Source organism: Hydra vulgaris, chromosome 15 (genome assembly GCF_038396675.1).
Source record: "Hydra vulgaris chromosome 15, alternate assembly HydraT2T_AEP".
NCBI lineage: Eukaryota > Metazoa > Cnidaria > Hydrozoa > Anthoathecata > Hydridae > Hydra > Hydra vulgaris.
Genome location: NC_088934.1, coordinates 51,475,135 through 51,547,223, shown reverse-complemented (window position 1 = coordinate 51,547,223; position 72,089 = coordinate 51,475,135). Strand labels below are relative to the sequence as shown.

General features: G+C 28.6%; 4 protein-coding genes and 1 pseudogene across 4 annotated transcripts; 3 read left to right on the top strand and 2 right to left on the bottom strand.

The window, feature by feature from the left end:
- Window positions 1–12,874: 12,874 nt before the first annotated feature.
- On the bottom strand, window positions 12,875–13,715 carry LOC136092047 (uncharacterized). The gene is made up of 3 exons (XM_065819765.1): window positions 13,402–13,715; window positions 13,127–13,256; window positions 12,875–13,079 (listed from the first exon to the last, which is right to left on the bottom strand). The coding sequence occupies exons 1-3, from the start codon at window positions 13,670–13,672 to the stop codon at window positions 12,875–12,877; spliced, it is 606 nt and encodes a 201-aa protein (XP_065675837.1). The 5' UTR covers window positions 13,673–13,715.
- Window positions 13,716–26,104: 12,389 nt separating this feature from the next.
- Window positions 26,105–27,753, top strand: LOC136092046 (caspase-7-like; annotated as a pseudogene).
- Window positions 27,754–45,051: 17,298 nt separating this feature from the next.
- Window positions 45,052–46,614, top strand: LOC136092044 (uncharacterized). The gene has a single exon (XM_065819764.1). It carries the CDS (start codon window positions 45,052–45,054, stop codon window positions 46,612–46,614), a length of 1,563 nt encoding a protein of 520 aa, XP_065675836.1.
- A 1,130-nt stretch (window positions 46,615–47,744) lies between these two features.
- Window positions 47,745–49,180, bottom strand: LOC136092043 (uncharacterized). Its single transcript, XM_065819763.1, has 2 exons — window positions 48,407–49,180; window positions 47,745–48,347 (listed from the first exon to the last, which is right to left on the bottom strand). The coding sequence occupies exons 1-2, from the start codon at window positions 49,178–49,180 to the stop codon at window positions 47,745–47,747; spliced, it is 1,377 nt and encodes a 458-aa protein (XP_065675835.1).
- Window positions 49,181–64,275: 15,095 nt separating this feature from the next.
- LOC136092042 (zinc finger and BTB domain-containing protein 11-like) lies at window positions 64,276–64,773 on the top strand. The gene has a single exon (XM_065819762.1). The coding sequence runs from the start codon at window positions 64,276–64,278 to the stop codon at window positions 64,771–64,773; it is 498 nt and encodes a 165-aa protein (XP_065675834.1).
- The last annotated feature ends 7,316 nt before the right edge of the window (window positions 64,774–72,089 follow it).

The window sequence follows — 72,089 nt, the reverse complement described above, 5'->3', positions numbered from 1 at the left end:
AACGCATTAAAATATACAACAATACAAGCTATTCACTACAATGCCCAATAAACAATACCGTTAACCGGGGGTAACTTTGGCCAGCGGGGTAACTGTAGCCATTTTTAAAAATTTTAATTAAACATCTGTAACTTTTAAAAAATTATGTAACGTTTAACTATTTTTGTTTTATTTGTAAATGAAATCTTTTTTGCTTAAATTTTGGTCAGAATTTTGTTGCAAATGCTCTTTACTATAAGTGAAAAAGAATCAAAACTATATCTTGGTAAAACACAATCAAAAACTGTAAAACAGAATGTTGTCTGGGCGAAGATGAAAATGATAGCAAACAACTCAGTTTTTTTTTCTGTTTTCATTTTTAAGTAGTCTGATCGTTATTTATTAAAACAAAAAAATTTTTTGAAGCATGTTATCCAAATAATTTATTTTGAAAAACATTTTTTAGCATGAATGTATTTTAGGATTTAAAAAAAAGTGTATTTTCTTGTTAAACTATTTGTTGTTGTTGTTAAATCATAATTTTATTAACTTTATAACAAAATTAAAATTTATAGACTTTTAGTTTTAAATTTAATTGCAATTTAATAAAATTATATAATAGTTTAATAAATTACTACATTGCAGTTTGCTTGCGTTGTTAATATTTACTTTTGTTTAAAGCGTAATGCCTCATAAATATAACAAGCATAGTGTTGGAAAACGTGCATACAACACTTCTTCTAATACCATTCTTTTGAAAGAGTGTATGGGTGCAATTAATGAAGGTATGTCTATTCGTCAAACCTCAAAAAGGTTTAGTATACCAAGAAACACTATACATAATAAAATAAAGTCAAAGCATAAAAAATGCATTGGTGCACAACCACGTTTACTTATGATGAGGAGTAGTTATTTACTTATGATGAGGAGCAGTTATTTTTATCTAGAATCAAGGATTCTAGATGAAAATAACTGCTCCTCATCATAAGTAAACGTGGTTGTGCACCAATGCATTTTTTATGCTTTGACTTTATTTTATTATGTATAGTGTTGTTTATGCGTGATTAGGGATTTCCATTAAATAAAATTGATGTTAACATGTTGTTAGCTGATGATTTAAAATCGCAAAATCATATTGTAAAAATATTTAAAAACATTGTTCCAGGTGATAATTGGGCCTCAAGTTTTATGAAACGTTCACAGTTAACCGATAGAATTGCATCAAATATTAAAAGAAAACGTGCAGCTATAAACAAAGAACAATTAATAGTTTATTTTGACAATATGAGACTTGAGCTTGAAGGAATTCCACCTTGTAACATTTTGAATTATGATGAAATAAATTTGCGTGATGACCCTGGAAATAAAAAAGTTGTTATGAAACGTGGAACTAAGTATCCTGGGAGAATAATGAATAGCAGTAAGGCTTGTTTCTCTCTAATGTTTTGTGGAAATGGTGTTGGAGAAATTCTTCCACCATACATAGTTTTTAAAAGCACAGACTTATACAATTCATGGATAAAGCATGGTCCAAAAAATTCTCGCTTTAATAGAACCCAATCTAGCTGGTTTGATGAAGAACATTTTTGCCATGCGTTAAGAAACGATTTGGAAAAAAAGTATTAATAAGTAAAAATCTCTCTTCCCATTTAAGTCATAAAGTTATTCATTCTTGTAAAAAGTATAACATTAGATCCATATGGCTTCTGCCCAATTTGACCCGTTTGCTTCAACCTCTTGATGTTGCATTCTTTGCACCATTAAAAAAAACCACGAAGAAGTATACTTCTGGATCTGGAAACTTACTTCTCGTGGTAAAAAATTTACAACGTTACCAAAAGAAATTTTACTAAGTTGCTGAATGATTTAATGACATCCTTTAATGAATTTTTGAGAAAAAATTTTATAAGTGGTTTTTGATCTTGTGGTTTGGTGCCATTTATTCCTAATACTGCGAATATAATTACCAAGTGAAAACCTCTTGAATCCTCGTAAAGCTTTAGACCAGAGCCTTTTAGACATATTGAATGAGAAAAAAAATAAAGGTGGTGATAAGAAAGATTTTACACAAAGTAAAAATAAGAATAAAAAAAATATATCCAAAAAAAAAATTAAAATTGAACCAGGAAAATCTATTTCTGTAGAATACGATAGTGAAACAAAAACAGCATCTGAAGGTGAATCAGTCTCTATTGAATTTATGATAGTTTACTGGAGAGATGCCTAAATTTTTTTTAAAAACAGAGTTTATGTTACACCTTGTTTGTTTATTCTTTAGTACTCTCTTATTTTTTGCTTACTCTGACATTTAATAAAAAAATTAGTAAGTTTTTTTAATCATTGGGTTAAAAAATAATAAAAAAAAAATCAAATTATTTGTTTATAATTATATAATTATTTGTTTATAATTATAATAAATTGCTGTTTCTTTAATAATGTTTATATTTATTTTTATTGTCCCTTTTTTAGTACAATTTAAACTTACAGTTAGCATTTATTTCAAAAAGACGTAATTTATTTCCAGAAATTAAATGTGGTTAATAACACTTAATTTACATCCGGTGCTAAAAAAACAATTTACTATGACAAAGTTACCCCATTCCCTGATAACATTGACCACCTTATTATTTCCATAAATTTTTGGATTTGGTGAATACAAATGAATACACCATTTTACTAATTAAATGACATTAGTGATGCACAGCTTTGAGCATCAAAATAGTTTTGGGAACAAGTTCCTTTTTTTAAAAAAAGTTATCTTCTTTACCAAAATTGGTACAAAGTTACCCTGGTTTACGGTACACAAGAATGCAAAAACGAAAAACAACAACAACAACAAAAATTAAAATCAAACAAACAAACAATGCAAACAGCGCACAAATTAACAGTTTAAAATAAACAACGTACAAAAATACGGGACAATTTAAACTAAGCACAAAAATGCATTACAGTATGAACAGTGTACAAAAATAATTTAAAAAATTAAAGTTCAAAAAAATTGTTCTCTTCGTCTTTTTTTTTAAATAATAATTTTTGATTTTCCTTATCTTCATTTTTTTATTTTAATCCTTTTAACCGTTAAAAACCACATCCGCCATTTGCGATGTCATTGCAAAAACGTACATACGAGCGTGTAAAACATTTACCACTCTTGTATAGCAGTTTGAACAACGGCGGAAAATTTTGTTTATATAAATTTTTATAACTTGAGTCTTTGCGTGGAAAGAATTTCTTTCCACGCTTGTTTGACATGACAATATACACCTCTATCCAACGGTTGTAGAATATGTGAAGAATGCTCTGGTAGACAAATCAAGATTATATTGTATTTTTTGCACATCAATATAAATACATCAGTATAAATACTTCTTTCAACCATTCATTAAACATATCGTGCTCCATTCAACCTGTTTTTGAAATCTGAAATTGAATATTTGGTGCCAATTGAAACACCTCTTGCCCAGTCAAGACGAAAGTTTCTTTTGGCTTTGTATATCACAAATGGTGGTGCGTAATGCCCCTCAGCGTTGCAGCAATTCTTCACAGTATAATGAATTTTTTCATAGTTGCCAATAAGTTTAAATACACGTTTTTTCCCTTTTCGACACACTACGGTTGCTTTGACTTGATCACCTAAAAAACCTGTTTCATCACAATTCCAAATATGCAACCCAATCTGTTGATATTGCTTGACAACGCATTCAAAATAACGATCAATTATTTCTGGCGTACAAGAAGCGGCTCTTTTAAAACCTAAGTCGTCCGTTTTTCTTGTTGAAAGTTCTTTTGACCATAACGACATAAAACCAGTCTCTTTCAGACTTGCCATTATTGAGTAAGTGCAATTGATATTTGCGTTTAAGGTAGCCACATACAAATTTAAGGATTTCATTTTGGGTTAAACCATAACCCCATAACCTGTGCCATGGAAGCCTTTTTTGTTATTGCTTTTGCGATCTTTGAGTTTTGAGACTGGAACGCCATGTTTAAATGCAGCTTTTCTCAGTGATGTTTCATTTTCTTTCATGTCAGTTAATGCGACTAGTATATCATCTTGCTTGTATGCTTTTTTTTTTTTTTTTTTAGTTGACATTTTAAAGTGAGTGAGTGAAGTTGAATTGAATGAGTGATGGTTATATTGAGAAATAACATAATAGTTGATTTTTAATGAGTAATGATTGTGTTGACAAACAAAATTATAGTTTATTATTAATTAAACCAGAATTAACAAAAAGTTAATTAGGTAAAGATAGGCGCTTAGCCACTTGCGAAAAACTTAACTAATTAATCGAGTGTGCGGTTTTATCAAAAAAAGACTTTTTTTTTTACTTTTTTTTAGTTTTTATTTAACTTTTTGTTCAAGCTGCATAAAAATTATACTATCAGAATGGAGATTAAATTTCCAAGATGATAGTGCTGAAATTATTTTTTTATCGGTTCAAGCGCTATTTTGTTTGCAACGATAAAAGTTATATTAAAGTTTTTGACTCCCCTTTAAAGTTGTAGAAAAAAATGGAGTTGAATCGGCACATAGTTTTATCAATTAGAATATAGGAGGTAATTCTGTATTTGTATTCTGTATTCTAATTTTATTTTTTTCATAGCTATATCCGTTCAGTTTTTATTTGACAATTTTGATCAGTTTGCGGAATAATATAGTGTGCTGTTTGACACGGTTTTACTCTAATACATACAAGTTATAATTTTTTAGATAGAAGATTTTGCTGTGTAAATGTTTTTATAAAATTCTAAAAACAACTTTTAATTATAAATAAACTTTATAAACACTTACCAATAATCAAAAACTTATTGTAATAACTGTACTATGTTAAATAATGTTTTACAAAGATGTCTCGCTATGAAAATAGCTGTTTAACAGACATCTTTGGAAGGTAGCAAATACATTTTCTGAAATTATACTTTTATTGTATTTGAATTTTACTTTTCAAACACAATTCATAAGTATTTATAACAAACTTGTTAAAAATATGATTACTATCTATAGACAACTCTGTGTGAAAATCTAAACTAAACCATTTAGACTTTATCGACCCCATTTTGTTTTGCAACTTCTTCTTACCATTCTCTTATAACCTTTTAGGCGCCTTATTAAAAAAAAGTTTGTTGCTTTTAATGTTTCAGAATTATCAGATTGGAGTTCATTTCTGAAATTCAGCCAGTTATGCGAAATTCAACTAAATTTCCCACAGGTCTAACTCACGTAATGCGTGTACACGAAATAAATGTGAAAGTAGAAAAACAACTAAAAAAAACTACTCCTCAATTTTTATTTCGAACCAAGTAATAATTTTAATACAATAATATGAGAAGATCAAACATTAAAAAAAAAAATTAATTATTCCTGTGGGAAACTAATAAAATTTCGAGCTTTTGCTTTAGTGGTACCCATAAGCTTGCGCACAGAATGAGAATCAAAACTATTTAATGCTTTTTTAATTAATATTTTAACATCTTTAATGTTTCTGCAAAGCTTTTTTGTTTTTTTTATTTTTCTTTTAATAAAACCCCGGTACTTTTAAATAACTCTCAATTCTGGGCAGTTCGGAGGATTTTCTGTTTTAGGCACAAATTTCACATTGTTCTTTTTATACCACCATTCCATAGCTAGTTTACAATAATGAATTGAAGCTAAATAAGGCCAGAACACAGGTCTGTTATTGTGTGATTTAATGAGAGGTAAAAGGCGGTTTTGTAAACATTCTTTAACATATATTTGACCAGAAAGTGTGGAGTGAGAAATATAAGGTGCTGATTTTTTGCCACAATTGCAAATAGCTTGCCAAATCAAAGCTTTTTTAGCGAACTTGTCTTGTTTTGTGTATTTAAATTACTTATCTGCTTTTCCTCTATATTTGGCAATATAATAAACAGCACCAGGAATTTGTTGATGATTGCACTTGATAAAAGTTTCATTGTCTTCAATAATACAGAAATTTTTAGAAATAAAACTGACATACAAATTTCTACCGCGGGTTCCTGCACTTTTTTTGTTGAGTTTTAGAACGATTGGGCACTTTTTGTGCTTTGAAAGAATAAAAACCATGTTTGTTTTTAACTTTTGCAACACAACTATGAGAAAATTCATATATTTTTGCGCGTTCCCTTGGTGAAAGGCTTGGGTTATTCTTAAAACTGTTAACTAGTTTTCTAACTAGATTTTTATCTTTAAAACCTTCCTTTCTTCCACCACCAGATTTGCGTTTGATCGATTTTTTTTGAGAAAAACGTTGATGTGCTTATTCTTTCACATTTTTTTCGTGTACACGCTTTAACTTGCAAATTTAGCGACATTTTGATCTAATCAACGGCCATATTTTATGTTTAATAAAATTTAATAAATTTAATCAAACACAAATTAAGCAGGGTGTATGTTGAAAGGGGTGTATGTTGAAAGTAGAGTGCAAATTTTATATTCCATATTTGAAACTTTTTCTCTCCTTATTTATCATTAAAATGCAAGTGATTAACATGATACGCAGTCTAGTGTTTTAAAACTGGGGATGCGCATTGTTATATTTTGATGTATACATGTTGTTACTAACTGAAGTTATTGATTTTTTTTTAACTAATAAAATAACATATTTTACAAATAAAGTTTTATACAAAGAAATAAAATGTGAATTCAAGTTTTTAATTAAGTTATACAACTCAAAAGTTAGTTTAACCTCCATCAAAATATTATAACTTTATTTTAAATAATCGCAAAATTATAAAACAAAAATACCATTACGTTTTCTGATTTATATTTTTTTTCCGACTGTTTCAGATAATTAACCGTGCATAATTTGTTTAGTTATTGCTGTAGTTTGGTTTTAATAGTTATATACAGTTAATAAAAAAACTTTCTAACAATTTAACCAAGTTGAAAAACTTTAAACAATAAAAAAAACGAATATGGATATTAGTACAGCAAACTCGTTCCAAAATTATATAAATTGCAAACAATTATATCAATTGCAAACAATTATATCAATTGCAAACGATTATATCCATTGGAAACAATTATATCAATTGCAAACAATTATATCAATTGCAAACAATTATATCAATTGCAAACAATTATATCAATTGCAAACAATTATATCAATTGCAAACAATTATAAAACAGTGCAAAAAAAAGTAAAAAGAGTAATATAAAAATCTGTATTTGAATATATAGCACATGAAAAATCAAAAAAAAAAATTATTATGTGGTTATGTGAAACTGAAGCAAAGAGCATCAAAGTTAATAAGCAATGTGACTAATGTCGATGGCTCAGTATCAAACTCTGGAACAAACATTAGCAAAATTTTTAATGATTATTTTAAATCTGTATTTGTAGAGGAATCAAATGAAGTACTGGCGCCAGATTTTGAGCATCGTATTGCAACATATATAAGGATTCCGTCGCTGTCCATTAAAGATATTTGTAAACGTCTATTCAGCTTGAACATTTACAAAGCTCCTAGGGTCAATGGAGTTCACCCTTAGGCACTAAAAGAATGGCACTTAGAATTTTTCAAGACACGTTTTATGATATTCTCAAGCTCTTTACATGCAGGAGTTTTTACTGACAAGTGAAGATTAGCCAATGTGACACTTTTACATAAAAGTGGTTCTCGTAGTAACCCAGCAAACTATCGCCCAGCTTCCTCGACTTCAATTCCATGTAAGGTTTAGGAGCAAGTTATAAAAGACACAGTTATGAATCATTTCTTCTTAAACGAACTCATAGCTAAACAACAACACGGATTTGTTCGCAATAAAGGTTGTGCAGCGGCGTACAACAAGGAAGTGTTCTTAGACCACTGTTGTTTATAATCTACATAAACAATCATCTTAATGTCTTAAACTATTATTCCTGTAAGCTTTATGCTGATAATAGTAAACTAATAGCTAGGATAACAAATAAAGAAGATTCCCCAAAATTACAAAAAAGAAAAAAAATGCAATTGTAATTTGGACAGAAATTTGGCTCATGAAACTGAATGTTGATAAATGTAAAGTTATGCATTCTGGCCACGGTAACCCTAAATTTAGTAGCAATATATCTTTTGAAGCAACTAGTCATGCCTTAGTAATAACTCTGAATTTGACCTTGGTGTAATAACTACGTCTAAACTCAATCGGAAAACGCATGCAACAAAATGTGCTTCCAAAGCCAACAGTATCTTGGGAGGGATGAGAAGCTTTCCTGAGAAGGGATATAAACTTCTGGAAAAATGTATACATAGTCTACGTTGAATTCATCTAGAATTTGCTGTGCCTGCATGTAATGCTTACTCAAAAAAAGATATTAAACACATTGAGCTTGTTTAACATAGAGCTACAAAAGTCACTTGCTTTAAACGTTTGATTATGAAAATATAATAAAATATCTTAATCTAACTTCTTTTGTAGATTTGACAGAAGAGCGCGTGCAGATTGCATTCAGCAGTACAAACTTGAGAATATATTAGACTATGTTAACCGGTATACCGAGCCAGAAGCTATTGCTCCACAACGAGGACATCGTAAACGCCTACATCCCGAAGTTGTAAAAAACTGTTCAACTCTTTCACTAAGAAAGTTGTCAATCACTGGAATAATTTGGACATATCGGTGGTGTTTAAGAAAAGTGTTGGAAGTTTTAAGAACAGTTTTGACCGAAAGAACAATCAATCTATGATATAATAATTCACAATGACCGAATCTAAGCCCCTTATCTGCTTATAGAAGAACATGTACTGATGTTCTGTTCCAGGAGGTTCACTCCTTCCAGTGTAATAATAATAATAATAATAATAATAATAATAATAATAATAATAATAATAATAATAATAATAATAATAATAATAATAATAATAATAATAAAACTGATTAATAATATTAGTCAATCTTATATTACTACTTTATTATAAAGTTACTGCACCATAAAAATATTATATATACATTACAGGTTTATGGGAAATATAATTATTTTTGAAGAAAATGTAAAACATTTTTTAAGAAAACATGAAACATCTTTTAAGAAAATATAAAACATTTTAGTTTTATATTTTCTTAAAAGTTGATTTAAGAGTGCATTTATGTTTTATAAGTTATTCATAAATTTCTAAAGAATAAAGTGTATTTTTTTATATAGCTATAACTCATTATATTTTAAGATATAATGTAACAAACAAAGCCTACACTTTAATAAGATTCTTGCTTTCAACGCCAATTGTTTGTATAAGCAAATTTAAGGTAGCCTTAACTTCATTGGTAGTTTTGGAAACGGCCTTATAGAAGTATAATTAGCTGAAAGGCAACTAAAGTATTCCTCAATTTGATTCAATTGCGGTAAATATGGTGACAAAAAGTAAACTGAAACATTAGATTGGCCGAGCAAATCAAATATATCTCGTCGACAATGAAATGCACTATTATTCAATACAAATACAGAATGGGGATTCGTTTGGAAATACGGTCTTGAATTGTTTGTTATAAAATTACAAAGAAGATCACCATTAAAGGCACCATCCACTATTTTAAAGCTTAGATTACAATTAACTGTTATAGCGGAGATTCTTTCCACGATTTGCTGGCTCTGTAACAAAACATTTTGTATTCTTTATAGAATAGCCATATTGCTTAGAAGGATGTAAGTTAAAGCCTGTTTCATCTAGAAACACTAAGTTATTGTCAGGAATGAATTTAATAGTCCTGCAAAAACATTGTCTTAAATGAACATTTTGCGGCGAGTTCCTTTCTTTTGGTACTAATGTAAGTCGTTTTCTAGTGAACTCCATCGACTTCGAATACTTAGATATCGTTGATATAGATTAGGGTACTTGCTTTTGAGGAAATTTTTGAATTTCAATAAACTACCCCTAAAATATGGGACTTTGGTGTTAAAACTAACTTTGGAAAAAAATTAGCCTGATAAGACCACTCTTGTGTCTCCCCCAGAGCCCATTTAATTAAAAAAAAATGGTCAAAAAAACGCCAAAAACAACTATGTTCGATAGGCCAGAGGGAGGTGATAATATCAGTTTTTTTAACTGATTTTTTTTATAATACAGGTATTGATTTATATTTTCAAATAAAAAACGTAATTAAGGCAGAATATGAATACTTTTGCAGTTTGTACTAATACTATTGTGTTAAATAGTGTTAAAAATCGGGAAAAAATGAATTATTTTGCCGCGAATTATAAGTATAATTAAATAATACAATTAAAAGAATTTTATGAATGATGATTCATCTTTAATTAAATAATTATTTAAAATAATGATAAAGTTTGTTGTATAAATTATTACCATTTTTCAATCATTTTTGAGATTGTAGAAAGTGAGTCAAGCAATCTCTTTTTAGACTTTTTTTAAACTTGAAGACTTTTTTCCAAGCCTTTTTGTAGCAAATCTAGCTTTGTCAATAGTTAGCAGTCTGTTCTGAATTTCCTCTTCTTTATTGTATCTGTACACAAACTGTTGCATTATTCCTACTGCTCTTTCAGCAGGATCATTTACGACAACTAGAGATTTAGAAAAATCTTTGAAGATTCTAAAACTAGATTGTGTGCACCAATATTGAGGTGGGAGGGTAGGCCAGTCTCTAATCCTTTGTTTATCCAACCCAATTCTATCAAAAATCAAGTAGGAGAATTGATCAACTAGTAATGATAAACTTGGGGGATCATTATAAACTCTCTTTTCAATCTTAATCTTGTTTTCCACTTCAATGAGCAATTTGTTGTTCATTTTAAAATAATCAGAGTTTGGCATGTCATATTGAAGCATAGCAGAAGCAATCTTACTTTTTTCTTTATTAGAAATATCTTTATTCAACAAAGGAAGAGGTGCAATTGTAGAATGAAGATACCAGGAGTGTTTGTAAAATGATTTCAATACTGCTTCAATCGCCTCTGGTTTGGCATAAACATCTTTGTATAGATGCATTTTATGTATTGATAAAATATCAAGATATGGTGCTTTGATAGCTTTGTCAGATTGCAAATACCATTTTGCATAAAAACATACTATGAATTCCGCCATGATATTTATTTTTTCTAAAAGTAGTTTATCTTCTTGAACAAATTTAATCTGATTAAAAAGCAAATGCAACTTTAGATAATATATGTCTTTTTCAAGGAACATTGCATGGTGGACAGCTCCTGGTTCCCTAATTTTTACACCTTCAAAAGACAAATAAGCAGCAACCAGTTCAGCAAGTTCTTTTCTATCGCCTCTAAATATATTTTTACTTTTATATACTTTTTGCAAACATTAAATGACTCGACTGCAGCACATTCGATAACAGTTCCTTTTGTACTATCACAATGAAATCGTGTAACATCATTCTTATCATAATGAAAATCAGGACTTTCAAATATGTCTTTCAGTTTTTTAAGTAAAACATTCTCTGGTTCAGATGTCTATCTTTGTGTCACAACATTACAAAAGTGAACAATCTTTAGCTCTGATATGTGGTTTCTACAAGCAAGAAATAATGGATAGATATCTAGATTGTTTGCTATTCTAAACAGGGAACCTATTTTAGTTCCAGTATTACTGGAAGTTGTATCAAAGCATAACCCTCCAATGTTTCTTTCGGTTTCGTATTCTTTAAGGAGATTCATTACGCCTTTATACTGATCTTCCCCTGAGGATGATCATAGGAAAGGTACTCCGAGAAGATAAACCTCTCTATTAATATTTAAAAGAACTGCTTATCTGTCATTTTTGAATCGCTTGCCTTTTTTTAATTCAAATAAGATTTTACAATCGAAATGAATAATAGGTGGTTATTTGGAGGCTTTTAAAGCAGCTTTAATGTCATTTCTGGCTAGTTTACTTATTATTAAGTTTACCTTTTTCATATGTGATGAGGCTGCTGAAATGATGCAATGAAGTTTACTTCCACACAAGATTTAAGAACAACAGAAGTGACAACTTTCTAGAGAACTGCAGGAGATATATCATTAATTGATGCTGTAAGAGCAACACTACTACTGTAAATATCTTTAGAAATTGTGCACGTAATTGGTTTTACTTTTTCTTTTCTCCTTGTCCAATCTCCAGGTTCAAAGTCTATATCATTCAAAATTTCTGTATCGCTTTCATCTAAAATTGGTTTCTGATCTAAGTTTTCGGTAACTCCTAGAGTGTTGTGCTTTCTTTTGCATTTTTTTTTTCTAATACTCTCTCTAGACATTTGACTATATTTCTTATCCTCGGCTCCGAGAATAAACTTTCTATCGCTTTCTTGATCATCTAAAAACTTCCAATTTTCGGCATTGTCTTTACCTAATCTTATCTTGTCGTTCATTATGGTACGTCTAAGATTTGGTGTACTAATCGAGAACACTTTCTTTGTCTTCTGTATAAAGTAATTTTGTTTTTTTAAATCTGAAGTTGATCCTCTCTTTTCATGCTTTTTAAAACTGTAGTATTCTTTTCCTAAGCTACTTCTAAGGGTTTTGTCAGATGCCTTCTAAGGGTTTTGTCAGAAACTATTGGAAATCCAGCTTTATTCCAAGGAGCTTTAACTAATGATAATATGCACTTGCATTTTTACATTGATTCTTTTTCATCGTATTAGGCATGCAATATAGTATTGATGACTTTTTCACATTTTTTTCCAGTGTAGATTTGATGTAGTCAGTGGCAGATTAAGACTTTTCGGGGCCCGGGGCTATTTAAAAGTAGAAGGCCCGTTCCATTAACAACGACAAAAATGAGTAAAACAAAGATTTTCTTGAAAACGCTATCACTGATATTTATTTATATACAAATTTTATATTTATTTTATTGAATTAAGTTTGATTTAAAATTGATTTTTTTCTGCTTTTCTTCCCCGCAAACTCTGCAATCACATCGCTGAAATCCAAAGTTTCTAATAATTTTGACTCAATAGTTAATCTTGCTATATTAATTAAACGACTATGGACCATTGTTGATCGGTGCATGTTCTTAACTCTTTTAAGAATGATTTCTCAGCCTCGCAATTTGTAATGGGAATAGTTAGAAACAAGCGATATGCTATATAAACATTTGGAAATACATCAATAATATCGGTTTCAACAATCCATTTTAAAACATGCAGAAGAATCAATGTGTTTTCAGTCTCAGATTCATCACTTTTTGAAAACATTTAACCGAATAATATCTGTACTGGTTTTTGAACATCCGCTTCGAAGATTCAAAATTAGAGTCTTTATTTTGAAAAAAAGCATACCCCTTGTTTAAATACTTCATTCGTTCATTTTCCTTTAATTGTAATGGCCATAAAGCAGGGTCTTCGCGTAGAATGGTATCTAGGAAAAAAAATCATGATAAATAAGCCTAATAAAAAAATAATAAGTGACAATTTATAGAATAAAAATATTAACTGCCTAAAAAGTAAATTGTTTGTTTAGCAGATGTTAGAGGTGTCATTAAAGATAGTAAAAATTGGAGTACCTGAGTCAAGCTCATTGTTATGCATTGTAGATTCAACACTTTCAACTTCTTGAATTTCATTTGAAGGACCTTGGCAGGCTACCTCATTTTCCGTGTTATTGTTTTCATCTTTTCTTTCATTGTTTATATTATTATTTACAGTTTGTGGAAATTGCATATTAGTTTGGTTTGATGAAAAAAAATTTGTCATTTTCGGAAGTTTAGCTACCATTTCCTCCCTCTCTTTCTTCAATTTTCTTTTACAAGCTCCACTTTCATGTTTTCTTAGCATTTTAATTATAACTGTATAACCTGAGAAGTGTTAAACTGTTCTTTTTTTCTCTTTCACGAATTTAGCGCTTCAGCTCTTAAATGCATTCACACAAGAACTCTTTTGTGCGGAAGTACAAAAGAATTGTAGAATTGCAATCGTTAATGCATTTTCAATAACAATATAATTATTCAAGTCATTAATAATTTTCTAAAGGGAATTGTTTTTGTAGCAATTTGTACAAATGTTACATTCAATTATTGCTATAAGGCGCTGCTACCAATCTAGTAATTTTTTTTTTCTAGAAGTAGTTGCGCTCCATCGTTGTCAAAGACCGGAAAAATAATATAATGCAACGTTTTTGTTGACAGTTATTTTATTTTTGTGCTTTTGTTTTCAGACAATTTGTAAATTTAACTTTGGCTCTTTTAAGTTAATAAAAGATTTAATTTTCAGAGTTAATAAAAAATTATTTACTTTGAATCGGGGCCCCTAAGATTGTGGGGCCCGGGGCTATAGCCCCCCTAGCCCCCCTTGATCCGCCACTGGATGTAGTAAAAGTTTTTCAATATTTCCATTCCTGTTGGAAGTTGCATACCTTAACAATATAAAAAATGTATTTATTGATGTTAATAATATACATACTTCAATATTTTATTACTTATACTAAAAGCTTCTTTTTTTTTGGAAAATATATTAATTATAAACAATAGCCTTATCATTTTTTATATAAAGTACTCGTGTATGCATTAAATTACGCATACAATGCATCATTTTAATGCAAAATAAAAAGTATATAATTACCAATCAAAATAATTACAATATAGCACCTGATATAGCTGGATTAGCTTCTCCAATAAGGAAAAAAACTTTTTTTCTTGACCTTAGCTCTCTTTCTTCATCTCTGTTTTCAGTTTCTTTAATGTTCATCATAAAACCTAAAATACCATAAGTCGTAAAACATGGATAAATGTATAAATAAATAGTTCTTCCAAAAATAAATTTTACTGTATGTTCAGAAAAAGAAAAAGAAAGAAAGACAATCAGTTAACGTACCTGTAAAATCAAGAATACTGCAAGTTTATAAATTTCAGCAACAATAATACGAATAAAATTCGATAGGGTAATAAGTATTTTTTTTAATTATTATAATCTAAACGAATAAAATTGTTATTGTCTCACAAATTTAATAGAGAAAAGAAAATAATTGATCAAACACAAAATTAAAGTGTAAAACAAAGTATTTCATCATTCTTAAAACTCGCGGCAAAATAATTCATTTTTTTCCGATTTTTAACACTATTTAACACAATAAAACAGCAAAAGTATTTATATTCTGCCTTAATTACACTTTTTATTTAAAAATATAAATCAATACCTGTATTTTAAAAAAAAATCAGATAAAAATTTTTATATTATCACCTCCCCTTAGCCTATCAAACATAGTTGTTTTGGCGTTATTTTGACCATTTTTTTAATTAAATGGGCTCTGGGGGAGGCACAAGAGTGGTCCGATCAGGCTAATTTTTTTCCGAAGTTAGTTTTAACACCAATGTCAATTTCAACGGGTAGTTTATTGAAATTCAAAAATTTCCTCAAAAGTAAGTACCCTAATATAGATGCATTAATATTCCTTTCAACGAGAATGTTTTTTCAATGATGCTAAAGTATGAGATGAATCATGCTCAATTAACAATTGATTTTTAAATTTAAGTGTCTCGTCATAAGAGCTGCGTCTTTCTTTTTTTACTGATGTGATTTTGTCATTGCTAAGTCCTTTACTGATTTTATCAGAAATAGAACGTGTTGCAGTAGCTGATATATCAACTTCTTTCTTTTAACTTCATTTCTTTAAGAATTGACTTTCTTATGGTTATAACAAAATCTTTTGTAATAATTGTTCCTTTTTTTTCTTTCGATTAAAACAATTTCGATTTATCGATTAAAACAACAAAATAAAAGCTTAAATAATATATTTTAATCACAGGCATAGTAAGACATGATTGCATGTGTATCGCATTTAAAAAACTTTCTCTGGATAAAAAAAGCATTTATTTAACATGGATATAGTAACTTTTCTATTTTTCATTGTACTTAAAATAAACTTAAAGTTAAACCAACGTTATTCACCATAATAAAATCTAAATATTATATATATATATATAAATATAAATCTTTTATTCCAAACTTTAAAGTATGATAAAAAGTTTGATAATAGAATTAAAAAAATTATTCTTTTAACGTACTTACAAATACCAACTAACAAACTGCCGCCATTTTTTTTTATTTTTATAGTTCTTTCTTATGAATAAACCTCATAAAATCCAAAGTTTTATGGAGTAATTACGTAATTCAATGTTTTATATTTACATAGAAAACATATATTTACATATGAAACATTTAATTAGCTAATTAATTGTTTTATATTTTCTTAAAAAATGTTTTATATTTTCGTAAAATTTGATTTATATTTTCTTAAAAAATGTTTTATATTTTCTGAAAAAAGTTTTATACTTTCTTTAAAATGTTTCATGTTTCGCATAAACCGTATGTATTTATTTTACTACATCAGGAGAAGTTAATAATGTACAAATAATACTTTTTTTAAATATGTGGCTATGAAAATTGCCATTTTAGTAAGTTCAATTCATTTCACTTCCTCTATAAAGTACGTGTTTCAAAATTGAGGGTGTTTTTAATTGATTTCTTAGTGTATCAATTCTTTTTTACTTTTTTAAATTTTGAAAGCCAATTTTTTGCAAAATAAAAAACTTGTATATAAAGTGTTAGATGATCATGCAAATTTAGCAGCTAGAAAATATGATAAACTTTGATAATTTGAATGAATTCGATGTTTTAGCTGCTATTGAGTTACTATCTGTTGGACCTCAATTTTAGTTGAATTATTAGGTCACCAATTTGTTTTGTCCTAACCAAAGTGAAGGAATTATATTTATATGTTTGTTTTGCAGGAAACGATGTACAAATACGTTGTTTCTTGCAAAATGTATTTCAACATGGGTTAATGAAATAACTTTTGCCTTGTACTTGCTCCGGTCTCATCATAATTAAAAAATAATGTTGTAAATGATTATCATGAAGGCAACAAAATTAATATAAATTAAAAAAAATTTTTGGTAACATTTAAGAGTCTAAATATTTAGTACTTAAATTATAAGGTTTTGATATGTTTACGGAGATATTGCATATTTACTGAGATATTGTAGGGGAAAGGGGGGTAATTAGTACCGCTGTGCAATTCGTACCAGCGTCATTGTTCTTTTTCTAATTCGTTGAAATTGGCGGAAACACGATAAAATCAGACCAGCAGATGAAATATGTATACTGACCAAAAAATGGCATAATCGAACGTTAAAGAAAGGAGGTAAGTCTGTTTCCCTTTTTTTACACTATTTGATGTAATAATTACACTGTCCTACTAGTCGTACGTTGCAGGCGTGGATATACGTAACTTATTTATATTTTTTTATGGTGTTAGCCCATCCATTCTTCTTCATTAATAAATACGTTTTTTCCGATTCACTTTGCCCATTAAAACACTGAAGTAGAAAACTATGTTTAGTCATAGTCGGGTAAATCGTACCTGTGATGGTGGGGTAAATTGTACCTGTGGTACTAATTACCTCAACCTCTAAAGTTAACAAAGGGCAGCGTTGGTACTGCTTCATGTGTGATGAGGACATTAAGGAGGATATGATCCAGTGTTTAATTTGTGGAGCATGGGTACATGTTGCATGCTCATCATCTGAGTCTCAAAATGGGTTACATGATAGTTATATATATGAATTATGTCAATAAATATATTTTACAAGTGTAGAATGAACCAGTTATTGTTTTATTTATAACTTATTATTAGTGCTGAGCTTTTTTTTTCTTCATACCCTTCAGTACTTATTAGCCTCACTATTGGCACTATTTGAACCTTCTTGTGGGTAATTAGTACCACCTTGTTTATTTTTAGTTTTTATTAGTGTGCACTTTATTTTAATATTTACATCTTGAAATCATGATTGTTTGTTTTAGTTTCATCAATGCTTGTTTCTATCTAAAAATAAACTTTTTCCTACATTTATTTTTATTTTTATTAATTTTTTTCCTTAGGGGGTACTATTTAGCCCCCTTTCCCCTATATTATATATGGCGATTTGAACCGTTCAAACAATTGTGCTTTTGACATAAGATATACTTTGTAAAAAGATTAATAAAAGAGCTTCAAACAGTGTTTTTCTATCAAACATTTCTCTCTCACAAAAAAAATAAATAATAAAGGACATTTTCTAGTTCAAAAATGCTCTAAATTTAAAACTAAAGGTTGAAGACAAAAGTGTGTTTCTTTTAATAAAAGAAAAAAATGAAGGTCGAACATCTATTTCAAGCATCGCCAAGTTTTCAGTAATATTTGCTTGCGCTAGACTTGTTGTTTACCGTTAAGGAAGGTGCATGGAGTAAACGTTAGCCAAAAAATCAATGGATGTCAAAACTCAGATGCTTAAGACATTAAGACAAGTTTTAACAATTATTTCACATTTTTAAAAGCTTTTTTTTATTAAATGATAAGATTGACTTTTTTATCATATTTTTGTTTTTTTAATAAATCTATTAATTGAACAAAAAGCTGGGTTATAATATCTCTGATTTATAAAAAATTCATTCTGCCTAATTAACATTTAATAAGTTTAAATATAGATAAATGTTTTGACATGCACATGTAACATTGAGAGTTTTAACAAAAAAAGTATTAGGCATTGTATTAAAACAAATTACCTTATTGTATTAAATAAAAATGATAAAGTAAAAGAGTCACTTCAGAGCAATCCAAGATTTGTATTGTCTTTTAAGTAAGACAGAATTAACAAAAAAGTATTTTTATTTATATTTAAGCTATGTATCTATAACAATGCCCACTATGTAACCCAATGGAAATATATAAAAAAAAAAAAAAAAAAAAAAATTAGAATGTAATTAACTTTATATTTGACAAAAACATATATGCGACAAACACTAAAAAAAATAAAATTTCAAAAAAAAGCATAATAAATCAATTACTGCTAAAAAAATACATAGTTTCTTTATTAATGCTGAATATCAAATACTCTTTATGAACTCAAATTAATTTAAGTTTTATTTAAAAAAAGTATGAGAAAGTTATGGAGGAATCTAAATCTAGTTAAAATGCGTGTCACTTTTTATAGTCAAAAAACTAACAAAGACACTAGATTTGATAAAAGTAACGTAATGTTATAAAATCAGTTTATGATAAAATTAAAGCGTCTCTTTTCACATCTTTAATTTTTCCTTTAAAACAGGTATTATCGAAGAAAAACTAAAAATTGCGCAAATTACCCTGGTTTGTAAGACCAAATATGACTCATTTATTAACAACAATAGACCTAAGTCTTTTTTACCCTATTTTTCAAAGTTGCTTGAAAAAATAATGTGTAACAGGTTATTTAATCAATTATTAGAAAACTATATATTGTATTTATAACAGTTTGGTTTCAAAAAAAGATTCAATTGAGCATGCAGTAGTTAAAGTAGTCCTTCAAACAACAAACACATTAAGTACTATTTACCCTACATTCGGAGTTTTTTTGATCTGTCAAAAGCTTTGAAATTTGATCTTTGATCTTTAACTACAAGAGACTAATAAAAAGTACTTCAGTACTATAGAGTAGAAATTAATATCTTACTTTTAGTCAAAAGTTATTTGACCAATAGAAAGTAGTTAATAAAATATAAGAAAAAAGAAACATATCCATATGCCGTAACTTGTAGGGTTCCCCAGGGCTCTATTTTAGTACCGTTGTCTATATATGCAAATTAAATATAGTTACATATTCAATACAATATCATGGATCTTTCTTGTCGAAAAAGGTTCCCTAAGATTGTAAGTACAAACAAAAACCTAGTACAGAACAGGTTAATAATGAATCAAAGCTTCTGGATTTTTAATTTATCTGATTTTAAATGCCTCTTTTAAACTAAAACTTAATTCTATAAAACTTTATATAATCTTTTATATATATATATATATATATATATATATATATATATATATATATATATATATATATATATATATATATATATATATATATATATATATATATATATATATATATATATATATATATATATATATATATATATATATTTATGAATATAAATGTATATTATGTATAATATTATAGTTTCTATATTGATTAATTTACGATGCATTGTGTAAGAGAGCCTGCTCATTTGCTTCCAGAGAGTTGTTCTTGTTGTGTTTTATTATGAATATTATTTCTCCATAGCATAGTTAATAAAAATCTTCACAGAGATTTTTGCAATCATACTATATTAGTTAATTATTTGATTGACGCTATTAGTTAACATATTTATCATATGAAGCTAAGTTATCATATTTATTTTTAATTTCATAAACTGTTTTTGAAACCACTAAACCATAAGGTAGCTTGTTCCATTGTAACAATTCTCTTTTGCTAAAGAAATTTTCGAAGGAAATTATTTTTCTCTAGTACTTAATGATGGACCATTTAAATTTGATGATAAAACTTGTTAATGGACGCTACATAATTTTGTTTATGTTAAATTTTTTTTTTAAATATTGTATGTTTGGCACTAATTCTTCTGGCTTCTAGACTTTCTATTCTTAGGGTTAAAAAAAATTCTTCATGTGATTTGTGCTTGAGATCTGGTACAGGTTTTGCCGCTCCTCGTTGAACATTTTCAGATTTTTTTATTTCGCTTTTTGTGAGTGAATTTTCAGACTTCTGCATAAAGTTCTATTTGACGCATCAATTTGACATATCTTGCCTACTTAAAGCTATTCGGATACGTCGTAATTACAAAAGATTTGTTGCATGTTTGAGAGGAAGCTGAGTTGCATGCATGCATGGATGCTTGTTGCGTGTTTTAGACGAATCTGAGTAGCCATTTAGATTTTTTGTCAAAAAAGCATATTTTTTATTTTATCAATTAGTAGTTTAAGCTCTATTGAATTCTTTAGCAAAGTCAAGGAAAACAAATGAAGCATAAAATCCAGTTAGCCATGGTTAAGTCTCTTGTTAGATTTATGTTTCGATTAATGATGAAGTTTTACTTCTGTAAAATTTTTATTTGTTTATCTAATTGTGTGGTAGTTTAAAGTTTATTTTTTTGGTAATAGATTTTTCATTCGAGAATTTTTTACTAACTTCTTTAATTCTCTTGCTTTTTGATTGTATTCAGTAAAAAAAATAAAAAAAATTTAATGATGACTTTGAAGCTAATTTTTGACGAGTTATTTTTATTTTTTTATTTTGATAATTTGTTGCGTAGTGATTGTTGTGGAATTCCAGTCTTTGCTTGGTGATTTAAATTCGGTGATCTTTAGTTTCAACTGATGGGGATATTTTCTGCTTCTGGTTTAATTTCACACCACACGGGTTCGAGTTTCTCAATTGTCCAAAATGTTTTCTAGTAATAGAATATCTTTCTTTATGTAAAAAAAACTTCACCTTCACTCTTTTTATTGATTCTGTTATTACTGTAATGAGTCATCATTACAATAATAACCGAATCAGGATTCAGTTATACATATGGTATGGTCTTGTTGAGCCAACATTACTCGAAGTTCTTTCCTTTCGCTTTTTATTGAGGTTGCTGAGGAGTAAAAACATTTTAAGTTTTTTTACATTTTTACTTCTAAGTTTGGTAAGCAATATTTAAAACAGTTTTAATTTTAATTTGTTTAATTTCACCTGAGCGGATTTAGCAGTAATATCTCTTGCGGTTGTGTTTATTTGCAATGTTACGTCCCGTTATTTTTAGCAATTCTAAAAAAAGTGCAACATATCTGGTGTTTCTGATTTTCATTTGGTTCATTTATGAATAGCTGGTCATTTTCAGTTTAATTAATATTAAATTTTGTTTCAAAATATTTTGGTGTGTAATTTTTAATAGTATTATAGATTAAGATAAAATTAAGCAGCCGTAGTGGTTAAAGTTTTGCCTTCAGAATGGGGATCAGTGGTTCGAAGCCGGCTCTAGCCATGTATCATTAGTAAGAAAAGAGGTGCGAATTTTCTGGTTAAATACTATTTTGCGGTGCTTTCAAAACATGTTGAATTTTTATTATACTCAACTTAACTGTCTTCAACATTTAAAAAATTATTCGTATTAATTATTAGTTGCTATGCTTATTAATGTAATTTTTTTAACGATTAGTTTGAATGATTTTATTTGTAAAGTACTAAGTGTACTATACATACTAGGTGACGCTAATCGCAATAGATTTGTGAAATAATAATAATAATAGCAATAATAACAAAAATAATAACAACAATAATAATAACAATAATAACAATAATAGTAATAACAATAATAATAATATCAATAATAAAGCTATTTATACATAATGATAATGATTTATTAATATAAAATATCATAAAGGTAATTATACATAATGATAGTGATTTCACTTTTCCACACTTGTTTGGAAGACCCTATTTTATAAAAAGTCGGAGATACAGTAATACAGCACTTAATGATCAATATCTCTGTGTTAGTGAGATAATGATCTTCTATTTTTGATCTCTATACTTCAATTTTAAAGTTAAATTTAGCGTGTCATACTTTATAGATGACCCTGAGGTTATTCGATCAGACATTTATTAATACATATAATAATAATTTAATTTTATTTCTTTTGCCCATTTAAACAAATGATTTTGAATATTGTCATCAAAGTTGATAGTTTTCAAACAAGGATTTTTAACATTAATTGAATATCGTACTTTTGAATCTGAAGTCTGTGGTGTTTCTAACCATTTGTGTTTTTTTTTTTGTTTTTTTTTGTTTTTGTTTTTTTTGTTTTTGTTTTTTTGTTTTTTAATATATTTCGTTGTTCATATTAAAAATAAAAATTACAGTAAAACTTTTAAGTTACACAAAGAATATATATATAAAGCAAACAGGGGCTCAAAGAAGATATGGATGACTGTTGTCACCACAATCTTTTCATTGAGCCCATTTACAATAACATTTAGAGCCCGTATGGCTTTAGTAAGTTTACAATGAAATATTTGTTCTGAAAACGTGAAGAATATTCGTTTAAAACTCATATAAGCATACATACACATATATACACATACACATAAACACATAAACATATACAAACATACTTACATATAGGTCAAAAATTAGGGAGATGCAATTTCATTTGTTGTTTAAAAGAGAAAATGCTTTTCAAACTTTTAATATTGTCATTTTACAAATGGTTCCATAATGACATGCCTTGGCTAATAATTGAGAATTTTGAAATATGCTCAAGTGATAGTCATGGTTGGTGTTTGACAAAAATACAATATTTTGGTGAAAATACCGATGTAAAAATATCAGGAAATACTTTTGGACGTAAGTTAATCTTATATTTATACATAAATATTAATATTTAAAGCGAATTAAGCTTTGATATACTTAGGATATTCATGAGTTTCATTACAGGGGAGGGGTTTTATAATCTCTTTACATAGTTAACTGCTTTACATGCAAAGTTTTGTATGCTCTGTAATCTTATTAATTTAGTGTGGTGTGTCTTAGCTCAAATAATATTAGCGTAGGAGAAATGACAATGAGCAAGACTGAAAAAAAGCATTTTGCGTGATTTAAAATCAAGAAAGGCCCTAGATTTTTATGACACACTAATAGCAGAAGATTTTGTTTCAATAAGGCTAAAATGTTTTTTCCTTGATTCTTGTCAAATATTACTCCCAAAAACATTGTATGATTTACTCGATTTATTTCTTTTTTATTGATTGACATGTTTGGCAACTTTTACGGATGATCAGCTGATTGTCTTATTTTATGGAAGAGAGTAAAACTTGTTTTTTCACAACTTAATGATAACTTAAAAGCTATAAACCAATGGTTAAAGCTTTCAAGTTCAGTGTTCATTGTTTCGAACAAAATTTTTACGTCAGAGTTTTAGCATGTTTCATGTTACTTTGAAAAAACTTTTTATATGTTTTATACGCATTTTCGTCATTTTCCATTTTAGATTTTAGAAAATTTATATAAAGTCTTTGTTTTCTTTTTGATAATTTTATCAAATTATCTGTTATACATGGGTTTTCAAGTTGTTTTTTTTATTTCAGTGGTTAATTTTGGTCAGACATTTTCATACACATTTTGAAAAGTATCCGAAAAATTGTCAAACGCGCTATTGGGGCCTGTGGAATAGGCTTTATCCCATAGCTCTTCGTCAGCTTCTTTTAAGTTTATCTAGGCTTTTAAAACAAAGATTTCTTACAGTAACAAATATTTTTTTATTGCCGTCGTTAGGTAAAACGCTGTGCGCAATATGATAGATTGAAAAATGATCAGAAAAATTTGTAATAAAGATACCTGATTCAAAATGATTTAAAAACAAAAAAAACTTGTTATGAATGCTCATTTGTCATATAATTGTTTTAAGGCTAATATGAAAGTAAATTTGCTCACCGCACGACGGTCGATAAAGCAACGAGATTAAAAAAGGCTTACCAGTTTTATTTTGAATTTCACTACTTAAAGTTGGAATTTGTTTGTTTGCTTTACAAAAAGTCTTTTTTGCTTTAAATACAAACTTATCAAGAATATAGAATGCAACGCCGCCTCCCATTCTTCCAACACGTCGTTGACTTTATTTATTTTATACGATGATAAATTGAAGAAAGAACTTTCTGACCAACACAGTTTTGCATCTTCCTAAGTATCTGAGATACCTATAACATCAAAAAGATAGTTTATGTAAAGTAATAAAATTGTTTAAACGCTTCAAAGTTTTTATTCATTGATCTTATGTTAATACTTAAGATTAGTGCCGGCTAGTGGAAAGTGCGAAATGTGCAAAGCATACAGGCGGCAAATTTTAAGATCAACGGTAAATGAAAAATTGCCAAAAAAAGATGTCGTTCTAATATAGTTTCGTCATTATTAAGGGCGGCAATTTTTGTACACACTAAGAAATATTCACGAGTAGGCTCTGCTTAAAAACTTTATTGTTTTTTTTCTCCATTTAACTCGTCAGGTTTATAGTATGAGTTGTTGAGACAACTTATATTTATTTCAGTCCGAAAACTATATTCATTTTTATTATTTCTCAAAGAGTTTAAAATTGGAGACTCTGAGTTTTCAATATAAATTGTTATATTATTTTTGTAAGTTGAACTCATTTTTTATTAGATCGTTTGATAATTTTTAATCAAATTCGACAAGTAAAATAAAACATAAAAAAAGACAAATAAATTTGTTTTCAGTTTTCTTTGTTTGTCATCGCATTGCTTATAGTCGGAATTTCTCTTATGACCAGGCAGTTGCAAGAGAAATGCCGTGTATAAACTCCACATATTTTCATTGACTTCTATGCATTCTTGCTTGTGAAAATAATTCTTTGTGGATTCTCATAGTTTCTTGACTAAAGTCTTCATTAACGAAGATATTTTTCTCTTTAGATTTCGTGCCGTAGCCCGAATGTTTTCTTTTTCCTGCCAGTTTAATAATTTGCAAATAATTGTCCTCGACTTGTTTTCAAATTTTCCAACCCGATGTGTTTTTTCTATGATTATTCGTTCATTTATTTGAAGGTCCTCTTACTTAACAGTTTTTGGTTTTAATAAAACATGTCTCATTGGGTTCCTCTTCAACACCCACAATTCGCAAATTGTTATGGCGGTTGCGATCTTCCAAGTCTACTGTTTTTATTTTATTCTCGGTCGATTCGCTGACTAATTTTCCTTGAAAAGATTTTATTCCAATTAAGGAAGTTTTAATTTTGTCCATTTTTTTGTCAATATTGATTATCTTTGTCTCAAGTTGATCACCTTTAAAATTTAGGCCACGCTTAAGGTCTTCAACATCACTTTCTAAGCTTTCAATATTTTCTTGGAAGCATCTGAAAATTTCTTTAAAGTACTTTAAAATAGTGTCACATTGAATTCCCATAGCATTCCCATAATAACTAACCTTTCATTCTCCATAGCAATGGTCAAAAAATAAAAAATAAAAAAAGTCAAATACATATAAAAATCTCTAACTTTCTTCCTTTACACTTTACGCTCTGTCCAATGTTTAAAACATTGAACCACGGCTGATTAGATTATTTTCTTTTTTTGTTTTGTTTTATAAGGGATTGTCCATAAATTACGTCACGCTTTAGGGAAAGAGGTGGGAGTAAGCGATTTGTGACGATTTGTTACGATTGGTCTCGATTTTGTGACGCAGCATTTTTTTTTTTTTTTTAGTTTCAAATCTAGAGCAGACTATCTTTTAAATAAAAGAATATCTGACCAAATTAAAACCTTCAGTTGATGTATCTACATATTGATTGTCATCAACGATGCCTAAATCTTACATAGCCGATGTGTACACTCCGTTAACGGAGTTGTTACAGCCTGTTAACGGACTGTTATGGATGTAACAGTCTATGTGCAGTGCGTGATCTTTGCTTTGACTTTAAATGATCCAAGTATAGAACTTTATTTAGTTTGCGCACAAAAGTGTGCAGCAACAAAAAAACAACCTTTGTGAATTATTTAAAAAAATAATTTACTGAAACCTGGAACCCTTGGTTTACTAGTCTGAAGCGGAATCCACTCGGCCACGCTATCGTATCGGTTTGTAAGAAAATTTTATTTATAAAATAATATTTTTGCATGTATTGTTTATTACTATGTATTATTATGAATTATTATGCATGTATTATATATCAGAAGAATAGAATTTTAAAATTAAAAATCTATGCTTACGATAAAAATTGCAAAAATAGTAAATTTTACATAATTAAAAGTTAAATATGTCAACATTTTAACTTTTAAATATTTAAATGTCTTGTATTTTGCATATTTTAAGCAAGTTTTTTATAAAAAAATATATTATTAATATATTATTTACTATGAATTATTCTTCATTCACATTAAGATGATTAAAAACAGGGGGCGGTACCAGAATTTTTTGACTTTTGAGATAACTTCCCGACATGGAGTAAACCCCAATGATTTACATGTTTATACTTATGTGAAACAATTGTTTCACGTAAGTTTTAAGTTGTTTATAAGTTCTGGCCATTTAAAATTTTTGAACCTTTCAATTTGAGGGGGTTATAAATTATAGTCATACTTTTAGAACGCTAAATGGTTGAAATGAAACTTAAAATTTATCGATGAATATAAGTCTAGCTGAGAATAGTAAAAAAAATATTTTATAAACTTTATAAATTTTATTACCTATAAATATAATTTAATTAACTAACTTATTTTATTGTATTGCACTTAAAACAAAAAAACTAGAAAATATTATTTGGAGCTGAATGGATAAAATTAATTATACCTTACTACCTATGCTAATTAAGTTAATGTATTATTTCTTTAGTAAACAAAAACATAAACCTTTTACACTTAATTAACTAATTCACTCTTTATATGTTCTAAGACTTGATACATTACATCAAATAACAGAAGGAAACAAATGGTTAATCAAATAACAACGACAATTTGAATAACATTGAGTCTTCAGATGTTATTGATGCAAATCCAAACAGGCCAGAAGACATTACTAGAAAAAAAGAGACAGCTTTAATCAGGAATGACGAAGAAGATATACGATTTTCGCACAAACTATATTTTGCTAATGAGCCAAAAATTGATTTATCGAAGGTTGATTTCAAGTTTACCTCTCGTAACTTTTATAGTAGCAACACTTTTCCAAGAGGAACTTTAACAATAATAAATGTAAAAGACGTTATGGAATCTTCTGGTATGCGTAAATACCCTAGATTAGATACAGATGATGAAGCAGAGAGTTTATGTGATCTTTTCCTAAAGTTAGGTTTTAAAATAGATAAATTTGATAATCCCAAGTCAACTGATGTATTAAACATACTGAAGCAGGCAGCAAATAAAGATTAATCTAAAATGAGTTGCTGTGTGGTGGCAGTACTAACACATGGAAAAGAGGGGAAAATCTTTTGCACTAACGAATCTTTAAGTATAAGAGAAATAGCAAATATTTTTTGCACTAAAGGTTCAGCAAATAAACCAAAAATATTTTTGGTTTATTAGCTGAACGAAGTAGTGAGCGAACGAAGTAGTGAGCGAAAAAATGTCAAATACTGGAGATGTAACAAAATATAATAAAAAAGCAAATCCGATTAATAACCTCTCAATTGCGATAAGAATTATTTTTACCACCAATTCGTGGACCTATGGAACCCTTATAAGATAGATAATTTTACAAAATATTTACAAAAAGGTCTTGTTTATTATATTTTGTAAAAAATTGAAATATATCACTGAAATTTAAATTTGAGGTTTTTATTAAACTTACGTAGAAATCAAGGTGCTTATTAACAACATTACGTGCACAACTTATGTGAAATCAGGGCGTTTATTCACAACATTACATGGACAACTTACGTAATTATTTATTTTGTAATTATTTGATACTCGCAAACTTTTTGTAGCATTCGCGTAAAGCTGCTTTTAACTATGCGAAACTTACACAAGTTTATTTTAACCATTTGTAATGTAGTAATTAAAATTAGATAATCCAAAACTACTTTTAAGTTTAACTACATAATTATTTTTGAAAAAAGAGTATTTCACTGCGAAAAAGATATTTTTTTCACTAACAAATACAACATTTTACAAAAGAGAGGTGTCATAGCTTTTTACAGGTTTAAGCAAAGTTTAAAGCCAATAGTGCAAATATTAATAGCAATAATTATATCTTGGTAGCTTATAATGTACCACATACCATGGTAAGTTTCTTTTGTTGTTGTTGATTAACCTAGCAGCATTTTTCAAAACCTCACTTTCTTGAAAGATAATTATATTTTAGGCTAATATAATATTGCATTCTGTAAAAAAATCATACAAAATATGCAGAACATATGTTGTATATTTGAATAAAGCATGATATTATAAAGTTGTTATATGTTTACGTAAACTCTTTTGCAAGTGAGAAACTTTAAAAAGTTATTTATTTAAAGATTTAAATGTTTTAAATTAATTATTAATTAATGATTATAAAAGTAATGACAAAAACTATTTATAAAATTATGTTATAAAAGTTAATTCGTGTCTTGACTTTTATAAGACTGTGGCAAAAATGTCTGGACCAGAAGCTAAAATATTAGACTTACTAACATTTCATTTTGTTGTATCTGGGTAGAACATCATTCTCAGTAGTGGCGTAGAGGATCAATCCCAATCAATCAGTGTACCCACTGATTGATTGGGATTGATCCTCTACGCCATGAGATTGATGGGAACATCAATCTCAGCAGTGGCGTAGGAAGGTTTTTAAATGTTTGAAATAACCAACTTTTAAACAAAAAAAAGAATGGAAAAAAAAACCCTAAAACTTTTTTTCCGTTCTTTACCCTAAACGTGAGGGCAATTAGTTGAATTATTTGTTTTTTCATAAATATAAACTAGTTATGTATTCATCGACAGATTTCAAATTTTATTTTTGAATTATTCAGTGATAAGATTTTATGACCATGTAAAGTTTTCGGTCCTATTAAATTAAGGGGAGGGGGAATTAATCTTTACTTGGTCATAAAAACTGAACACTAAATAGTTTACAAATAAAATTTGAAATATGTCGATGAATACATAACTGCTTTATATTTATTAAAAAACAAATAATTCAACTAATTGCCCTCACGTTTAGGGTACGGGAGGCTTAAATTTTAGGGATTTTTGTTTCCATTCTCCTAACACAGTAGCTTTATTTTGTAAAGAATCTTTTCGTCATACATAGGAACGTAAAAAAATTTGGAATAATCTTTGTTTTTAAAAGTTAATTATTTCAAGTATTTAAAAACTTTCATACGCCACTGAACCTCAGTATCTGGATACTTCTTGTGAAAATGTTTAAATATATTTTAATAAAGAGGCCATATTACATGGTTGTGTATCACAATGTTTAGCAAACTTTATTGGTTAAAACTTTTTTTATTTCTACCATCAAAAAAGTATTTGTGTTACTTAAATAATTTTTGCTTTGTCTAACGTTTTAAAGTTGAAAATAAAAAGACCAAAACAAAATTTTTTTTTTTTTTTTTTTTTTAGGTTATTTAGGTGCTCCCAGAAGTCCTTTCGGTCTTATCACGGAGCACCGCGGAAGTGATAATTTAAGACCAAGACTAATATCAAGACATCAAAAAGATAATCCGAGACCAAGAATAGCATGTTAAAATTTTTTTCAAGCTCAAGACTTAGGTTATTAGTAGTCAAATACAATGACGCCTAAATATGAAATTGCACTATTATACCTTTAGCTATTGTATTATTTTACCATTTATACACATTACTCTATAATATAACGTAATTAGGCATGTAAAAAATCCACATGGAAAAAAACATGTACCGTAAACTGGTGTGGCTTTGGCGTTTTGCACCTGAACGCCTCGTGCATAAAAACCAGAAAAGTTATTTACTCGTACACTGAGCACTGCTAGATAAAAAAGACAATTAAAGCTATCTGTCTCACAAATAATTACTTGAAGTACTTTTTTAAAAAGGGACTAAAAGATGCATCGAATAAATAAAAACAGTAATTCTAAGGTACAAAAAGCATAAATTTACAAAAATAAGGTTTAAAAAAAGTTTTTGTAACTAAGTTTACATAAAACGTATAAAAAATGTAGGTACAAAGTTAACAAGTTATGATTTTGTCTAAATATTATTTTGCAATACACCTAAAGTTATATGATTCCACAAGAAAGCCGTGGAATTCCTTATGTCTACAGAAATTTTTTGTTTTTTTGTTTTTTGTAGATATAAATAATGGCTAGCCATCATGCTTTTGAGATATGCGTATTTAATTTTATCTTTAACACTGATCTGGATAAATTGTATTTTGAAGCTGGTTGTCTTTGAGTTAATAAACCATTTTTAAAATTTTTAACGCATTATGGTGCACGTGTTCTAAACAGGCTTACTGCTTTGTTACATAATTTGTTTCTAGTTTCTAGGCTAGTTTATATTTTATATTTATTAAACTAAAAACTTAGATAGTTTTACAATTATTCTGATTTAACTATGTATTACAAACATTTTATAGATTTAGTAGTGTACTGCAAACACAAAGTCCTAATTTTTATCATTACAATAGGTAAACTATCCTACTTAAAAATCCTAACTTACATATATTAAACTTGCATATATTAAATATCCTAACTTACAAATTATCACTAAAATTATTTCTAAACAGTTTTTTTTTTGCTAAATGTAGTGTTTATAGCCTGGGCCAAAGTTAACCCAAGAAGTAGGCCAAAGGCGCTCAAATTTTTTTGAGAACCTTTGACCAACTATTTTACTGTACTGAAACGTTTAGTTCACTGTGCAATAAAAATTTGTGTTGATAAGATATAAAAAACTAACATTAACAGCCTGGAGGTAATTTCCTATTGTAGCGTAGTCGACTCTTATGTCGATGAATTTAAATTGGTATAATCAACTACAAAATTAGTTTGTATAACAAAACAATATAGTTATTAAAAATGATGCCAATAATTACTTGGTTGGCTCACCATTAATACCTTGATAATGGGGTGCCACCTGTAATGTATGGATAATAGGGCCATTTAACTATAATGGATAATTTCTTATAATGGATAATGATGCTTATGAGCATCATTTTGGAACATTAAACAACTAATAATTTGCAAACCAAGCGAATAAAAAAAATCAATCATAAAGTAACAATTTTTTCCCCTCAACTATTCACGTTCAAACAAACGATTCTAAAAGATTGTTGTCATAAATTCTTTTTTATTGAGTTATTTTTATGGGGAAAAATTGGTAAAATTCACAATATCTTTATCGCCGTCAGAAACATACAATCCATTTAATTAATTACGTGGATCAAATCTCGCATTTCTAAATACATTTGATGAAATGACGTATATAACCCTCGACGTATATAAACTAAATGTATATACAATTTTTTTTTTTTTTTTTATATGTAGAAGTATGACTTGACCTTTTTGACATAAATTATTATAGTTTTATTTATTTTGAAACTATTAAGTTTAACATGAGATATAGTATTTATGTAAGTAAACCATTCTATCGAGCAATATTCTGCTTTTTTGTGTCATATCATTTGGCAAATCTCTAGGAAGACGTTGTTTTGCATTATTTTTATTTAATCCTTCTTATCCAACTTTCGAAAATAAATTATTTTATTTATTTTGTAACAAAATAATGTTTTATTGTTTTAATCAGAGTAGTAGGAAATGGCCGATTCTGGCTCATTTTTATTTTCGACTATTTATCCAGCCACAATTTTATATATATATTAAAATGTCCAATTGACCACAACTTTTATAACTTACTCTGACTTACTCTGCATGAGTTCGAAGAACCTACTTCTTATGGATCTGAAAGATCTATCAATTCTTTATTATCGACCCATGAGTTAAACGATTCAGGATATCCATACCACTTTACTAGTGATTTTTTTTTGAGTTTGCGAATCACTTTTTCAATTCTAAATATTTCTTGATTCGTTTTTTGCAGTTCTTGTTCATAAAAAGTTCCTTGTATTTCTTCACCATTATTGTCAGTTATTTTATAAGTTGGAGGATCTGTGTACTGAATTTGTGATATAGTAAAAACTTCTTCAGTCCATCTTGGTGTGTATCCTTTTTCAAATGTTGTCTTCTTTTTAGTTATCCTAACTTTATCACCTATTGAAAACTATCGCCCTGTCTCTGATCGTGCATTTCCGTTCAAGTTTAATCAAACAATATTCTTATTCTTTTTCATCACTAGCTTTAACTGATTTCATTTTAATTGAAGAATGTCTTGTGTTGTTGTATTTATTTACCATTTCATCTAAAACATCAATATATTTTCTGGTAGAATTAGCGGAAAAGTATTTGAACATTTTCTCTTTCATTGTTCTATTCCAACGTTCAACTACACAACTTTTTTCTTTATTTTCAGTTGAGTATAACTCAACACCTAGAGCTTTAACATGCTTATTATAAAATCCTCGACCTTTATCTACCCACAATTTTCTGCACTTTCGTTCTTTAAATATTTTATTTAAAGCATTTGCAACATCAACTCCAGTTTTATTCTTTAATGGAACAATCCATCCATACTTTGAAAATGCATCTATTACCATGAGTAAGTACTTTTTACCGTTGTTGAATTTAGAGAAAGATTGCATGTCGACTAAATCAGCAGCCCATATTTCATCGATTCCATTTGCAATTACTTTTCTTTTTCTGAAATGTTTTATAACGGGTCTATGAAGTTCGTTCGCAAGTTTGTCAGACCATTTCACATTTTTTTCTTTGACTTTTTCGCTGATCGATCGTAGTTTTTTTGAATACCGACTTTGAAAGACCCATTCTTTCAGACCGAGTCCAAACTTTGCTTAAGAAGCGATGATAGGTTTTATAATGCCTCTTTCAATTTTTTCGCGTGTAGTTGGAGTGTAGCGTTCATTTCTTCAATCATCATCTTATCAGCTAAATTTCTATTTGCAGTGTCTGTAAAGTGTTGATATGCGAGATCATGATGATAAGCAGCATTATCAACTCTATCTATAGGTTTACTCCATTCTTTATATGCGTCAGTAGAAGTGAGTCTCTCATTTAAATTAGTAACAGGACCAGCAAAGTTCATTCCAGGGAAGTGCATCTCACCAGGGAATTTTGCCCATGGTAGTTTTACTTTTTTAGTTATTGAATTAATAGAGCTGACTAAGTCTCCTCCTTTCTTAGTGGATCTGACAAATTGAGTTTTTGTTGTTCCGCAAATGTCGTAAGTTCCGCGAATCATATTTCTATTGTTTTTGCTGACAAAATTTTGTTGATTTAGTGTATTTGTATTTTTTTTTGCATTTGATACAGCACATTATTTTACATATAAAAAATAATTATATATAAAAATGGATGTTGTCGATTTATCATGGAACGTAAAAAGAAATAAACGAAATAATAGTAAGTTGTCACCTAAAAGTATAAGAGGAATTATTGTTGGAAAGTCGGGGTGTGGTAAAACTACTTTATTACTAAATTTGCTTTTAAGACCTGGATGGTTAGATTATAATAATTTACAAGTTTTTGGAAAATCTCTATTTCAGCCTGAATACAAAATATTAAAAAGATCTTTTGAAGAAAAATTACCAAAAGAAGTTATTCTTAATTTGTTTAAGTATCAGGACAAAATAGAAAATGCTGAAGAAGTTATTGAAGAAGTTTTAAAAAACGTTTAATGAGAAAAATAGTAAAGTTGATATGGAGTGTAAATTTTTTGAGACAGCAGATGATGTACCAGATCCTGAAGATCTCGATGCTAATAATAATAATTTAATGATATTTGATGATTTGCAACTGACAAAGCAAAATAAATGTGAGAAGTATTATATAAGAGGGAGGCATAGTAATGTAGATTGTTTCTATCTTGCACAAAATTATTTTATGTTGCCTAGACAGACTATAAGAGAAAATGCAAATTTTATTTGTTTATTTCCACAAGATTCAAAGAATTTAAATCATATTTATAAAGATCATGTATCGAGTGATATGTCAGAGGATGAGTTTAAAAAGTTATGTAGAGCTGCATGGAAGAAAAGGCATGGATTCGTTGTAATAGATTTATCTTCTGAAAAAGATGATGGAAAGTATAGAAGTGGATTTGATAATTTTTATATTACATCTGACTATTTTAAAGATCCTTAAGATCTATAGAAAATTCTTTGATTTTTCAAAGATTCTTGATAAATAAATTTTTTAATATATAAAAATGCCTTGCATATATGTAAACGGAGACAGTAGTGAAATAGTAACTAAATTTAGTTATAGTATTGAACTGGATAAAAATAAACAATATGAAATGGCTCTAGTTGGTTTAGAGACATATTATAGTTTTCCAAATATTGATTTTTCAAATAACAATTTTAAATTCAGTCCTGATAATGCGGTGACTTGGTTTGATGTTCTACTTCCATTGGGAGCATATGAGATTGATGATATAAATAAGTATATTGAATTACTTTTAATTAAAAACGGCAATGTAGTATCAGGAGTTCCAGCTATAACAATTGGAGCTAATAACAATACATTACGTTCAACTTTAAATATTCAGACAGGATATAAAGTAGATTTTACAACTCCAAACTCAATTAGGACTATTTTAGGTTTTAGTTATCGAATATACTCAACAGGTTATTATGAATCTAAAAATATTGTGAAAATATTAAAAGTGAATACTATACACGTTACATCTAGTATAGTAGAAGATTCATATGTTGATGGAAAAACACAAAAAATTATATACTCATTTTTTCAAAATGTCGGTCCTGGATATAAAATTTTTCAAGAACCGATTAATTTAATATATCAACGTGTATTGTTAGATTCGATTTCAACATTAGTAAATACAATAGTTGATCAAGATGGAAATCTAATTAATTTAAGAGGTGAAAAAATTTCTATTAGATTTCACATAAGTGAAAAAAAATAATCTTATAATAAAATGACAAATTATACTAATGTTAAAATACATCTTTCAGAAGGACAATTGAAAAAAATTGAAAAAGCAATCAGTGAAAAGACTGGAGTTAGTATTGAATTATCACATTCAGATTTTAATGGAGAACATGCATTAGCTGTAACAAATACACAGATGAATAAAATTTCAAAAGCATATGAAGATGGTAAAGGAGTAGTGCTAAAATTAAGCAAAAAACAACTCGTGTACAATCCTAAAATAAAGAAGGGAGGATTTCTAGGAGCACTTTTACCTTTCTTAGGATCAGCTGGAAGTTTTTTAGCATCAAAAGTAATACCGTCTCTAGCAACAGGACTTCTTACAGGTGTAGGAGCTGCAACTGGGAACAATCTGATTAATAAAATTGCTGGAAATGGTATTGGTAAAAAAAGATTTTATAAAGTTAGAAATGGAGAAGGAATTAAGTTCACTAAAATGGGAGGTGGATTATTTATGAGTCCATGGAAAAGTGGAGGATCATTAGGAGATGGACTATACATAAGTGCTGGAAATGGTTATGTGAGAACTGGAGCAGGTCTATTATTAGGGCCTAATTCACCATTTGCTAATATACCTTTTTTGAATTTGATTTTGTAAAAAAAAGAATTTAAAAAATCAAAGACTTTTCATGAATCTAAAAAAAATCTTGATATATAAAAATGGTATATCATCCTCCGATGCATAAATTTATAAATAAAAGACAAAGAGCTTTTTGGTATGAGAGGCCACTTCCAAGTTGTATTATTAATACACCTAATTATGGATTAGTAGAAACTAGTTCGCCTTGTACTGTTATAAAAGACCCAAAATCTTATTTTGTATTTAATGACACTTTTGATAATAAGCAGGAATTAATAGTCGATGGGTCTAAATATAAAATATTTGCACAGGAAGATATTAAACTAGCATTTATGTCACATAAAGTTATATCTTTGCAAATAGGTGTAAAAATTGATGATCCTAGTTTTGTATTAATTTCTTTAGAAAATAGTCTAAAATTAAAAATGCTAAGTTTAGATAACAATATTGTATCAGAATCAGTTGATGATACTGTTGTGATTATTAAAAGCAATAATTCAATTGAAGATATAACAATTAAAAAAGGTAATGTATTATGCTATGTTAATTTAGTAAAATAAATAATTTTATTTTGCTTTATAAAATGGAGTATTTAAATAATTCAAATATGAATAAATTATATCCGACTTTACCAAATGAATATACTGAAATACAGCAGATAGATCCTATTGCTTACCGTCTGAATAAGATTAGTGAAATTCAAAAAGAAATAGAAATTGAGAGAGAAATAAGATTAACATTAAGTAAAAAGTATCATCAGGCAATAAAAGTAATTTCTGCAGTTGATCTAGCGTTAATTGGAAGTACAATGGCACTAGGAACTGTTGGAATTGGTTTTTTAGCCACAATAGTAGCAACTCCAATAGCTATTATTGAATACTTACGCTATCCTGTTTATTATAATAGTGAAAGAGTTCAATTTGGAAATACTTCATATTGCGGCCACTTGTGTCTTTACTTTTTAAATGTCTCAAGCTAATAACACATTTATTAGAAGAGATGGACTAAATAATATGACTGATAAACTTGATATGAGTGGTAATATAATAGAAAATGTGCCAGCTCCTATACATCTAAATGATGTTGCTACAAAAGATTATGTTGACCATATAGTACCTACTTCTCACATTTTAAAAATAGTACCAGATTCAAGTTTAACATATCTTGGATCGAAAAATCAATCTCTTCCACCAAGTACAGGTGATAAGGGAACTGATGCATATATTATATCATTTAATAACAACAACAGTGGTATCCTAAGAAAACTATGGCTAGCATTATATAAATCTTTTACTACTGGACCACCTGTAGCAGGTAACGTATTTCTTAAAATATATGCAGATGGCGAACTTCGCATAGGAAATTTAGCTTATACTACAACTAATACTGGAATGGATACAAATGGTCTAGCCTGTGATTTTTTGTGTTCTCCACTTGGTGGCCCATTTTATGCTAACTCTTTGCAAGGATGTAATATGCATACTCCTACTCAATTTGGAGGATACTTTACATTTGATATGCCATTTAAAAATACTTTAAAAATTGAACTTTATAACGCTACTGTAGTTTTTCTTAACTATTGGATACAACCTTTTGTTGCTAGAAATCCATCATTACCACCTTACATCGCAGATCTTACTTTACGATCTGATGTATTTAGATATACTAACACATCTTATTGTAATGAATATATATTGATAGATACTGCAGGAAAGGGTATTGGGGTTTATTTAAAATATATTAGAATGTATATTATTGGTATATCTGGAAATTGGTGGGAATCAAGAGTACGAATGTACGATGGTAGCGCTCCTCCTAAACATGCTAACAATTCTATAACACCTTGGACTCCATACAACTATGCTAATTATTCATTATCTAGTGGATATGTAGATGCAAATAATCAGTCTAGTAATAGTACATGTATTTTCATGTCATCTGGATTAGAAGATTTTTATCTTACATCGTGGAATAGTACTAATCTTACTTCATTTAATAATGAAGAATCAGGATTATTAGCTCAAATAAACTCTAATGGTAATACAGCACCATCAATTGATTCAGCAGCTACTATCTCATTTTACAGAAATTTTAAAGATTCTATGCCTAGTGTTGGTCCAGGAAGAAGGTTTGTAGTAACATTAAACTCTGGTGATGAACAAGTTGGACAATCTGGAAGTTTTTATGTCATTGGTGTAGCTTACTATTACAGTTAAAATCGATCATAAAAGTTGTGGTCAATTGGACATCTTAAAATATATATAAAAATGTGGCTGGATAAATGGTCGAAAATAAAAATGAGCCAGAATCGGCCTTTTCCTACTACTAATCAGTTTCCATTTTATACTTGAGTACAATTTATATTTATGTAAGCACGATATATTAATTCTACTTTGCTTGTAAAATGCTTCTGATGATGTAATCATTGTGTTCTTCTTTTAGAAGCCTTGTTTGTATTTTATAAACATGTAATACGTATATTATGTCAAATGTAAGCAAAATATGTCAGCAGATGTTTCCCAAGCACCTTTACTAGCGTTAAACAGCATCGCAGATGTTCTAATAGTACTAAACCTCACCAATTATGATATTAGTCTCCTAACACGAAAATATTGTTAAATAGCCAGATTATTGTGGTAGAATTTTAAAATGTTGCCAAAAAGTTAGCTCATAAACTCTCTGTACATAAAACATTCAAAAAACACACATCCATTCATTAAGTCCTGATTTGTCTTCAGCTGAAAGACACGTGACGCTTGTAATTAGTGGTTACTAGGGTATCCGCAATGGAGAATTTAGTCAGGATCCGCAGTGCTCTCATTTCTTATTTCCATTCAAAAAAGTAGTGCATTCATTTCTCATTTCCACGCCAACTAGTTAGCTCAACCGCAAACACCTAACTGCCTACCAACAATCTGTAACACTTTGAGGCTTGTTCTATGCAACAAAATCGAGATCTTTTATCAAGTTCTTTAAAAACACTAGCACTGACATTTCTTGTATAACTGAATGATGGCTGAACCCAATTAATAAGCAATGTATAATTTCTCAAACCACTAGTAATTAAACTTACATAAACACTGAACGTCAGGATCACATAGGTATTTGTACTAATGCAGCTATAATAATAATTAAACATCTAAATATATACATAAACGAAAAACATTCAAATAAAACTTAACAAATAAAACTCACAATCAACTCCTTGCCAAAATAAGTACCCTAACAAGTGATCAAATAAATGTTGCTCTTGTATACCCAAAATACCTACGCTAAAGATACTCCTTCTGTTTAATAACATGCGTTTACACCGCGGTTTGGTTGAAAAAAAGAATTGCGACGCATCATATCGACTTGCACAGTTCATTAATCTAATAATTACTAGCTTTGCGATGTACCAATGAAACAAAGAAACATTAGTTGACTGACCGTATGAAATGCAAGCCACCTACAACAACCTTTTATTATTCCACAACTTCTGCTCAAAACACTAATGCCAACAACTTCTGCTCAAAACACTAATGCCAACGCTAAGGAAAAGGAAAACAAAGCTTTTCAACCCCAAACTTTTGATAAAGCCATATCTTCAAATCTTTAATTAAGAACGTCAGCAACTAATTTTATTTGGCCTTTGTATTGAGTAGAAAGTACTTGTAAATTGTAAACTAATCACCAAAGAATAGGTATTGGTAACAAATACTTCCACTCTGGAAAAACAAATTTTCAGCCAGAAATCTAATAAAAGACAAGTTACTGCTTCTATCTTTTAGAAACCAATCAATTAAACAATTATTTGCAAAATATCTGTTGCGATAAGAACCAAACTAAACTTTCATTTTTCATTGATCGTCAAGCAGACGTGCCTACTACATCCTATGTTAAATAGCAACTAAGTTGCATCTTCTACCAACTCAGCAAACTTCGTAAAAAAAAACACAATTTGTCTATTATAAATAAATTTTGGTTTATAGATAACATATACATAAAATAATATTTCATTAACAAATAAAACCTAAAAAAAACATGTTTAAACATATATTTTAAAGTAATATATTCATTATTTTCTTTTTTGCATAGGAATGGAAGTTTCCATTTTTTTAATTCTTCAAAAAGACTCTTTAAAAGAAATAATTTGTTTAAAACAGTTTAAAACAACAACTCATTTTATGACTCTTTTTTTATAATTATCACAGAGATTTTTTAAGTGAAACTTAGACAAGTTTTAGCTTTATATTCAGGCTTTTTACGAATAATTAAGGCATTATTCGATTCATTTTTATGCATTAACGGAACTGAGAGAGCCCATTTGATCAAACTTTCCTGCAAATTTTATTTGCCGTCTAACGGAGAATCAGGTCAAATGAATCCTAAATCATTATGGATTTTTTTGGCCTTATTTACGGTAAACAAAACAAAACAACTCTAAAAACGTTTGATTAAAAGAGTTCTCTCAATTTTGTTTGTTTCAAAAAATGAATCCTGAAGTTCATTTCAAAGTGGTTTTTGTTCATTCAAAGTGGTTCAAAGTTCATTTCAAAGTGGTTATAGCGGAGAAAAGCTTTTTTATTTACTTATTTTGCTTAAATTCCTCATAAAACCTAATCCTTAAACATTTTTCTGATACATATCTATAAATATATTTCGTATGGTGGGGCATAAGACATTAAAGTCAATAAAAAAATATACTATAATATTTTGTTGTGGTTTCTTTTGGTATATCGGGACCAACCTTAGGTACTCCTATGGTTGGTCCCAGCCATAGGAGTACATATTTCATAGGAGTAAATATTTCAAAAATACCATAAGGGTTGTTTTTGTAGCCTGATATATCCGATTTTAGATTCGGTTATGTTTTTTATATAAAGACTACGGTAGTAGTTAGTCCTACCCACACGAATACATGCTGTGTATATTTAGGAGGTAAGTGGGCACAATATTTATTTCCAACGTATTTAAGTTAAAAAAACAATTTTTACAATTGAATTTTATTTTTTTTTTAAAGAAAGGTTACATTAAAGTTTTTAGCCAAGACTTTTTATCTATTGTCTGAAATTTTAGACAATAATCAACAACAGCCAGTAATTTAGCTTGGGTATGTTTTTCGTTTCTGAAAGTTTCAATGAGGTATTGACCAAGTTTATTAGCACGTTCTGCACAGTCATTTACGACGAGAAAACCAGTGATGTAATTTTTAATCCTAGTATAACCAGGAAATAAGTCCCAGTTTGATGAACTGATTTCCAGCCATTCTGACTCATGTAATGTCATTTTTATTAAATCAAAGAAAAATCAGCTTTCAAGACCAGTATAATCTTTAAATATTTTATTATTTTATTTTCATTGTCAATAAAAATTTCAGCACTGAGTTTTTCAATGTAAAAACTGGCAGGCTTAGCTATTTGAGATAATTTAATAGCTATTTATATAACTGATCTACAGAAAAACATTTATCAGCAAGACACATTACCAAAATTTTCTTGTTTAAACACCAACTGTGTTTTTTAAGTGACTTCAAAACAGCTTCTGCTGGTTAAAGACAGAATTTAGAATATGGTATCATTTCATTAATAGTTTTAAGATCATAGAAGGATATAAATAAATATATATATATATATATATATATATATATATATATATATATATATATATATATATATATATATATATATATATATATTTATTTATTTATTTATTTATATATTTATGTAAATATATATATATATATATATATTTATATATATTGTAACAGCTAAATAATTATTCAGATATATTTCAATTATATAACAGAAGTTTAACGCTTCCTGGGGGATGATTACCGATGATTACTTAAAATATCTAAACATTGATTACATTAAATTAATTAAATATATATGAATATATATATATATATAAATATATATATATATATATATATATATATATATATATATTTATATATATATATATATATATATATATATATATATATAAATATATATATATATATATGTAGATATACATATATATATACATATATATATATATACATATATATACATATATATATATATATATATATATATATACATATATATATATATATATATATATATATATATATATATATATATATATATGTAGATATACATATATATATACATATATATATATATATATATATATATATATATATATATATATATATATACATATATATATATATATATATATATATATATATATATATATATATATATATATATATATGTAGATATACATAAATAAATACATATATATATATATATATATATATATATATATATATATATATATATATATATATACATATATATATATATATATATATAAATATATATATATATATATATATATATATATATATATATATATATATATATATATATATATATATATTAAGTCTTCAAAAGTTATTGATGCAACAAATATCAGTTTTTCCTTTAAGCATGACTATACTGGATTTGGACAAGAAAACACCAACTTTACTAAGCTAGACAAAGCAGTATTTGCAGCATTCCAATATATGCAATTGGCAAAAAAATTATTATATGAGAAAGTAATTGATCAAGAAATTACAATAAATGAACTGAAGATTCAAGTAGAAAAAAACCAGAACAAATTGGAATCTAAAACGTTCAGTGATGCACTCATCGATAAGTCTACTTAAAGCAAGCAACAACGTCAGTAGATATGTTCACTAATTTTAACTGTAAATAAACACGCCCAATCAAGAGAATTAAATGACATTGTTATTGGAATCTTAGAAAATAACACAGTTGAGGATAGTAAACAAGTGATGGATTTTTTTGGCGCTGTTGGATTAGAAAATGTTAAAATTAAGCATATTCGCAGACTAAAATCAAGCAAGCTAAAAGCAACATCAAATAATTCTAACTCTAACATTATCCAAGTATCTCTCTCAAATAAAATAGAGAAAGAGTTAGTTCTAAACACCTGCAGACATCATACCATTAAGCAATATGAGAAAGCTTTTTTTCACAAAGATAGAACTCCTGCTGAGCAGGGTTATTTTAATGCCAAGCGATCACAAATAGTCAAACGAAATGAAGAACTTAAAGATGCAGGGCTGCTAGATCAGCCATTTCGGAATGTCATCCATCGTCGCACCGGTAAAATTGTCTGCATCGACGTAATTGAATCAACCAGAAATAAACAGTATGTTTTTAAATCAACAACACTCGCGATCAATAGTAAACGAAGTAACATCAATAGTAGCGATAATGAAGGAGACAGAACATCAGCTACCAGCTCAATTTCATCTATCACACCTAAAAATTTCGAAACCTGAGATACACCAGAAAAGTAATAATAAACGAATTCGCCCATCAAGATTGAAATTAAAGTCAAAACCCAACCTCTCACAGTTATCTTCACAATCATCAACTTCATCTTCATTAATATCAGAACAATTATGTTTCTGGGCAAACAATCCATGTTCATTAAACAATTCAAAAAAAGGAGAGCTTATAGCTAGAATTACATCTAAGCCAATCAGAGAGAGCAAAGGAGGAGGCGTTGCAATATACACAAGAAGTGATATAATTACAACAGAAGTTAGAAATAAGCAACTCAATTCTAAAGCTATTGAGAAAGTATGGTGTATAATCAAATTTGATGGCGAATCATTGTTACTAGGTTGTATATATAGACCTCATGACATTAATGACATTGTCCTTACTCAAACAATTGAATCAATTACAGCGGCCAAACAGGCCATGTTAACTTATAACTGCTTCTCAATGTTATTATATGGTGATTTTAATTTAGGCCACACATGGTATGAGTCTATTGAAATAAATGGTAAAGTCGCAACCGTCGGACATGTGATCGATTAATGCCCCAGAGATTTGAGATTCCAATCTTGTTTAGAAGATAATAACTTAACAGAGCTAATAAAATTTCCAACTTACCGTCGTTCGAATCTTGTTGAACCGTCATCAACACTTGACCTAATTATTAGTGATGATCCAGATAGCTTCATAAAAGTCTTAGAAGATGACCCACTTGGATTTACAAAAACATGTCAATCACACTGTGTTACTGTTGGTATATTGGCTGTTCATTTAAAAGAAACAGCACCAAAACTCTCACGTCCTCATCTTATCTAGAGTCGAGCAGACTATGATGCAATATCAACCAAATTAGCTTCAAACAACTGGCATACCATGTTCAAAGGTCATACAGCTAACGATAATTTTACCTTGCTTGTTAATATCTACAAGAAATACATTAAAGAACACATACCATCAACTTTAGTTCCACCTAAAATAAAAAATGCACTGTGGGTTACACCAGAGGTAAAAGCAGCAGTAAAAGGAAAACATACGTTATGGCTCAAGAAGACTTAGTTTATGCATCTAAGTCTAATCCAAAATGCCTACACTTACATATTCGCAGCAAACAACGAGTTCCTGAACAAAATCGCAGGCTACAAACAACGAACAACTCAAACACTACAAAAAAAGACGAAGTTTGCACATTACTAAACAATTATTTCAAGTGTTTGCAGTTGAACAAGATAGTTCTATGCCCCATTTTGATCTACGCACACAAATCATATGTCAGTTTGATGAAAACAGTATTCATTAGCATGAAGTAGATAAAAGGATTATCTGAAAATAAAGCCATGGGTTACGACGAAATTCATCCACGCGTTCTTAAAAGTGTGCAACATCTTTTGCAATCCCAATCACAATGATCTATAAGAAATCTATATCCATAGGTGAAGTTCCAGATTTGTGGAAAAAATCTAATGTTACACCTGATTTTAAAAAAGGAAGGAAACTTCAGCGATCAAATTACAGACCAATATCAGTAACATTCATAGTCTGCAAAGTCATGGAAAGTCTCATACATGATTGTGTAATGAAGTTTTGCACAAAACATAATCTTTAATCCAAAGCTCAACATGGTTTTGTTCCTAAGCGAGGGTGTGTCACAAATCCTCTTGAATCACATGATATACTTACACAAAGCATGCACCTATGGTTTCCTGCCGATGTAATTTATACAGACTTTGCTAAAGCATTTGACAAAGTTCCACACAGGCATCTGTTACACCTGTTATTAGAAAATTTTATTCAAAGAAACAATTAGATTTATTACTTAGAAAAGGTATTTACCCTTATGATTGGGTAGATTCTGTTGATAAATTTAATGAAACCCAATTACCTCCAAAAGAGTTGTTCTTTTCTAAATTGAATGATGAAGGCATTAGCGAAGATGATTACTCACATGCTAAAAATGTGTGGAATGAGTAAATGTATATCTTTTAGAGACTATCTTGACTTGTACAATGTTTCAGATGTACTTTTAGATGTTTTTGAAAATTTTAGAGATGTTTGTATAAAAAATTATAAATTAGATCCTTCTTGGTACTTCACATTACCAGGATTAGCTTGGGATGCAGCATTGAAGAAAACAAAAGTAAAATTAGAACTGTTAAGCGATTACGATATGATACTAATGATAAAGAAAGGAATAAGAGGTGGAATCAGTATGATATCGAATAGATTAGGAACATCTAATAACAAGTACATGGATGACGCATATGACAAAAGCAAAGAATCAACATTCATCCAATATCTAGACGCTAATAATCTATATGGATGGGCGATGAGTAAGCCACTTCCAACACATGGGTTTAAATGGATGGATGAAGATCAGTTGAAAAACTGGAAAAACACTCCATGTATACTAGAAGTAGATTTAGATTATCCTGAACATCTGCATGATGATCATAATGACTACCCACTTGCTCCTGAAAATGTAAAATCGGATAAAGTCGACAAATTAATTCTAAATTTAAATCATAAGAAAAGTTATGTAATACATTATGAAAATCTAAAATTGTATGAACAATTAGGATTAGTTATTACAAAAATTCATAGAGGAGTCATGTTTGAAGAAAGCGCTTGGTTGAGCAAATACATTGAACTAAATACTTATCTTAGAACTAAAGCGACAAATGAATTTGAAAAAGGCTTTTTCAAATTGATGAATAATTCAGTATTTGGAAAAACAATGGAGAACATTGAGAACAGAGTAGATGTTAGATTAATAACTAACCGAGATGAAGCTGTTAAATTAGCATCAAGACCAAACTACAAAAGTAGAACAATATTTGATGAAAATTTGATAGCTATACATATGAAAAGAACAAAATTAATGTACAACAAACCAATTTACTTAGGAATGTGCATTTTAGAATTAAGCAAAACTCTAATGTATGAATTCCATTACGATTACATAAAGAATAAATATGCTGATCGAGCGAAACTATTATTCACAGATACAGATTCATTAGCATATGAAATAAAAACAGAAGATTTTTATGCTGATATTTCTAAAGATGTTGAAAGTAAATTTGATACAAGTGAGTTCGATCCAAAGCACCCAGCAATTAATAATGTAGGATTTGAAGTTGGTCTTAATAAGAAAGTATTAGGAATGTTCAAAGATGAAGCAGGAGGAGCACAAATTAAAGAATTTGTAGGACTCAGATCTAAATTATATTCCTACAAAGTCCATGGAAAAAAAAATAAAAAATGTAAAGGAATAAAAAAAAATATTGTTAAAAAGTATATAACACATGAAGATTATAAACATTGTTTATTAAATAAAGTTGATCAAGTTAGAAAAATGAATGTAATAAGATCCCATTCACATGAAGTATATACTGAAGAAATAAATAAAATTGCATTAAGTGCAGACGATGATAAAAGAGTCATTTTAAAAGACAGAATACACACTTTAGCATACGGGCATTATAAATTAAGGCAATAGGCATTAAGGCAGTAGGCATTAAAGAAACACCACCTCCCTTCACCCAAAGTCATACTAAACAAAAAATAACATGAATATTTTTTATTTATTTAAAATGAGAATAAATAAAAAACGAAAAGTAATATTAAAAACTTTGTTATTAGACGATCATAAATTAAAATTAATAAAGATATATACAAATAATATTAAAGAAATTAATCAAAAAATAATAAAAGCTGTAAAACAATATTACAAATACTACGGTGAAGAATGTATTAATAATGTTGATATTTCGATCTATTTCATACAAAACACTGATAAATATGATCCATTTATAAACTTGTCTAATAATATAGAAGTGTACATATAAATTTACAAAAAATTTAAAAAAAAAAAAATGATATAAATAATTTTCTTGCGTATATAAAATGGAAAATAGAGAATTAAAATTAAAAACTCTTTTACTTAGTAAAAATGAAATAATTATATTTGCTAATAGAGCTGATAAAGATTTAATAAACAAAGATATAAAAGATATAGTAAAAGACGCTTACTGCAATAATGATAACGTAAACTTAGAAATCCATTACATCAGAAACATTGATAAATATGACTTAAGGTGGTACACCTCCATTCAAAAAATTTTCTTTAAAATAATCAAAACAAAATTAAAAATACCATCAGACAAGTTGAAACAATTGTACTAATATTTTTATAAATACGAAATCTTGATTTCCCGACTTTTGCCTTACTTATTCCATAAAAATTACGCAAAGGTGGGTATAATTTAAAACAAGATAGGGTGGGGAGGGGTAATACGGATACAACTTTTAGATATATTTTTTTCTAACATAATTTTTTTTTTAGTTAAAAACCACCATAAAAACTTTTGTTATTTTTCTTTACATTCAGGGTGTATACAATAAAATCACAATGAGTAAAACATAAATATATTTTAAATAACTAACATACTAATTCTCTTTTAACAACACCTTTCATATATCCAAATTACCCCACTGGTGGGGTAATGCGGATACTCATTATATTTGATATAAGGATAATCATTATATTTGATTTGATATCACACTTATTGCTTTTCACGTATTTAAAAAGTCAAACTGTATTGGTTATGTCAAGCAGTTTTTTTTTACTTACTGATACAGTCTTCTTTTCAGCTTTATCTTTTCTTCTTCTTGTAACCTTGCGACAACATCTTGTGCTGTTAAAATTTCTCCCTTTTTGGCCTGGACACGTGCTCTGCGTTTTTTTGAATTTGCAAGTGCTGTCAGTGTAGGTTGACTTGGGCTAGGTGTAAGTACAGAATCGATTGCTCTCTGCAGATTTTTTACAACATTTTCTTTTTTGTTAAACTTATCTACTTCCTCATGCATTGGCTGCATGTTCACTATCTTTTTCATAGGTTTTGATTTGTCAACAGAGTAAAGACCACTACCATTAAAACCACTTTTCAGGAGTTTGTTATCTATCTTACTGATAAGAGCTTTTAGTAAAGTTGGAAATACAGACTTGTCAACATTTTTATGTCTGCTTTCTCTTAACCAATCCTTAAGGATTTTCTTCCAATGGGATTTCAATGGAGCAAAAAAACCAACATCAAGAGGTTGTAATGCATGACTTGTGTTCGGAGGTAAGCAAAGTAAAATTATATGATTGTCCAGAGCCTTTTTAACAGTAGAATATGTTATATGGCTGTTGTGTCCATCACATAGCAGCAACACAGGCTTTTCATAATCCTTAACATGTATAATAAACCTGTCAATCCAACTTTCAAAAATATAGTCATCCATCCAACCAGATTTGTTACACCATACATTGCATTTTCTGGTCCATTTTGACACCATGCATCATAAAGGTGGATGGCATTGTAGACGACAAAGGGAGGTAGACACTGTCCATTTGCTGACCCACAAAACAGTACAGTATACATTGATTTACCACATGATGGAGCAATGTAATAGGCTGTTTTTGATGTTTTACGAACAAAGATTTTTCCTGCTGTAGGATCTGTACGTAAACCTGTTTCATCTAAATTAAATATGCAATGCGGTCTATCAAATAAATTATTATCATTTAATGTCTTTTCATATAACTTAAAAAAATCTGTCAATGTTTTTAGAGAAAGATCATTAGCTCTTGCTTTTGTCAAAAGTTCAGGTTTTCTTTTACCAAGGACTACATTCCATCGTTTTTCAAAAGACATGCACCAGTCTTTCCCTGGCTTGTCATCTTTGAATGGAGTTTTTTTGCCAATAAATGTTATATAGGATTTAACCATCAGTTTGATATCTTCTCTATCTTGTGGAAAACCCTTATCAGCTAAGTACATCAAGGCTTCTACTAGAAGATTTTCATCAGTATTATTTAAAACAAACCCACGACCGCTTCCAATTCTTTTGTCATTCCTTTGAATTTGATCATGGTATCGTCTGTATAATGTCCCATAAGGAATTCCAGAAGACTTTGATACACTGTATACTGACTCTCCTTCCTTAACAAGCTGTATGGCAGTTATTAGTTTGCTGTGATCATATGTACCAATAGTCTTGCGTTGGTATTCACAAGGCATAATAATTTATTTCAGTTTTATTATTTTATCTAAAATATTTTAAAACAAACTTTAGTTATATAAAGTCTATAATTTAATTATAAAGTAAAGAGGAATACAAAAATAAAATATAAAACATTTAAATGGGAGTTTAAATTTTACCCTAGCCATTCAGGGAAAACAAATTTGAACTATGATCTTAATGTAAATAGTTCAGAAGCATTATATAAAACTATTATATGTCACTGAAAAATGTATAATACTATATTAAAAAGCAAAAGTGAGCATAAATGTATATTTAAATGTCGTGTAGCTTGTATTTTTGTAATAAAATACTATAACGTGAGTAGGATTTTATATATTTTATATATATCCATTTTACCCCACTATTATTTTACCTGCATATCCATTTTACCCCATTTTAGATTTTTGTTTATTTATCAATATGGGTTAGAGAACTTATAAATTAAATTCTACATATTGTTACATCATGGTCCAACTAATGAATATACATCATTAAACTTCCATAAGTAATATTACTGAAGTCTGCAGACAAAAGTTTTAAAACAATGTTTTTTATATTTTTTTCAAAACAACGTGTTTTATATATAAACTCTTTATGTAAATCAAATATAAACATTGTTAACACAAAAAAAAGAAGCCAATTATGTGTAGAAACTCCATGGATACTTATTGAATATATCCATATTACCCCAACAATCCATATTACCCCACCCTACCCTATCTCCGTTTCTATAAATAAATTAGTTCTAAAATGTTCACATTATGTTCCTAAAAGATGCAAAGAGTTTATGAACCAGAATCATGCATTGAAGATGCATAGAACACTTTAAAAGTAATTTTTAATAGATTTATAAAGTTTTTGAACAAAAAAGGCAAGAAAAAAAGGTATTAAATATACTTTGACACCATATTTATTTGTAATTCTAGTTCATTACCTAAGTCAAACAATAATAAAAGCACCCTAAAAATTTTAATTTAACATATGAGCCCATTAAAAACATTCTCTAAATCTTAAAGCACATAATAAAGAAGAAGCTGAAGTATAGATAAGATATTGTTGTTTAGAAGGTTGAAATTTTTATGTTTAAAAATGAGTTGCCATGGCGTTGCTATGGACCTCAAAATCCCATAATGGCCAAAGTACACACATTTTTATATACTTATTTATTTATTTTATTTTTAAAAAAATCATAAGTATGTTCTATGAACTAAAAATATCGATATTTGAAAAGTTTATTTTTTCTAAAAAAATTCCAAAATTAATGGGGGTGTACCACCTTAATTTCATATTATGATGATATTATAATATTTAAAACTGGACGTATTAGTAAATATAAAATAGTTCGTAAAGAATATGAAGAACAAATAGAAAAGTTAGATGAAAAGTCAGATGAAGAGTCAGATGAAGAGTCAGATGAAGAGTCAGATGAAGAGTCAGATGAAGAGACTGATAATACTAATGTAATTATGAATATTGTAATTAATTCTAAGAAACTAAAGAATCTAACAATTAATCATTAATATATATAATAAAAACTTTATTATATATAAATAGGACAAGTTTATTAATGTTAAAGGATTAGCCATACCAAATGAACCTCTAACTAATTTTCAATTGATAGAAGCCGCAAAAAAACTAAAAATCAAAAAATTTTAGATGTGTATTTGTTAGAGATCAATTACCAAATAAAACAATAAAAAAAGAATGTGGAATATTAAATAAAGGAGATTCAAGTACTAATGGATTTCATTTGTTGGTATAAAGACGATAAAGTAAAGTACACTTTTGACTCTTAAAGCCAACCTCCACCATCTGAACTTGTTGAATACTTACGCTATCCTGTTTATTATAATAGTGAAAGAGTTCAATTTGGAAATACTTCTTATTGCGGCCACTTGTGTCTTTACTTTTTAAAGAAATTAGATGAAGGATACGATTTTCAAGATATTATTGAAAACTTATTGAATACAAAAATATAAAAAATCTTTCAGATTCATGAAAGATTTAAAAAAATCTCTCATATATAAAATGCCTGTCGATATATTCGGAAGAACTTCAAACTCAAATACACAATCAATAGTAAACGGATTAACAATGTCTCAAGCTGATAACACATTTCTTAGAAGAGATGGACTAAATAGTATGACTGATAAACTTGATATGAATGGTAATACAGTATAAAATGTGCCAGCTCCTATACATCTAAATGATGTTGCTACAAAAGATTATGTTGACCATATAGTACCTACTTCTCACATTTTAAATCTATTACTACTGGACCGCCTGTAGCAGGTAACGTATTTCTTAAAATATATGCAGATGGCAAACCTCGCATAGGAAATTTAGCTTATACTACAACTAATACTGGAATGGATACTAATGATCTAGCCTGTGATTTTTTGTGTTCTCCACTTGGTGGCCCATTTTATGTTAACTCTTTGTAATGTGCATACTCCTATTCAATTTGGAGGATATTTTACATTTGATATGCCATTTAAACAAACTTTAAAAATTGAACTTTATAACGCTACTGGAGTTGTTGTTCTTAACTATTGGATACAACCTTTTTGTTGTATCCAATAGTTAAGAACAACTCCAGTAGCGGTGGTAATGATTGATATCTGTTGCTAGATATCAATCATTACCACTTACATCGCAGATCTTACTTTACGATCTGATGTATTTAGATATACTAACACATCTTATGGTAGTGAATATATATTGATAGATACTGCAGGAAAGGGTAATGGGGTTTATTAAAAATATATTAGAATGCATATTATTTGCATATCTGGAAATTGGTAGGAATCAAGATTACAGATGTATGATGATAGCGCTCCTCATAAACATGCTAACAATACTATAACGCCTTGGACTCCATACAACTATGGTAATTATTCATTATCTAGTGGATATGTAGATGCAAATAATCAGTCTAGTAACAGTACATGTATTTTCATGTCATCTGGATTAGAAGATTTTTATCTTAGATCGTGCAATAGTACTAATCTTACTTCATTTAATAATGAAGAATCTGGATTATTAGCTCAAATAAACTCTAATGGTACTACAGCACCATCAATTGATTCAGCAACTACTATCTCATTTTACAGAAGTTTTAAAGATTCTATGCCTAGTGTTGGTTCAGGAAGAAGATTGATAGTCACATTAAACTCTGGTGATGAACAAGTTCAACAGATTGGAAGTTTTCATGTCATTGGTGTAGCTTACTATTACAATTAAAATCGATCATAAAAGTTGTGGTCAATTGGACATCTTAAAATATATATAAAATTGTGGCTGGATAAATGGTCGAAAATAAAAATGGCTTAGAACATACATTTCTCTACTACTATCCAAGGTAAACCAAAAATAAAAAATGCTCATATAAATAACTTTAACTTCTATATGCTCTGCCATTAGCTCAATCAAAAGCTTTTCTCGTTCCACTTTAACAACAGCCGTTTCTTTCTGAAACCCTTTTGTTGCTTGAAGTATTCAAGTCTGAAACTTTTTAGATAATCCTTGAATTTCATCAAACAACAATACTGTTTCTATGTCATCTATTGGCTTCATGCTATTATTTAAAAGTTGTATACTTGTAGGTGTTTTTCCTCCGTCAAGCATGGCCTGTAGTAATTAATTAGTATAATTCATATAGAGTGGACTACAAGGGAAGCGATATTTTAAACATAATTTGCGCTTGGCTTGCTATCTAAATAAGAAAATTAGCCTACAAGCCAATCTACTTGTATTGCAAGGTGATTAATAACATGACTAATTGATACCGCTTCTAAATCTTCCTGCCATTTTTCATGCTGTTCATTCACTAGTGGCATTAAGAAAGCAAAGAATTTATTTTGCGAACAAATTAAAACTTTTTGTTTTTTTAAAAGACTACTTTGAGAAATTGATAAATTTCCCATCATACCCATAAAAATTCGACCTAAACGCAAAGTTTGAATTGCAATGCTACCCTGTGTGTCCTCCTTTAACTGATCTGATATCAAAGATCGATTATTATTATTTGAGTTAGAAAGGTAATGATTAAATTTTGATAGTGCCAATAGGGCATGTTGTCGTAAAAGGTTGTTAATCTCTGGTTCCAAATCTCTTGATTTATCCTGATTATCAATAGCAGTTGTACTCTAGCAGTTGTAACTCCCAAATAATAACAAAGGTGTACTACAACCATTTCAGGGATTTGAGCTATTTTTGCACTTAAAAGGGTTTGTTCTAACTTTTCCAGAAAATTTCCACAGTTTTGCATTGTTTTATCTTTAAGATCCGTTAACGAAAAAAAGTCTATAAAGTTATCATAATCAACGCTACTTAACATTGGCTTTGGGTACGGTATATTTTTTCTTTTTATCATAAATCATTCATGAATTTTTATACATAGCATTAGCAATAGCCACCTGCGGTTGTTTCCAATATTTTCATGTATTGACAATATCCATTATGAGAGTTGCAATATTCATTCAGCTCTTCTTTATCGACAGAATCGATAATGGTTTTAACTATTTCATCTAACAGTAAAATTGTTACCTTCGAGGGAAAAACACTCGAATATGGGAATGGAGGTAATGAAATACCGGTGTATTTCATTACCTCCGCCATATATAATACACTTTACCTTTTTATCAATAAAAGATATTAACTTTATTTGTTCCGGTTATTTTGCCACTTCTATTTATTCTAAACTTAAGCTGGTAATTTTAGATAACTTTGTATAATCGCTGCTAAAGTTATTGGTCTTATTGTAACATAATAATGTGTGATAATTCAAAAAAGGTATTTATTACAACTGCTTTAACACTTGTCAGATTTTTGTAAAAAATTAGTATCCAGAATGCTTTTATATTTCGCCAACTCTTGCCAAAACACCCATATTTGAAATAGTTATAGTTTTAGCGGATTTATTAATTACGGAGGTTAGCTTACCAAACCAGTTGCCAATCTAAAGTAGAATGATGACGTCAAGCTGGTGTATTTTTAAAGCAAACTGTCAAGTTTTTAACGTATCCTATCATGCAACGGGATTCCTCTCCAAGAAAATTTAATCCATCGTATGCTTCCAAGTTCCCATATTCGAGTATTTTTCGCTCGAAGGTAACTTCATTTTCAAAACCTTGACGAGCCATATCAAATAACGGTTCCGTTACTTGATTCTTATTGATAAAAACACAATCGGCTACAGGTCCGTTATTGCCCACCATAAAACTCTTTTTTCAGCGACAGGATTTCTTTCAGTTGACCAAAAATATCAAATTCTTTGACTATTTCCCCAATATTAGCCTAAAGTATTTGTTGCCGTTCATGCCACCGTTGCTAGTAATTTTTTTCATGATGTACGCTGATTAATTAATTGATAAATAATTTTTTGAGCTTCAGTCCTTGATTTTCAATTTCTTTTTGTATCGCTGCTTCATAGTTAGTCTCCACCCATTGCCGAACAAAAGAATTTGGGGGTTTTAACTCAATGGTTTTAGCACTTTCGTCAATAGCGGGAGTTAGTTTACTAAATCAGTTGTTATAAGCATGGGTATCATACGTTTCTATTAGCTGAATGCAAATATCTCTTCATACTCCATCAGGTAAATTCAGTTATTGTTTACCGGTATATTAGCCTTATATCTGAAGTTTATATTTTCTGTTTTAATAGCATTGTGAATTGCTCTTAAGCTTTAACCATATAAGCGATAAAAAAGCATCTATAGTCAAAAATTTATATATTCATGGATAGTTTGAGCTATTAGCTTTGGAACTTCAGTGCTATCTACTCCCATAGGGTTATAAAAATAAATAGTAGGGTTATAAAAATAATGAGTACCCTTGCACACATAAGCTATTAGCCAGTTGTATGATTTGGTAGAAGAGGTTTCTTTATGTTGGGAAGCTTCTATGTACAAGACCTAGATGTTCTAATTTAACTATTTTTTTTCTAATTGTATCTTTGCTGCATCCGTGTATTTCAGCAAGTCTTGCATAATTTATAAATATTCCGGCAGTTTTTAGTTTGTTGATATGATATAAATTGCCGTCTTTTTCATAGCCAATCTTTGGGTTATACCAAGACCTTAAGGTATCAAAGAAGATATTTATAGCTAAATAATAGAGTTATCCGTCTTTGTTAGTGATAATCGTATTTAGCTGCTCCTTGTTAATAAGGCTAGGAAATGCATGTTTTTTATCCTGATAATAATAGACTTTTATTTCTACTAAGGATTTGTTTTTGAGCTTTTTGCTCTTGTTTGTGTTCTAAAATAGCCATTTTATTTATTGTTAGTTAAATTGTATTTTAATATTTTTTACTGAATCAAAACGGTTTGACGAATAGATAATACCTTACTATTCTATGAAATATTCCTATCACAATTGCTTAGTAAGATTTGATAACAAGCTACTCAGGACAGTTAGGTAGATTAGCTTCCTTTAAAACAAAATTACTATTTTCTTTATACCACTGAATTAGTTTTTTGGAATAGTGGATTTAGCCCAGGTCTGGCCAAAAACAGAATGGTTGTTTGTGTTTTTTGAATTAAAGGAAGAAGTTGTTTTTTTAGGTATTCAGTCACTTATAAATTTGATGTCAAAGATTGATTTTTTATGAAAGAAAAGCTTTTAAAACTACAACTGCAAATAGCATGCCATAAAAAAAAACTTGGGAGCAATTTTTTTAACTCGAATGTACTTAAATTTTTTGGAAACTCTATAATGTTTCGACTGATAAGAGATGCTGATTACCTGGAAGCATCGAGTGATCTTTTTTTACAGTAAGTTTAACCGTCTTCTAAAACGCATAATTTTTTTTTTCGTAATTAATTAAGCAATTTTTATCTCGTGATCAAGCAACCTTTTTGGTTTTTTTTTTTGTAATATACTTTCTGGTTGTTTTTTTTGAATACTATTTGAACAAAAGATCTACTGCATTTAAACTTCTTAAGGTTGGAATACAAGAAGCAAAATTGAGTGACGTTCGACTTGAAAATTCGTAAACAAAACATGAAAATTTCAAGATCGCGCTTGAGAAGGTCAAACTTGAAAAACCTAGAAGACGTTAATTTGAGGAATCAGAGAAAAAAACTTTGCAAACAATAGCGGCAGAGTATTGTAGAGAAAACCTTTTAAACAAAGCAATTTAATTATATATTAAAATAATGTTTATCTGAGCTTTATACTTTGAAACATTAACTTACAAAAATAAATTAAAAAGTGTTACAAAAATAACAACTTTAACTTATGTATTTTGTTTTTTTTTAAATTTGGTAATTTTGTAAAAAACACTGAGTTTAATTGAACATGCTTGTGATCATATATTGGAACGCAAAAAAAACTGCTTTTGCGTTTGCGTTTCAAAATAAAAACTCACACACAAACTCAAACGCATTTGACGCAATTTATTGCGTTTACTTACGTAAACGTAAACGCAATTTACGCAAATAACTGAGTTTACGCTAGAGTTGTTAACCGGAATATTTCGGACAATTCCGGAAAAATAAAATTCTTTCGGAAGGATATTGAGAATCAGGAATTTTTTTTTTCGTACCAAATTTTACGAAACAAAAAAACCCGTCGATGTTCATTTCGCAAATGCTACTTACGGAATGTCGCCTTTCGCAAGTGGAATTACGAAATAAAACTATTTTGCTACATACGAAAGTAGTGCTTACGGAAGTCGCACTTGCGGAATGAGCTCTTTCGCTGAACGACGTTTTGAAGTCTATAAAAAAATTTTGTTGGCTAAACGGATATAATTGTAAAAATTAAAATTTTTATATACCAAAATGTTTATAATAAAATTTTATTTTCAGTATTGCAACATATGAACATTTTAAGGTTTTATTTTTTGAAATAATGATAAAAATCAAATATCTTTCGAAACGAAACTCTTTCGCACTGCAACTTGCAAAACAGTTCTTAACGGAAAAACACTTACGAAACGCGGCATATTAAAAATATTTAATTACGTTTGATGAATCAAATAAGTATAATTAACTAGGTAACTAAGATATTAATTATTATAAGTATAATGATATTGATAAGTTTCAGTTTTCAGTTTTCAGTAAATTTTTATAAATAAATCTAGACTTTCATAAAATATACTAAAAATGTCTTTTAATGAACAAGAGTTAAATAGTGAACATAACTTGAACAACATAAACTTTCCCATTTTGGGAAAAAGAAAACTTAGAGCATGTAAGTTATTTGCTTGGGATCATGTAGATTTGCCTCAAATAGTAAATCGGTCCAAAAAAAAAGGGTCATTATCGAACTAATTTTTACTGTAAACTTGTCATTAGCTTAACCCAAATGCAGTTTTTCTCTTGTTCCTTTCTTTATATTCATTACTTACCCGAAGTTGTGAGAGAGCAGTTAATTACTCCCTGAGTCAGAAAGTTAATGGAAAAAAAGAGACGGTTTTATACGAATAAAATTGCGTGATTGGGAAACAATGCTGTCGTTGAAATCAAAAAAAGATATAGGTCATGCAAACAATCCTAAAAAATAACTACTCCATAAAGTACGTACGCTTAAATTTGATCCTCCCCTCCCCGCAATTTTCAACATCCCAACGTTATTGGAACTATACAACCGCTGAAAGTTTTAAAGCCCGGGCTATTTTGGAGAGCAGTAAAAATTTAGTTGCAAGATTTTCCAGCAAAAAAGCGGGTTCGTAAAATACAACCCTTTCCCGAGTCTTCGCCCCGGAAAACAATTTAAACATAGAAGCTCACCAGAACTATACAAGCGCTGAAAGTTTTAGAGCTGTAGCTTGTCTGAAAATTAGTGATAAATTAATAAAAAATGTAATGGAACCAGGTATTTTACTAAGTTTTTATATATGAGAATATAAATAGTCTATCTCCATTTCTGCAAAGCCAAAGACAATAAACAACCGAATGTCGGAAGTGAACCAAAGTCAGTACTTGATAAATATTAATGCACTTAAACACTGGTATAGGGACATGTTGCGGAGGAAGCGTTGTCCTTTCCCTAAAAACTAACTTAAAGTTTCAGTTTTTTCTATTTAAATTTTAGCTGCGTAACTTTCTTAACTATACTAGGTCACTGTATATATATAAATATATATATATATATATATATATATATATATATATATATATATATATATATATATATATATATATATATATATATATATATATATATATATATATATATATATATATATATATATATATATATATATATATATATATATATATATATATATATTGTCCTTTCCGTCAAACTAACTCAAAGTTTCAGTTTTTTTTATTTAGATTGTAGTTGCGTTAGACCCCCCTTATATTCTGTTTCAGCAACTACTTCCCCTTTCCCCCCCTCCCCTTCCTTCGTCCTAACTTTCTTAATCTTTTAAGGTCACTGTATATATATACACACACTAAAAAATAAAGGTAGAAATTTTTAGTTAAAGTAGGATATGTGGTATACCCTTAGTAAGGTATAATTTTTTACCTTATAAGGTAGAAAATTATACCTTACTAAGGGTATATCACATATCCTACCCTAAGGTAGAAATTTCTACCTTTTTTTAATGTGTGTATATATATATATATATATATATATATATATATATATATATATATATATATATATATATATATATATATATATATATATATATATATATATATATATATATATATATATATATATATATATATATATATATATATATATATATATATATATATATATAGATAGATAGATAGATAGATATATATGTAAAAACTATTGAAGAATCATTTAACAACATTATTTTATTTAAATAATAATTAATAATATTTTTTTGTATTACAGTTTAATGAATGCTTATATCATATATGCTATGGCTATATCAGATATCCTACCCTAAGGTAGAAGGACCCATAAGATTTTAGATGCCCATGAAACTTATAAGTTTTTAGTTTTAAAAAAAAAAAGATTTACATAACAATGTGTAGACATTTAAATTGCTTAGTATTGCCAAATGTCAGTGACTTAGTCTACCAATTTTTAGTAAACATTTTTTGATCGTTCAAAACCTTCTTTAAATGTTTTAAAGACATTCAGAACATATTTTTTAATTGATGGGATTGGAACCCGCATTGATTCCGTGGAGCCCCCACAGTTCTTACTATATAGGGGCCCAGTCATACATATGACTTACTACTACATCACATTTTTATTCTCTTAAGGGCCCTGTCTATGCTTACCGATATTGGAATTTTGTATTAGGCCTTTCTGAGGAGGCATATATACATATGCTTATATACAGTCACTTGATGGTTTATGATCTTTTATATGGCCACAATTTAGCAGAGATTAAGAATGTATCCATTACAATTACAAGGGCAGATCCATAGTAAGGAGGGGGTGATGGGTGATCCTTATATGTTTTGAGTTTTGTTTTTTATAAATCTTTATATTTAACACAGCATGTTATTTAAAATCTAAAGTTTTTTTTTTTTTTTTTTTTTAATTATTCACCTCTCCAAGGCCCGAGGGGGTCACTACAGTCGAGGAGGCTACTCTTTTTTTTTTATTTCTGTGTAGTTATCGTGGTAAAGCCCTCTCTGAACTCCTTAACTCCAAAATACAAACCTTTATGAGCAAGGCCGCTGCGCGGAGAAACTAAGTTGAGCGCGGTACTTCCAGAGACGTGGTGGGAGTCGAACTCCGAGCCTCTCTCTTATAAAGCAAGCGCTCTTACCACTACAACATTACCCAAGTAAATTAGGGATGCTGTTTGAAAGTGGCATTAAACTTAAATAATATTGTGAAGTGAAATTAATAAAATATGGGCTAGACTGCTTACAAATTATTAAGGTGGTCGTCAGGTAAAAAAATCAAAAGTACAATTTGGGGGAAAGTTTCTTCTATTTTTCAACATAAAGAAGTTATATTTGTATGACAAACAAAAAAAAAAAATTACGTTATTTAATGCTGAATCAGCAAAAAAATGGTTAAAACATCACTTTCTTAAAACAAAGAGTTCTAGCTATCTGTTCATCTGTTTTGCATGAAGTTTGGTTTTTTATGCAGGATATATATAAAATTAGTATGTGAACCAGTAAAAATTTATAATTATGTTTAGATCCATAATGGCAGCTTTAGGTATTTGGGGAAATTAAAAAAGGGATAAAGTTCAACAAAAACCAACCCATAATTCCTAAAATGCTCAAAGAATTATTTAGATTCTGGTTCACATACTAACTTATACACAGATGAACAAACCCTGAAAATTTCATTCAAAAATAATTAATTGAAGCTGAAATATTTGCGTTTTAAGTCTGAAATATCACAGACGGATAAAACCACAAAATAAAAATAAAGATCTCCTCCTTCCTGGTGTTTTTCTTTATCATTAAATCCTTTCCTTATAGCTCTTAACTTTTTTCTTTTGTTCTTTACAGTATCTGTTGATTTTTTTTGTATATTTTTGTTTTTTTTACTATCAAATACTAAAGCACGGTCAATAAAATATTTTCCTGGTGTTAAACAAAGATTTTTCAAAACATTAGCTAGAGCTGAATATCCATCATTAAAACTTACTACTGATGAAAACGTACACATTTCCAGTACATCTTTTGAAACAAATGTATTTTTTGGGCATTTCCGCCAGAGAATCTGATTAAATGCTTCGTTAGCATTTTGGCTTGTGCCTTGTAATAGTTAATCAAGTTTTGTCAGCTGTTATAATTGAAGTTCCGTATATTTTATAGCTCTGTTTACACTATATAAAAACTTTAGGTTTCTCCTTTCTCAAAAAGGTTATGTTACAAGTTTGGTTATTAGTTTTGGCCCAAAACAACCAAAAATGATTGTTGCTAAGGGCGTTGCTTAGAGAAAAGGCTAGTACATGTTTTAGTACAGGAATTAAATTTTTGAAAAATTTAGTTAAAAAGTATGTTTAAAAGTATATATTTTCTAAAAGAGCATAAATTTCTCTTTTAAACTGGACTAACAACAAATATTTGATTTTTTAAATATTTTTTACCAGACGACCACCTTAAAATTGAAAATCGACCCTCCCTAATAGATTGTCTGGATCACCAAATTTTAAAATCTCCTTTCCCGCCCCTCCACCCCTTACTTTATGGTCTTCATCTGCCATTGATTGCAATATTATTTTTTTACTCATTGAAAATTCATATAGAGGGTAAAGCAAAATAATAAAAAAGATGTTTAAATTAAGTAACTCAATTTTTATAATAATAAATTTGTGTGTGTGGTTGATGCGTGTGAAGTTTTTTATGCGTGATTTTTTCTAATTATTATATATATATTTATATATATATATATATATATATATATATATATATATATATATATATATATATATATATATATATATATATATATATATATATATATATATATATATATATATATATATATATTTCTGAACCCATCATATAGCATTAACATTATTATTAAATCTAATGTATATATATATATATATATATATATATATATATATATATATATATATATATATATATATATATATATATATATATACATATATATATATATATATATATATATATATATATATATATACATATATATACATATATTTATATATATATATAAATATATATATATATATATATATATATATGTATGTATATATATATATATATATATATATATAAACATATGTATGTATATATTATATATATATATATATATATAAATATATGTATATATATATGTATATATATATATATATATATATATATATATATATATATATATATATATATATATATATATACATTAGATTTAATAATAATGTTAATGCTATATGATGGGTTCAGGAAATATTGCCTAACCCACTTTTTTAAATTTTCTGGTGAGCCCTGGGGGTATTTTATGGGGGTAGCAGACCCCCATAAAAATACCCCCGGGGATCACCAGGAAATTTAAAAAAGTAGATTTTGATACGGAATTTAACACAAAGTAATAATATGAAAACTGTTACTTATAATCTAATTTAGTTTTTTAAACAAATATCTAGAGATAAATCGGCCTGGCAAGGCATCGACCATTTAGTAGATACATCAGCATCGGTTGCCATCGGTTGATGCTGATTGTTTTAAGAACATCATTTTTTATTAATTGTTTCTATATTGTAAGAAAACATATAATTGTGAAAAATGCGAATGCAATCTATAAGCCTAAGTTATTATATAGGCATATCTGCGACCAATAAACTTTTCAAAATATTTTTTGAACTTTTTCTATCAGCGACTCCAATTTTTTTAGTGTGTTATTATAATTTAGAGTTCTAAATTATAAGAACACACTAAAAATTATACGATTGATGGATAACTCTACAAAAACAGAAATTTAATATTGAGTTAATTTAAAAAAAATTTAACCAATTTAACAAATTTAAAAATAAAGTGTAAGATATTTATAGCAATAAATACTAAATAGTTTTTCACTAAACACAAAAGAAGGCGGAGCTCCTAAAGATTTTCTTGCTAAGAACGAGAGGTCTAAAATGTTATTATATTTGAAAATAATCCTATTATTATAATATAATAATCCTAAATAATCCTGAAATTATCCTATGTTAAATAAAAAAAACAGAATACTTATTAAAATTTAGGGCCAATGCATCGGTATTGGCCAAAAGTAAGCATCGGTGCACTCTTACTTTAACAATTTTCTTCCGCGCTTGCTTTTGATTTTAAACGAAAAGCAATTAATCTATATTTGTTAGCGTCACACTAAATACTTATGCATATTGTCTTCTTTGTATTAAAAATACTCTATTTCAAACGCCAGTGCGAAGGAAAATGATTTTAAGGTATGTTTTACATTAAGTCATCATCAAAGGACGAAAAAAATTTCAGAACAATATTATCAGCAGGAAAAATGTTTAATAAAAAATTGCATTTATGGAAAAGGTTTTGAAGGAAATTTCCATCTATCTTGGTGTTTTTCTTATCCTGCTCTTACCTTTTGCTGAAGACGAGAGATCCTTTTCCAAGATAGCTCTGACAAATAAAGAGCTACAATAGGACAGGCATGTTTTAAAGACCGTCTCATCCTTTCAATCAAAACAGATCTGGAGAAGAAAGATAGGTACCATATTGTTAGTTCCAACTTTGCTGCTAAGAAAGCTCGGAAAATCTTGGTATAATGTCAACAAAAATAACCGGAACATTATTTGTTAAAATTCGTTATAATGAACATATTTAATTATGTTTTATTTGATAAAGTCGTTTAATTAAATAAGTAATTAAATGTTCATTACTTATTAATATTTATTAGAATCAAAAGTATTCACATTTTAATAAATAAATTTCAATAATATTTTGGAGTAAGCTCTGAAAGTGTATTGAAATGCTTTTTTCAAAAGTGACTAAAACATTCAAAAGTTAATTTAACATATGTTGCTATATAATAAATTAATGTTTGCAACTGATTGCATGAGCAACATGTCGTCAACTGAGAACGAAGAGGCTGTGTGTTCATATTTTGAGTTTTATCTGTTTATTCTCAATAGATTATCATCATTCCACCAAAAAATTTAGTCAAAAAGTCAGACCATATAGGAAATATTTGAACATTTAGCCAGACTTTCTGGCAGGATGTGTTTACAAATTAAAATTTAAACTCGATTTTCTTGGAAACACAAAAAATGTAGATACGACCTCTTGGTTCTTAGCTGACGATGTATTCAGATAGATAAAGATGTAAATTTTGCAAGTCTTGCTATCCGACAAAGAACTATTACGACGTAACTTTATCATTAAAAATATTTTTGTCTAATATTTGGCAATTATTACAAAAATTATCGTAAATAATCATTATTGCTAACCAATAAAGGATTCCACTACATAAAGATGTAAAGTTTTCGGAAGTCTTGCCATCCGACAAAGAACCATTACGAAGTAATTTTCTCATTAAAAATATTTTTACCTAATATTTGCAAACAACATTTGGCAATTATTAAAAAGATTATCGTAAATAATATTTATTATTGAGCAATTAAAATAAAAATAAATTGTTGAAAAAGTATAAAAATATGATAGAATTATTTTGTTGTATAACACTCTCAATCATGGAAGGCACATTAAATGTTGAAAACATAGATCTGGGTGATAACATTATCCAACACAAAACTGAAGATAAATATATTAAACTAGACGAAGAAATTTATATGAATTTGAAAAATTATATTTCAAATAAAGTGTATCCACCTGGTTACGATAAAGCACAAAAAAGACGACTGCGGCAAAAGGCTATTTCTTTTTTGATTGTGAAAGATTTTCTTTATCACAAGAGTAAGGGTGCACATAGCAAATTAGGAAGAGTTATTTTTGATAAAGATGAACAAAAAAGTATAATAAAGTCTTTGCACGATGGAATTATCGGCGGATGTCACTTCGGTCAAACCGCAACAATAGCTAAAGTAACCGATCGGTATTGGTGGCCTTGTATAGCAGCAAGCGTCCAAGATTTTATACGTACGTGTGCGTCTTGTCAAATTGTAAATCTTGTTAACAAACCAGGTTCTTCATCATTGCATCCTATTAAAGTGACGCACATTTTCCATTGATGGGGTATTGACCTTGTTGGTCCTCTTAAAGAGACAAAAAAAAGGAAAAAAGTATATTTCTGTAGCTAATCTTACATAGAAAATCTTACAAAATGGGTGGAAGTGAAAGCTATTCGAGAAAAAAATGCTATTAGTGTTCATGCATTTTTGATGAAACTTGTATTCAGATTTGGTGCATCTGACATAATTTTACACGACCAAGGTAAAGAATTCAACAACCAGCTTGTCGACGATCTCTGTGAACAAATGAAAATAACAGTTGCCATGACATCTGCATACCATCCTCAGACAAATGGGTATGTACATATATATCCATATATATATATATATATATTAGGGATATGACTTTTTAATTTTTTTTCAAATAAAATGTTTCCTGTATCATAAATCGATGAACTTTTACCTAAAATCATGAAAAAAGGCCCAAATAGCTTTCTGCAACAAAAAAAGGTCACCCCAAAATAAAAATTTGATTTATCATTTTTATACATTCATTTTTGACCGATGTTTTAATCTTAAGCTTAATTCTCAGCTTAATTCTATTTATTTCATTATTTTGTTATGAATTTATAAATATAACGCCACACGTTACCATGGCAACGAAACGGCCGTGTGCCAGCAAATACTTGGAATTGTTATGTGATGACGTCATTGTGTTACCACGGTGATATAGACGACTGTAACAGACTGTAGAAGATTATAGAACTTAGTAGAACATTCTGGAAGCTCTAAATAATTATATAAGCGAGCTGCTGTCAGAGCTCAGTGTTGATAATGTGAATAGTTCTATGAAGTACTCTGCGTGTAACTGAGCTAATAAGGAACTACTGTAGCGAACTAAAGACGCTGTAAGTGTACGCAGTATAAGTAGTTGTAGCATTATCGTTAGGATACGGACTGGATTATCGAACTGTTATCAACATTGACTGGATTATCGAACTATAATTGAATTACTATACAGTTAAAGTATTTTATTAATTAAACGACTTTATTAAACGGATATTTACGCTCAGCTATCCGTAAAGTCGTAACAATATTATATGATGTCTCACAAGAAAAGTCATACCACAGTAACAAAGAACAAGAAGACTTGGACTAAAAATTTGGTGAGATTTCAAGAGTCACACAGAAGAAGAGGAAGCGTGGCTGTAGAAGAACATTCACTCGATGAAAAATCCAGAATACCACTTCAATTGCAGATCGTAGGAAGATACCAGTTTCTCGGAGCATATGTTAAAGGAAGAAAAGAACAAATAGACCAAATTTCTAAGGAAATTACAAAATTGTGGGACAATAAACTGAATTTTCCACGTGTGTCTGATCAAGTGATAAGAGCAAAGCTTATGAAGGTGCTGAAGGTCTATGATGAATGTGTCAAGCGTGGAAAATATGATGTTCTTAAAGCATTATTTGACATCACGAAAGTGAATGGCCAGTGGTTATCCTCGGAAGATAAACGTCTATACCACCTACAAAAAGAAAGTAAAGGACAGGTGGGGTACCCAACAGGACAAGTGGCAAGTAAAGAAACCATTCACCCTTCCAAGAGAAGGAAAGTCCAGTCTGGAACAGCAATACCTTCCACATCACAAGTCCTGTCTACCACAGACAGTGGTACTGAATCTGAAAACTGCAAAAGTAAGAGTGAAGATGATGAAGACGACGACGGTGATAAAGACGATGATGAGGACACTCAGAAAAAAACTAGAAAGCACTACAAAAGTAAATTTGCTGTAAGTATGGTTACATCAAGTGGAGTTTCCACAAAGAAAGCTGCTAAAATATGCAATGTATTATCACAACAAGGTATTGATATTCCAACTCCAAGTCAATCAGCAATTTACAAGTCCATATTCAAAGAGGCAGGTAAATTAAAAAAAGAAATGATACAACAACTTAAAATGGAACAGTGGTCCTTACACTTTGACGGCAAACGAATAGATGATAAGGAATATCAGGTAGTTGTACTTCAGAATGAAAGAACTGACGTGAAACTTGATGCACTGCGTTTAAAAGATGGCAAAGCTGAAACTGTTGCTGAAAATAATTGCCAAACTTATTGATGAATACAATTTGTGGAATTCAATTAAGATGATCATTACTGATACAACAAACGTCAATACTGGGAAGAGAAATGGAGTTGTTGTAAAGTTGCAACGTATGTTTAAATTAAAGGGTGTCACAATACCACAATTTATCGGTTGTCAGCATCACGTACTAGACAGGATTCTCCGTCTGGTGATGGACGAAGAACTTGGGGGTGATACCAAATCTCCAAACATTGAATACCCATTTGTGTCTGAACTGTTGAATAAGTATGATGAACTGAAGGATAAGTTTGTGAATGGAACTGTAGAAATTCTTGATAAATCAGGGTGGAGAGACGATATGAAGTTTTTGTACCATTTAACAAGAGTGTTTAGGTTCTATGAAGAACAAAGAAACTTCCCTCTGATTCACTTTCCGAACATTCCTCATATGAGCAATTCCTGATTGATCTCAAGAGCCTTTCTCGCCATTCTGGCGTTCATTCTTATGCCTGAAGCGAGAAAGAATTTGGAGAAGGTTTGCAGGTTCATTTCATATGAGTGGGCAGAACATTGGTTTTAGTAGTCAAAAGTACAATGACAATGACTTCAAGAATTTATCTGATGTATTGAAGCCTTACAAAAAGGCATTGCAGTCATTCAAAAATCACTGGAAGAAAGAGCCATCCGTCATCGACATACCACGAAGTAATCAGATAGCTGAACGTGCAATCAAGGTGATGCAAGACCTGTATGCTTCCTGCAGAAAGAAAGACAAACTGCAACTTCGATTCATTCTAAGTAATAAGCGCTAGACTCTTTATGAGACATGAGCATCATGTGACCCATGTACTAAACACAGTAGGCCTATAGACACAGACAGTTATGTATATTGTTGTTACTAGACGCTTTGATACTGTTAATTTTGTAATACTTGTATAATTATATATCACATAATGTTTTTTTGTTATATCACAGTACATGTTGCATAAATAAATAAAATAACAACAGGAGTATGACTCTTACAACATCTTCAGCCTTTAATATTCATTTACTGTACAAAAGTGTACCTATTGAAAATTCGATTTTATTGGTTTTGGGGTGACCTTTTTTCAAAATATGTCAAAATGAAACATCTATTCGTTCTTTTTACATAAAAGTTCATTGAATTACGATACAGGCCTAGTAGGTTGCAAAAAAGTCATATCCCTAATATATATATATATATATATATATATATATATATATATATATATATATATATATATATATATATATATATATATATATAGATATATATATATATATATATATATATATATAATGTTATATAATTAATAATATATATATAATTAATAATTTCATAAATTAATTATTTGATTATTTTTAACTTTAAACAAATTTACTCAAAATAACCGTTAGCGACGTTTCTTCAAGTATATATTTACTTACGTTAGTTCTTTTAGGTATTTGTACAGAAAGAAAAAATGTTTCTATTTTTAAGATGGCTTGTTGTATAACTAATTTTTATGTTATTGGATTTTCAGACTGACGGAGCGATTTAATCAAACCTTGGTAAGGCATTTGCTCAAGCTAGTAAACAAAGAAAGTGACGATTGGGACTTATTTATTGATCCAGTTGTTTTTGCTCACCGCATTAATATTCAAGCATTTGTAAAGTATTCGCCTTTCCAACTAATGTATGGAGTAAAAGCTCGTCTTCCAATAGATTTAGAAAAAGATGAATGCAAGGCTTCTGTTGATGAAAGCGAAGGCATACTTCAACGCATAATTAACCTAGGACAATCCTTACAAAATACACGAGAACAAGCAAAACAAGGAACAAATTGAACAAGGAAAACAAAGGAAAATATTGAAAAAGCACAGGCGCAACAAAAGGTAAAGTACGATTTAAAGCATTCATCTTCAACCTATAAAATCGGGCAAATGGTTCTTAAATACAACCGTCGTCGAGACACACGATTGGGTGACAAGCTTTCTGCGCGTTTTACAGGTCCTTTTAAAATCATAGACAAGTTAGGAAAAGGCGTTTACAGACTTCAACTTGGAGAAAAAATTATGAAACAAGTTGTTAATGCTAGCAACTTAAAACTTCGGTTTCCACCTACATTAATTACTTCACCAACTTCTAATGTTGCATTGAAAGATGTTCGTTTGAATCAAACGATAACAGAAATTTTAGATTCAGAAGATCCACTCCCACCAGTTGCATGGTGGATACAGGAACTAAATCTAAAACAAGAAGATAAAGAAATTTTGGAATCTAATGAATGGCAAAATGACCGCATTATTGATGCTGTTAATACTATCGTTTGTCTTTACTTGGCAAATGAGGAACCATGCCAGTCAACACTACTTTCGCAAGGAATAGAGGGTTTATAGCTTTGCGTTATGACTCAATTAAAATTTTACATGATTTAAATCACTGGGTGTGTACAGCATGTTTTGATGGAGACGTTTATTTTGCAGACTGTCTTGGTGGATCAATATCAGAGTATGTCCGACGCCAAATGCAGTTATATGCAAGATTTGTAAACAAAAGTGGAAACCTCGCTATAAAAGTTGTACGTGTACAACTTTTATAGCGAGGTTTGAAAGCACCAAACTAACGCGTATGACTGTGGAGTTTTTGCTGCTGCATTTATCTTTACGTGGGCTTTAGGATTAGAAGATTTTTAATACAAGGAAGATGAAATGCGAAAGCATTTGGCATCCTGCCTAGAAATTAAGATACCAATTGCATTCCCAAGAAAATCAAGAAACAAACGCGGAAGAAAATCTCAAATAACAACCACTATCATTTAACTTTAAACTTTTTTTAATTTTTATTCCATATATGGACATATTTGTATGCATATATGAGCCTGAATGTACATTTATATGCATGTATGCATTGTGCAAATGTATGTGTGCAAATAAGTATATGTATAATATACATATATATTGTATATGTGTGTACGTATAATATATTTGCCCTTTTATGTATGTTTATTTAATATACGTGTGTGTATATATATATGTGTATGTGTGAGCGTATGTGTGTTTATATATAAATTTATATGTGTATACAAATAAATTTATGTGTATGTGTTTATATATATGTGCTTATGTATGTGTATGAATAAATATGCATGTCTTTGTGTGTGCGTGTGTGCGGGTGGGGGGGAGGAGAATGTTTGAGAGTGACTGGATGTTAAATGTCGGAAAAGCTTCATAAATATACCACACCTCCTCTATGCCCTAATTAATATTTTATTGTCACTATAGTTATCATTATTTTTAGGTATAATTATCTTTACTATTAACATTATTATTTTTACTATGGCAATTATTATTGTTATTAATATAATATTATTAATACTATCCTTACTAGTATTATTGTTATTGTTATTATTATTACTGTTTTATTCTTATTCTTAATACTATTAAGTTACAATAATTGCATTATACCATCCTAGGTCCTTACGTCTTATCAGTTTATAACTGTTGGTATTTGTTTCTCACAATTGTATATATATGCGATTATTAAAAGTGAAAATATATTGATTAATTGATTCTGTATATATATATGAATATATATATATATATATATATATATAAATATATTATATATATATATATATTATGTATATATATATATATATATATATATATATATATATATATATATATATATATATACATATATATACATATATAGTTATAACAACAATTATAAATGCATTTTATAAATTAGGGTGCTCAATGTTCTTAAAAGAACAAAGCAATAATAAATTATTAGAAATCACTTATTAATTTTAATTTTTTTACACAATGTTTTGTCAATAAAGAATCTTCAGAAATTTTTTTCTGAAGAGACTTTATTGACGAAATATATATATATTTCGTCAATAAGTTTATATGTTATTTATATAGTATATATATTATATAGTATATATATATATATTATATATATGTATATATATATATATATGTATATATAAATATATATCTATATCTATATATATCTATATATATATATATATATATATATATATATATATATATATATATATATATATATATATATATATATATATATATATAGATATATATTTATATATAAATATATATATATATATACATATATATAATATATATATACTATATAATATATATACTATATAAATAACATATAAACTCCATTATATATTTAAAAAAAAGTATATATATATATATATATATATATATATATATATATATATTTATATATATAATGGAGTTTATATGTTTTTTATATAGTATATAGTATATATATATATGTATATATATATATATATATATATATATATATATATATATATATATATATTTATATATATATATATATATATATATATATATATATATTCACGATATCATTTTTTTAGTAATCGTGTTGCTAAGCATTGGAATGCACTCAATGATGCAACAGTTAACTGTTCATCGACTAACGAATTTAAACGAATGCTTGACAGTTCAATTGATAGTTGCTTATAGTCATTATATGACTTTAATAGGATCTATATCCTATTTGCAACTCATATACTATTACTATTACTATTACTATATATATATATATATAAAAGTAATAATATTAAAGTATTGCACGAACTTCTACTAATACTATTATTCTACTAATACTATTGTTTTGATCTCCTTTTTATATATAATATAAAGGCTTGTCAAAAATAAACAGTTATAAAGTAATTTTATTCAACGCTCACTAAATATTTATATATTATATATTTAAATATATATAATAGTAAATATATTTTAAATAAATTTTAAAATAGAATACTTACACAATTTTGTAGATAAAATTAAAAGTTAAATTATTTAAAGCGCGTATTATAGGGGGTTAATTTATTTCAGTGGGGGTTAGAAATACTCAAGCCCCCGGTTAATCCATTTCGTAATATTTTAAAATAATTTAACTCCCGGGGTTAATTTATTTCGAAATAGTTTAACCGGGGAGTTAGAATGTTTTAACCGGGAGTTAACTTTTTGGTGAGTTAATCTATTTCGCGTCACTGGATCTATCAAACTTGCTTTTATATCTGTAAAAATAATTGTTATCAATCTTTATTAAAATTGTAATCTTTGTTTATATAATCGGTTTGTTATTTTATCATTTTATCGGTTTCCACTGATGAATATGAATGCCAAATTAATAATTACATTATTTTTTGTTATTAATTGATAGACTCTAACTTAGAATAAGAATGTTTGCAATAGTAATATTTTTTG

Coding starts and splice junctions, on each gene's coding strand:
- LOC136092042 (XM_065819762.1), top strand. CDS start 64,276: ATGGAAGGCACATTAAATGTTGAAAACATAGATCTGGGTGATAACATT.
- LOC136092043 (XM_065819763.1), bottom strand. CDS start 49,180: ATGCCTTGTGAATACCAACGCAAGACTATTGGTACATATGATCACAGC. Junction 48,348..48,406: donor TGTATGGTGTAACAAATCTG/GTTGGATGGATG, acceptor ATACATGTTAAG/GATTATGAAAAGCCTGTGTT.
- LOC136092044 (XM_065819764.1), top strand. CDS start 45,052: ATGATTACTCACATGCTAAAAATGTGTGGAATGAGTAAATGTATATCT.
- LOC136092047 (XM_065819765.1), bottom strand. CDS start 13,672: ATGCTAAGAAAACATGAAAGTGGAGCTTGTAAAAGAAAATTGAAGAAA. Junction 13,257..13,401: donor TAACAATGAGCTTGACTCAG/GTACTCCAATTT, acceptor TTTTTTTCCTAG/ATACCATTCTACGCGAAGAC. Junction 13,080..13,126: donor TTTGAATCTTCGAAGCGGAT/GTTCAAAAACCA, acceptor GTTTTCAAAAAG/TGATGAATCTGAGACTGAAA.